The 72,089-nt window shown below is 31.3% G+C and overlaps 3 protein-coding genes across 4 annotated transcripts; 2 read left to right on the forward strand and 1 right to left on the reverse strand.

Moving 5' to 3' along the window:
• Positions 1–8,885: 8,885 nt before the first annotated feature.
• On the reverse strand, positions 8,886–10,612 carry LOC130808470 (solanidine UDP-glucose glucosyltransferase 1-like). Its single transcript, XM_057673945.1, has 2 exons — positions 10,128–10,612; positions 8,886–9,027 (listed from the first exon to the last, which is right to left on the reverse strand). The coding sequence occupies exons 1-2, from the start codon at positions 10,610–10,612 to the stop codon at positions 8,886–8,888; spliced, it is 627 nt and encodes a 208-aa protein (XP_057529928.1).
• Positions 10,613–14,258: 3,646 nt separating this feature from the next.
• On the forward strand, positions 14,259–24,034 carry LOC130807229 (thioredoxin-like protein AAED1, chloroplastic). Of its 2 annotated transcripts, none has more exons than XM_057672370.1 (7): positions 14,259–14,763; positions 15,291–15,337; positions 15,425–15,539; positions 22,645–22,689; positions 22,775–22,834; positions 22,928–23,023; positions 23,600–24,034. In XM_057672370.1, exons 1-7 carry the CDS (start codon positions 14,437–14,439, stop codon positions 23,726–23,728), a joined length of 819 nt encoding a protein of 272 aa, XP_057528353.1. In that variant the 5' UTR covers positions 14,259–14,436; the 3' UTR covers positions 23,729–24,034. The 2 variants fall into 2 exon arrangements, with proteins under 2 accessions (XP_057528353.1, XP_057528354.1); XM_057672371.1 differs by having other exon boundaries at positions 14,360–14,763; positions 22,934–23,023.
• Positions 24,035–57,818: 33,784 nt separating this feature from the next.
• On the forward strand, positions 57,819–64,213 carry LOC130807227 (AP2-like ethylene-responsive transcription factor ANT). Its single transcript, XM_057672368.1, has 7 exons — positions 57,819–58,640; positions 59,257–59,890; positions 60,533–60,956; positions 61,061–61,134; positions 62,399–62,449; positions 62,570–62,646; positions 63,344–64,213. The coding sequence occupies exons 1-7, from the start codon at positions 58,283–58,285 to the stop codon at positions 63,937–63,939; spliced, it is 2,214 nt and encodes a 737-aa protein (XP_057528351.1). The 5' UTR covers positions 57,819–58,282; the 3' UTR covers positions 63,940–64,213.
• Positions 64,214–72,089: the final 7,876 nt, after the last annotated feature.

The following is a 72,089-nucleotide window of genomic DNA, read 5'->3' on the forward strand; positions in this document are numbered from 1 at the left end:
TGCTTAGAATATAACTTACCTTTTATAACCTGCTATAACAGGTAATTTAGCCAAAAAAATAGATTAAAAAAACAAAATCAAGTTTTCTCATCTTTCCCCACTAGTGCCCTAACCTCAGCCCCCTCTCCCACCGTGCACAGTACCTCAACCCCTTCCCCTACTGTGGCTCCAGCCCCAACCCCTCCCCGCTGTGCCCACCACCCATAACACAAGCCCACGCCTCCCCTACCCCCTTGTTTCAAATTAATTCATCTTCTTCTTCAATGAGCATGATTCATTTTCCTAATTTAACCTCTCTTTCTCTTAAGAAACCAAACTCTTTTGGGAATATGTCCACTCAAAAGATCCCTCTAATAACAAGAGTGAATTTCCTTTTGTGGGTAGTTTTATTCCTCAAATTCGTGGAGAAAAAGTGTATTGAGGATAAAGTTTGTAATTTTAAAGATGGTATTTCAAGCATGGATCTCAATAATACAATGCAAGTTGTACGTGAAGATGAAAGCTTTGTTGGTGTTTTTCAAAGGTTGTAAATTTAAAGATAGGATTTTTCAAGCATGGATCATCATGATCTAGTTCATTTCCCAACAAGTAATTTCAAAGGTTAAAATTGAGGTTTTTAGGATCAGAATAGGGCGGTCACAATGGTGGTGAAGACAAAAGAAAAAAGTATGATGGTTCAATTGTGGTGTATTATATTCAAATCCCTCCCCAACCTTACCTCTCTTCTACCTTGGTGTTGTGGCGTTCTTGAAGATGGGGGTGGCAAGGGTTTTTGATGCTGGTGGCTTGCTGGTTTTGGACAACCTGGTGAGGGTGGTGAAGAGGTTGCTATATATGTTTTTGCGAGGTGGGGTAGTGGTGATGGCCATTAAGAGGGGTGAGTGGGTGTTTTTTTTTTGTTTTAGTCTAAAAATTAAAAGGAAATAAATAAAAGTGGTTAACAGGGTAACAAGTTAATTAACAAAAATTGTTAGTGGGATAAGAATCTATAGTTAATTAAAAGTTAAAATTATTACGATAATAATTGAATTATTCTATGCATTTTTTTCTAAATTTAATGCAATATATATTCATTTGCTTTACCATTATTTTTATAAATGTTGTCAAGATAAATTTTTTAAATTATTCACTTGATAGAATAAAATAATAAATGATCAAACTTTTCAAAATTATAGAATAGATTCAACAAAGATTGTGGACGTATCCTTAAAGATGATAAAAATTAACATAGTAGAGGATAAATAATACTCTCTCCGAATCATTTTAGTTGTCCCATTTTCTTATTTGGCAAAGTCATTTTAGTTGTCACAAATCTATTTTTGTCAATCTTTTTTTACCTAAATATGAGGAGCGTATTAAGTTACACTTATAGAAGCGGCGCATCTTAAAATACAACGAATAAAAATAATGTAGTTGAAGACAAAATATCTGTCAAACTTTTAATATCTTTTGTGTAGTTCTGTGGACACTTTTTTTTTGTTTACTTATATAATACCCATTATTTTACTTTCACTTAAATCATTTCTTTAATAGAACGACATACTATTTGTTGTGCGACAGCGGAAACAAGTTCGTTGAACAATAATGAAACAATAAGAAAATTCAATGCAAAATAAGAAATTGACACAAGGGATTTAACGTGGTTCATTATCAATGTGATAGCTACATCCACCGGCACGATCAAATAATTTCACTATGATCGCAAAGAATTACAAGATGAATCTCAATCACACTCACAAATTAATGGCTCTCTTGTGATCTCTCTTAATTTTTGTGAATCATCATGTATTAACCCTAAAATGGGAGTTTATAAACTAATGCCCAATAAAAGGAAGTTATTACATAATAAACACAAAAAAACCGTCCCAAAAGACACCTCTCGTGAAAAGAAACCGCCACTTTGCGAGCCGTGTACAACTACGCGAGCCGCGAAATGAAGACAGAACGCACTCCGCGCCCTGCGGATCTCCTCTTTGACCCATAGTCATCTTCTTCAATGGTGCTTGCTAGTTTGAGTCACCATTAATAACAATCTCCACCTTGACGAAAACGCGTATTCATCAAACGATCTCATCAACACAAAGTGAACGTATCTCAAGCCAAAACCCGATGTAAAGCTCATGCATAAGCCGTACATCCCGATAAGTCTTCAACCAAGACTCATCCCGACAAGTCTCCAACCAAGACCTATCACATACTTGTCACCAAGTATAACAACTCATAATGCTCCACCTGCATCAAAAGCCCCGGGTAAGCTCCACCTTAAGGCCAACATGCCTACAACAGGAGCTCCCCAACACTGCCCCTAAGGGCCTACTACATCACATAGTAATCAATATTTACCAAGTCTAAGCAATGTTTAAACTTACTAAATGGAACAAACTTAGTAAAGAAATCAGCTGGGTTGTCAGCGGTCTCGATCTTCTTTACCTTTACCCTCTTGTCAGTACGCAAGAAATGATACCTGACATTAATGTGCTTGGTCCGATCATGTGTACTTTGTCTTTAGCTAAGCAAATGGCACTTAAACTATCATAATACACTGTAGCAAAATCCTGTGCGATACCCAGTTCACCTACAAGGCCTTTGAGCCATATGGACTCCTTAGCTGCAGAAGTTAAAGCCATGTACTCAGCTTCAATAGTAGACAACATAACCGAAGACTGCAATGTAGACTTCCAACTAACCACAGAACCACCCAAAGTAAACAGATACCCGTTCACCAACCTCCTGGTATCCACATCAGCTGCATAATCACAATCACTATATCCAGTTACCAAACACTCCTTACCATTCCCATACACAAGACCAATATCAGTTGTCCCTCTTAAATAACGAAAAATCCTTTTCACCCCCTGCCAGTGCTCTCTCCCAGGTCGAGCCATGAACCTACTCACAACACTAACAACGTGCGCAATATCCGGCCTAGTACAGACCATAGCATACATCAAACAACCAACAGCGTTGGCATAAGGGACTCCAGACATATACGCCAACTCCTCCTCAGTTTGAGGTGACATAGACAAAGACAATTTATAGCTCACAGATGTTGGTGTACTTATAGGCTTCGACTTCTGCATCCCAAAACGAGATAAAATCTTTTCTATGTAACTTTTCTGAGTCAAGAAAAGCTTACCTCTAGCTCGATCCCTATAGATCTTCATACCCAAAATCTTCTTAGCTGGACCCAAATCTTTCATGTCAAATTCCGAGCTAAGCAACTCTTTAAGTCTAGCAACATTCGATTTATTCTTTGTGGCAACAAGCATGTCATCAACATATAACAGCAAATAAATCATGGAACCGTCATCCAACTTACTATGATACACACAGAAATCATACGAGTTCCTATCAAAACCATGCGAAACCATAAAAGAATCAAACCTCTTGTACCACTGCCGAGGGGATTGCTTAAGTCCATACGACTTTAGCAATCTGCATGCATAGTGCTCTTTCCCTGGGATCTCGAATCCCTCGGGCTGCTTCATCAAAATCTCCTCCTCCGAATCGCCATGAAGGAAAACCGTCTTAACATCCAGCTGCTCCAGCTCAAGGTCAAAATGTGCTACAATCGACAATAGCACACGAATAGAAGTATGTCGAACCACTGGTGAGAATATCTCCACGAAATCAACCCCTTCTACCTGACTGAACCCCTTTGCAACTAGCCTAACCTTAAAACGAACTTTCTCAGATTTAGATGATTCTTCTTTCTTCTTAAAAAATCCACTTGCACCCTACAAGCTTTCTCCTCTCTGGTACCTTCACAAGTTCCCACACTTTGTTCTTATAAAGAGACTGCATCTCTTCACCCATTGCAGCAAGCCATTGCGCCGACTCACTACAACTAATTGCTTGTTTATATGTGGCGGGTTCTTATGACTCTACATCATCAACTACACTCAATGCATAATCTGTCAAATTCTCAACAAAGCAATTTCTTCCTTCCATTTCTTCAATCAATCTAACAGGCTTCTTGATGACTCGGCTAGGTTTCTCAAGAATAGTATCAGATTGACTAGATGACCCTTGATTAGACTGCTCCACCTCCTCCCCAGAGTTAGAAGGAGATGGAACAACCTCAGGTTTAGGAGTCTTCGGCACTGGAACCTCAGCATCATCATCAATAAATTGCACTCGAAGTAAATCAGCAATGGATGACTGATGTACCTCAAGTACTTCATCTGTCTGCAGCAAGTTCTCCCCTTCCTTTCCCAGATCAGAAGAATCCGAGCTCTTCTTGGAATACATGGTGCTCTCATCAAAAGTGACATCCCTACTAAGAATGACCCGACCCTCCGAAGGTGAATAAATCCTAAAGCCCTTCACACCATCATCGTACCCAACAAAACACCCCGTCTTGGCTCGTGGATCCAGCTTACCCTCGCTCACATGATAATAAGTAAAACAGCCAAAAATCTTCAAATTAGAGAAACTAGGCAACTTACCACTCCAGATCTCAAACGGAATTTTGAAGTCAATTCCCGAATAAGGACCCCTATTGATGATATAAGCTGTCATCTTCACTCCAATACCTCCTCCCAAGCCTTGCATTAGAGAGCATGCATCGAACTCTCTCTAGCAGTGTCTGATTAACCCGCTTTACAACTTCGTTCTGCTGTGGTGTCATCCTGACGGTATGATGCCGACCAATACCCTCATCTGCACAGAATTGATTAAACTCCTCGTTGCAAAACTCTAGCCCATTGTCTGTTAGAAGCTTCTTGATCTTCCTACCCTGTCGATCCTCCACCAAAGCTTGCCATTGCTTAAAAGCTTTGAAGGCCTCGTCCTTTGACTTAAGCAACCTAAGCCATGTGTATCGGGATTTGTCATCTACAAATGACACAAAATAGCGGAAGCCTCCCATACCTTCAACCCTAGATGGACCCCAGCAATGTGAATGGATATAATCGAGCACTTCATCAGTAATGTGAGCACCCTTGCTAAATTTAACCTGTGTTTCTTCCCAAACACACAATGCTCAAAAAATTCAAGGTTGGCAACCTTGTTTCCAGATAGTAGACCCCTCTTAGACAATAGCTGCATCCCCCTTCTCCCCTATATGACAAGCCTCATGTGTCAAATCTTGGTCATCTCCTGGTGAGACGCCGATGCGTAAACCGCAAAACTAAACAGTGTAACACCCTCAAAGATATAGAGGGTGTTCCTCTTAATACCCTTAAGTACCAACTCCGAACCTTAGTAATGGACAACTCCCCATCCGAAAACACTCTGTTGTACCCCAAATCATTCAAGGTACCTAATGAAATCAGATTCTTCCCCAAAGCAGGGACATGCCGCACTCTAGCCAATGTCATCTTTCACCCATCACTAGTCCTCAATCTCATTGTCCCAATACCCGTAATCTTACAAGGTGCGTTGTTACCTACAATAACTTTACCCCCATTACAAGACTCATACGTGTCAAACCAATCTCGATGCGGACTCATATGGAACGAACACCCCAAATCTAGAACCCAATCATTAGAAAGATCCCCAGACTTAGCAGAACTCACTAACACCAAGTCTTCCTCCGAATTATAGTTCTCCTTCGGTTTTTCCTCAACTACAGCAGCTTGGGACTTGCCTTTCCTCACCGAACAATTAGCCTTAAAGTGACCCGATTCCTTGCAATAATAACAGGTCTTCCCCGCAGTCTTACCAAATCCCTCATTGTCGTTTCCAGCACCCGACCCAGTATTGTTGCCCTTGTTAACCCCCTTTTTCTTTTTAGACTTCCCAGACTTAACAAACAACCCACTGCCACTCTCCCCGTTATCACCTATAACTTTCTGACGAAATTCCCTAGTATGAAGTGCTGCCTTCACTTCTTCTAAGGTCAGTGAGTCTTTACCAACAACAAAAGACTCAACAAAATTCTCATAGCTAGACGGTAGAGACACAAGTAAAATCAACGCAGCATCCTCATCATCTATTTTAACATCTAAGTTACGCAAATCTAGTAAAATAGAGTTAAGTTTTTCAAGATGTTCCCGTAAGGGAGTACCTGACTGCATTCGGAGGCTGAACAACCGCTGCTTCAGTAAGAATTTGTTGGTCAGCGACTTAGTCATATTCAATGACTCCAGTTTCATCTATAGTTCCGCTGCTGTAGCCTGATCAGCGACCTCCATGATGATATGATGTAACACCCCGTAATTTATCGGGTTTAAAAAGAAAATAAAATAAAATAAAATAAATAATTATTATTAAATTATATTATTTACATAGATAATTATAAGAAATAAAGTAAGTTAAATTTTAACGGTAACGCGTTTTATCGCGTACGTTGTTATTGCATAGCATTTCTTTTCTGTTTTAAAAAAAATAGACAATTACTTAATTAATTAATTAATTAAAAATAAATAAATAAAAATTAGGGGAAGGGAAAGGGGTGGCCGGTTGTCTTGGAGTAGGGGAAGAGTCTTGTAACTCTTCTCATAAGTGTGTATTATGGCACATTAAGTTCATTCTTTAATTGTCTATTAATCCTATAAGCATCATTTGAATTCTTCACCATTCTAAACTTTCAAGTGAACAAAAAATTCATAAAATTCTCCCCTTTTGCTCTCTTATTTCGGCACACTTCAAAGAAAAAAAAATTGTTGTTCCATCCAATCTTTTGATCAAAGGAGTAAGTTTAGTTGAATTGTTAATTATAGATTTTATATACAAGATTTCTAAGATGAATTATATTTTATGTATGATGATATCCTATGACTTTTAGGAGCATTGAGTATTTGTTTTTATATATGTAATTTTCTCTAATAATCCTTTGATAAACCTTAGTTTGTTAAAAGGATTAAGTTATGTTTTTTTTTTTTTTTTAAAAAAAAAAAAAAACCTTTCTTGATTTATATCCTTTAACAAAGTTTAAATTTGTTATAAGAATTAAGTTTATATTGATATTTAAATAAATTTCTTTTATGATTTACATTTCTCTAACAAAATTTCAACTTGTTAGAAGAAATTTAAATGTATGGATCAAGTAATGTAGTCATCCAAGAATTTATAAATCCTTTAGCAAAATTTGATTTGATTGAAGGATTGTGTTTATATATATGTCTTGATTTAAAACGGTGATTTGGTTTTATGATTCTCTACAAAATTTTAATTTGTTAAGAGAATTAAATATTTAATTTAATTATCATAAATTATGAAATTTTAAGTTTTTTGAAGGATCTTGTGGATGGGCATGTTTCTTTTTATTTGATGGTTTTTATGCTTTGTTGATGGTATTTTCTGTATTAATATATGTGTGGAAATATCAAGTAGTTGTGTGATAGAAAAATTGGACTTGTTTGTTTTATCTTAGCAGTTGTGAATTTGGTCTTGTAAGATTTATTTTGGTCATGAGATTAAAAGGGTTAATAATTTGAATAATGTATAAATATAAAATAATAATAATAATAAATTAATAGGATTTTTTTTCGGGCAGCAGCAGTTTCTGCCTCGGTATTGGCGCCAATCCGGAAACGTTAGTCGTGTTCCGTTGTTGTTTTATGTACCCGATGCGTTAAAAACTCGTTAAACGCTTAAAATAATTAAAAATAGTAATTGGATGTTAGAAATTATGAAATTTGGTACCCAAGGTAATTGACGCAATCTGGACGCAGTGGCGAAGTCGGATTTTCCATTTGAATTTTCTAAACTATCCAAATTGACCATTTAATCTTTTGATTAAAATTTAAAGTTTGGAACTATTGGGAACTGGATGAAAACATTTAGAATTATCAAGTCTTAGTAATATCTTAGTAGTATGGAGTGGATTAAATGTGTAAACACGTTCTAATAAGTGATCGTTTTGTGTGTGTTATTTAGGACCTCGATTCATAAGAGGGTGAAATTTCTGTCGTGCTTAAACATCGTTTGGTTGCAATGCTTAAAGGTACACGCTTAGACCATACTGTTTATGTGGTTGTGCAAGTAGTGTTATTTCATTTCTAATCAAGGCATTGTAAATCACATAAGGATTAGACATCTCAAATAATTTGAAAGAAGTTACTTGGAAGTTGAGGATTTATGTGTTTTTTACCCAAAGGGGTTAACGTTTTGGTTTGTATTATGTTACCCAAAGGGGTTAACGTTTTGGTTTGGATTATTACAATTATTGTTCCCATGACAGTTTTGAATCATTACGGTCACCATGGGGGTATGCATACTTTACCTCTGACGACCCGCACAGGAGGGGCAACGTCTTAAGTCGGTGGTTGCCTTGGGACTAGCTCTCCTAATGTATACCCCCAAAAAGGATTTTGATTTATACTTGAACGACCCGAACAGGACGGGCTACATTACAAGTTGGAATTATCTAATAATGAATGTATTAGAGCCTATGCATGCTAGGATAAACACATTGCTTGTATTCAACCGGTTTGACATTTGTATGAAGTCTCTGACGTGTATTGGATTGTTATTTAGAACCTGCTACATGTTGTCGCACGACGACTAGTAGGTTGATTGCAGGTGGGGACTGGAGTGAGGGCTCGATTTAGAACCTGTAATCATCAAGACTATGTTTCCTTTTTGTAATAAGATTATGAGTAGATATAACTCCGAATTATGTAACAAGAGATTGTGTTGGTTTCTTTTCTCTTTCGTAAATTTTCTTTAGTTAATCTAGAGGCCATTAGGCTATCGAGTTGTACTTAAGAACTTCCACTAACTTATTTCTTTCACGTTGGTACTATTTTCTGTTTTAATTATATTTCTTTATCAACGGAACATTGACGATCCTAGAGGAGACTTTCTCTAGAGTCCGAAGAGTGGACCAAAATTCGTATTTTCATATGAATTTCGGAGTCACTTAAATCGGGTTGTTACATATGATCATCCAAACTTAGCAAAATGGTAGAATGAGCCTTTTCCTCCATTACTGCTAATTACCCGTCAGTTAACCCGTCTTCCGACCCCGCAGTAAAAATCTTTGAAGCCAACGGACGCCAGATTTGCTGCTGTTTCAACAGACCCTTCATCTTTATTTGCCATAGCCCGAAGCTATTTTCCCCGGTAAATTTCTCGATGCTTATTGTAGAATATAATGAAACAATAAGAAAATTTAATGCAAAATAAGAAATTGACACGAGAGATTTAACGTGGTTCACTATCAATGTGAAAACTACATCCACCGGCACGATCAAATAATTTCACTATGATCGCAAAGAATTACAAGATGAATCTCAATCACACCCACAAATTAATGGCTCTTTTGTGATCTCTCTCAATTTTTGTGAATCATCATGTATTAACCCTAAAATGGGAGTTTATATACTAATGCCCAATAAAAGAAAGTTATTACATAATAAACACAAAGTAACTGTCCCAAAAGACACCTCCTGTGAAAAAAAACGGACATTTCGCGAGCTGTGTACAACTACGCGAGCCGCGAAATAGAGACAGAACGCACTCCGCGGCCCACGGAGTTCTCCACGCCCCACAGACCTCCTCCTTGATCCATACTCATCTTTTTCAATGGTGCTTGCTAGTTTAAGTCACCATTAACAACACTATTTTTCATTTATATTATACCGAAAGGATCAAAATAGCAGACAACATCGGTTACATGCAACCTGCTAAACAGAACAGGGACACCTATTCAATATCAGTATGGTGCAACCGTGGTGCAAATCACGGGTAATATTTAATATACTTATTTAACCATTTAGATCATCCATAGCTATTTGCAAAAATAAAATTAACATGTGTTAACAAAAAATTAAAAGTAGTATCATGACTAATTAATTAATCATAATCAAGTACACATTCAATTTAGCTGCTAATCATAATCAATCAATCATGATTAATTAATCATCATGATAATTCTAATTGGTAGAAAATATCTCTTCATTCTTTTTTGTTTTTTATTACTTTTTGCATAATTTTAAAATTTTAATTTAAAATATCTTTAAATAACATAATAAAAATTATATAATAAAAAGATACATTAAGATAAATTCAACGAAATCTGATATAAATATATTTATCTTTTAAATATATGTTAAAAATATTAATTAAATATCTCTATCCATAAAATAAAATATTTCAAATGGAAAGAACCCTAGAGTATGGTAAGAGTAATCAATTAATAAAAGTGTAAGACGATAATAAAGCAAGCATATAAATACCTATCAATAGCTTCAACAGCACAGAGAGCAAAATAAGCACGAGCATGGTAAATCAAACGAGGAATACCAAGTTCAGCAGCAAGATCAGTAGCCCAAAAACAATGCATATCAGCAAAAATAAAGTCGGGCTTAGCAGCTCGAACCTTAGCTTCAATAGGAGCTTGAAGCAAAAACGCAGCTTTATAAATTTTACCCGCCATTTCCAAGCTAGTCGCATCACTTAAATTCTCGATGTCTTCGGGTAACCCAACTTCCTTGCTAGGGAAATCGACGTAATCGATTTCAATATGGAGGCCTAAATTGTTGAGCAATTCGAGTGAATCGCGAAATGAGAGTGAATTTCGAGGGGTGGAAACAAATGTTACGTGCACCCCTCGAGATGCAAACAGCTTTGCGAACTGAAATAGTGGTATGTAATGGCTGGGTGCTAAGTAAGGGAGAAAATACCCTTTTAGCTTGCATTTTTCTATTGCTTTTGACTCCATTCTTTTTTCTATTGAACTTTTTGGCCTTTTAAATTCTCTCGATAAAATATGGAAATATGTTTTTCGTTAGTCACATATATGGATATTGATGTCTATATGTATGGAAAGTTGTTCCTCGTTTTCAACGAAAATTACCATTTATTGTTTCCACAGAGGTAGAATCCCAAAGCGTGTTTATTTCCAAAGCATACGGTACTTGATTACTATATTTATTTTTTTCACGCAATTCAATTCGTAAATTTAATGTTTAAATATTTTTAATTATTTATAATTATAAAATTTTAAATTTAATATTAATAATCTTTTTATTGAGATAAATCAAATAAAATCTTACTCGACTATTTTTTAACTTATAGATTACAAATTAATAACAAATTAAGAGTGATGAATAAATAATACATTATTTTCGATGTTGCAATTAATTTGGAATGGAGGAAGCTCGATATATAATAGTTAATGGTACTATTCATTTTAAGCTTATTTTATATATTATGGTTAATGTATAAGAAAAAATATAATTAAGCAAGAAAAAATATTAACTTTTATAATTTTTAGTTAATTATATTTTAAGACATAAATGATTATAATAATATTACGCATTGAATTGTATAAAAAGAAAAATGTAGCAAATACTATATAATAAAACAATATTATTTTTTTTGACAATTAAAAGGAATATATTGACACCAAAAAAACCTTTTTTACAACCTAGGTTATGAGGAGAAAAATACCTCCTAAACACAAAAGGGAGGCACCAACCAGACAAATTAAGCCAAACCAACAGAAAAACAAACTATACAAGAGTCTATCTTCCTAACTACCAAAAGCCAAAAAACGAGGACAAAGCCCAGCTAAAAACTCATCAAATTCACCTCAAACTCAAAAGTGAAAGCTCAAAAGCAAAGGGAATGAGATAACGATAATCAACCCACCAAGATGTTAGAATGACTATCACAGTTACTGGCAGCTTCACTTCATATCTTTTTATTTTTATACTTCTTTTTCCTATTCACTTGGACTTATATCCTCTCTTCTACTGTGGTAGTCTCGCCCTGAGCTCTCCCACCAGACTCTTTATTAACCCCTAATAATAATAATAATAATAATTATTATTATTATTATTATTATCATTATTATTATTATTTTGGCAAAGTAAATTTTATAAAATGCCAGAAAAAAAGTCGTAGCTTTGCACAAGATGCTTAGGTGCCACGACACAACCGAAGCTCCTACGAGCCAAAACAAGCCCTCATAAGCTAGGAGGGAAGTGGCACCTCAAAAAAGAAAGCTAACATCAACTGAAGCTTTCATCCCAAAGCCTAGCCGACTAATTGGAATTTGTGGAAAAAGTTTAGCTTGTATATGTGATTTGAAGTGTGTAAGAGATCGGAGTGTAGAAGAAGGTTAACTTACGTAAATCAAAGGTTTTCGGTTCTTAAATTTTTGTTCTAGTTTGTACTAGCGGATATGATTTAGTTTGTACTAGTTTGTAAATTGGATTAAGGTTGATTATGAAAATAATATAGTTTATTTAAAAAAAATTTGCTTAAAACTATATTAACGTGAATTATAAAAATATGGCTAGGAGAAAAAATTGGCTAATTTTAGGTGTAAAATAATTAAGTCAGTTATAATATTAAAATAATTAGTAAAGTTATTTTAAAGAAAGGGATACAAAACAGTAAATATAATAATTAAAATTTACTTTTTGCAATATAAAATAACAAAATAATATTTTCGTGTTTATTAAAATAATTTTAAAGAAATTAATATTTAAAGTTTAATATTTAAAAGAAATTATAAAATAAAAAAAAGATTTAAAAATCAAAGACGATTTAATTTGAATAACCAAAAAATTTATAATTTAAATCAAATATTTGAAATAAATAATTTAAAAATTATAATTAAGAATTTTGAGTCTCTTACGACTAATAAAACACATTCATCGCTCCTTCCATTGGCTCAACTACCGTCTCAAGAGTCCAAACATAAAGGGGAGAGAGGAAAAAATGAAGATATTCCCAGTTACAGCAAGCGTATGTATGAGAATTTCGCATGCTATATTAAATGGTGAATATATGATGGATATTAAGATATTATTATTTAGGTGCAGTGGCGGAACTTCAATAGAAGCGGGGAGGGGTTTCCCCCCCGGAGATGTTACACATTAGCTCACCTGGATAAAAGATGGTATTCCATTTACATGGTCCCGGGATCGAACTTATCCAACGCATCCAATTCTAATGCACTTTAATTTTTTCAAATTATTGAATAATATTTTACTTTTAATATGGCCAAACAACTCCCTTTTACCTCTTATTACTCCATTGAACTCCCAACACACCCTCCCTAGATGAAGTATTTATATTGCCAAAAAAATTACAAAACATACAATAATACTCCTATGTCTCATTCTTAATGAATTTTCATAGTATTATTAATTCAATTTTTAATATATCTTACAATGTATAGTAAACTTATATAAAATATATTAATAATTTATTCATTGAGATGAATTATATAAAATCCACTTGATAATGTTTTAAATTATAAATTAAGTAAAAAATCCAATTAAAACTTAAATGTAGGTAGTATATGTTTTAAATAATACAAACTCGAGAACACATTTATTAATTTAAATCATATATATTTATTTTTATATATATCAGCCCGTCTTGTATGAGACCATCTTATCATGAGACGGACCCATATAATTAGTCTATTACTTAAATTAATTACTTTAAGATCGTAAGTGATCGATTTAAGGTTATACGTTATCACTCTAAAACTATAAAAAGTAATTATTTTAAAATTATAAGTGAATACTTTAAGACAAAAATATATATGAGGCCAGCGGCCAAGCCCATAGAAATGGCCTCATTTAAGAATTATTATATATATATATATATATATATATATATATATATATATATATATATATATATATATATATATATATATATATATATATATATATATATATATATATATATATATATATAAACTTTTTTTATGGGCGTCATGCATCTATGTATCTAAGAAAAGATTATTAATAACGGACTCTACATTTATTATGATAATAACAAAAAAATTAATTTTAATTAGTACTTTTTGTGTTTCTTTTTAATTGTTCACTATAAAAACACTGCAAAAACTTTATCTGAAAGTTTTTTGTCAGAAGTACACAATCAAAATGGAATGAAGCACTATATAAAGAAATAATTAAGATTTGTTTAACGGGAGTCAAGTTGAATATTATAAATCGATAAAATATATAGATATAACTAAAGGTTAGGAAAAATAAATAGCACCACTTTGATTATTTCAAATTTTTTTTTGGTAATAAGAGGACCTTTTAAAATAAAGGTTTTGAGCGGACATTAATTTTGCTTAGTTTATTCTTATCCCCCTCAAATATTTGGTCAAGTTCTGCCACTGGTTAGGTGTAAATAAGATGGAGAGGGGTATTGGTTTGCATCTTCATATTGTCATCTTTAATCTATTCACATTAAATATTTTTTTTAGCACTATTTACTAATTAATATTAATATTATTTTAAATTTATTTATGTAAAACATATTCAAATGAATACTTGTTTTAGTTTTATGAATGAAATTCTATAAACATTGCTTTTGAGATTTTTAATCATACATTATTTTAAAATATTAATCCATAGTAGTATGCAACTTGTGGTGCCTTTGAATTGATTATGTGGCTTGTGTATAGCCGTTAAAGCGGTAATGAAACATTTTCAGCATTCCCTAGCTCCATTGGTTCAACTACCATCTCAAGAGCTTAAACACAAAGGGGGAGAGAAAGGGTAAATGGGGTTATTCTCAGTTACAGCAGGATCAGGATTATCAGCACCAGCAAGCCATAATCTTCACCTTCTTTCTACTCATCATCAAATTCAACCCTCATCATTTCCAACTGTAAACACTTCACTTTCTCCCCTTCTTTCTTCTGCTTCTGTCTCTTCACTTTTTACAAAAAGTTTAAGCACACCGAGTTCACTCACTTCTAGACTCGTTCCTAGGGTTTCTGCTTCTGTTGATGTTCCAGAAAACATCGGAGACATTCTGGGGGATGTCACCATTTTCAAGGCTTCTGGCGAACCTGTTTTGTTCAAAGATTTATGGGATCAAAACGAGGTTTTACGTTTTCTTTATGCTCTATATTTCACATCTTTAAGCCTTTCATTTTTAAGTTAAAATATTGTAACCTTTTCCTTATTATACATTTTGATTATGATTATCCTTTTAGGATAATGATGCCTTGATATTTGATATTCTTCCTGAATTCAATTACTGTTATAATTTTGAAGTATCAGTTGCATTTCTAGATAGGTTTTCCAAAATTTGGGAGTTCTTGTAAGTTTTTTCAATTATTGTTGCTGTGTACTCCCTTTGTCTTGATTTAGTATTCTAATTTCCAATTGTAGAAGAAGCACAATAAACTTGATTATTATCAAACATTATATTACTACAAATTGGATTGGCTATTATTTCAACAGATGAAGTGATTTTATTGAGTCACATTGTGCTAAATATATGGTTGGTTTTCCCCAAAGAAATTGACACATGGCGCCATTTTGATTTGAAGCTACTAAGTCTAGTATTTGTGGACTATCAAAGGATCATTATGGTTGTTCTGAACTGACTGGTTTGCTATTGTCCAGGGAATTGCGGTAGTGGCATTGCTAAGGCACTTTGGGTGTTTTTGCTGGTAAATTGTGCGTTAATCTAATATTTTGTTGGATTTTAACATTGTTGTACAGCATGTTGACTTTGGTTGTCCTTTGTTTTTGTTAAGCTGGGAGTTTGCTGCAGATTTGAAAAAAGTTAAAGATAAATTTGACGCTGCGGGTGTTAAACTCATTGCTGTTGGTGTTGGAAGTGCTAACAAGGCCCGCATGCTTGGAGAACGGGTATCTTTATTTGCTTGATCCTTTTGTTTTTTTATTCACTTATTACTTTGTTTGAACTCTTGCTTAGAGGTTGTGATTATGCTTTAGGATATTTGAAACACTAGGTTAGTGCACTAGTATATTGAATTTGTAATTCCCTACCTTTATATGCATGAGTCGATGATTGCTCTTATTTGCAATTGAAAAGTTTTATGTTAGAGCCGAAAGATGAAAGCTTTGGTGTCTCATATTGAAAAATCCTATCATAAAGCCAAAAGATTTTATGTCACCCGTAAAAAGCAGCATATGCCCTCGTGTAGGTAAGCTCATTCATGTTTGTTGATTGAGCCCCTGCTCCCACCTCCCACCCCACCCCTACCCCCATCTCCCCGCATCAAAAGTTATGAAGTAAAGTAATGTACTGATGACTGTATTGTTTTCTTGACAAATTTTTATGAAAAATTAGTAGAACTTATTACAAAACCTGTTTACCCAAGGTGAGTTATTAGAAGCGAAATTTAACTATTCCAAGGGTCCTAGTTTGTGTCTTAGTTTTGCAGTCTTGGTCAGAGGAATTAGGAAAATGCAAAGGCATTCTTTTAAACACCCAGACAGGATGACTTGTTCCTACTTAAATTGGGTTTGGGAGCTTAAATATCTGGAGAATCTGATCAATTTAAAGTTGCAAACAATGAGAATTGTGGGAGAACAATATTATTGCATTGAACCTTTAACTAGTAGATCACTCATTTTCTACATGTTATGATGCACGCTTTGAGGAATATAGGATTTTTAGTTAGAATAAGTTTGAGGTCTCTGGGTGGAAGGAAATAAACTATTGAATGAGCTTTATGGATATAGGTTCTTTACAAAAACATGATCTAAAATTTGGAAATCACCAAAATAGGCCGGAGGAGGATGTCCACAAAATTGAATGTAGACCACATCAAGAATCAAGAGCCAAATGTGTGTTATGTATTTGTATTGTGTGTGCTTCACTTGCATGTGGTTGAAAATATTCAACTCGATTTAATCCTTAGGACATCAAGTAATATTATCTCATGGAAATTGAGGTACAAGGTGTCAATTCAATCCAAGCGATATTGGCGTCAAAGCGATAATTGAAATAAGAATTCAAACGTGTTTGAGTAATTCCCTAATACTTTATATTGGGCACGATTGTTCGAAATTTCGAAAAATAGATTATTACTCCATATTATATCCAATAATGTAGACATACCAAGTTCAAAGCATAAATTCCACCAATTTTATGGTTTTCAAACAAGTTAAAAGGTCTAAGTCAAGTCCATAAATGCCACCTTAAAACAAATTTAATGGGTTGAAGCTTGTTAGCCATCAATCATAAATTAACGGTCATATGTCAGCCCTCTTTTAAATTAAGGATGACATTTGCTTCTTATCACTAGTTAGCAAAATGAATCAAACGACTTAAGTGTATAATCTTATATCTATCATACAACTCCTCACTTCCTCAAGTACACAGGTCAGACCTTTCACACTTGGACACGAGTATGAAATTCGGAAACATCAATTTTGGTACAAAATACCGAAACTTTTTCCTAAAATAGTCAAGTCAGACAATTACATGTATCCAAGTCGTACATGAGAATAATAGTTTAGGTAACATTGGTAAACAAACAATCAATTCATTTTTTCAATTTGTTACTCTATTTGTGTCTTATTTATATTTGTATGTTCGCTTGAGACCCAAGTGAACATACAAGAGAAACTAAATTCAAAGGCTTGAGATTAGAAGCAAAGGTAATTTATAGAGGTGGGTAATGTTTGTAGGGTTGTTTTGATGGTTTTGTACTTTATTTGATGTTTTGAAGGAGGAATGGCATGTACTAATGTATTTGGACAAAATGTGTTAAGGTAAATGAAGAGAATAAGAATGGGAGGCACAGAGGAGGTAAGTATTTGTAGTTGATATAGGAACACCACAACTAGAACAAGTTGAGAATGATTATGAAGGATAAAAGAAGAAAGTTGGAGACTTTAATTGTTATTCATACCGAAAACACCACAATAGAAATTAAAGGCCCTAAAGATCACAAGCATGTGTGCCAAACATACTAAGCATTAGGACTTCCTTCTCTTAAGTTCGAAATTCGAATCCAAGAACATTAAAGGAGACTTGTTTGAATAAAAGTTCGATTAATCATAATTCTTCATCAACCTTTTCTATACAATTACTCACCTATTTGTAATAAAGCTTAATGAAGAAATTAAGCAACAAGATCAGAAATAAATATCCTATTACTCGTTAATTTGTAAAAACTACTCTAGGAGAAGTTATGTAACTTCCATGAAGAGTTGCGTAACTTTCATTTGCTTGGGAGGGAAAGTTTGAAATTTGAATTCTCTTCGAATCATACGTCCAAGTCCCTTTGAAGTGCTGTTAATGTTGGTTTCTTGATGATGAAAAATCAGAAAGGGGGTTTATGAATTTGGGAGGGTAAAACGTGTGCAAGTAAGTTAAGTAACATCCACGTGCTTTTGAACGTAGGAGGGAAATGTAAGAGGAACCATTATTTATGTAACCATCTTTTGGAGAGAAGACTCAAAAACATTTGAAGTTGTACACCACCGTTGAAGGTAACTTTGGTGTTTGAATAACTCCCTTGTAACTGCGTTATATCTTTATAACCTATGCAACTCTATGGTTGATGTAGCTTTTTTGAACTTAAACCTGTTTGCCTTAGCTCCTTCAACTTCACCTGTAAATTTCAGCGAACAATTATTACAACTTTAATACTAATCTTATAAACCTAACAGTTAAAATTATATAAGTTCAAATTTTTACAACCTTTTATTAAAATATTAGAGAACTTTTAGAAAATAAAGTAAATAGCATAGTAGATGAATGGGATAAAAGCTTGATCCAATCTAGCTTTCCTTGAACACTTGCTGGGATTACTTAGATAATAAGATGGGATGATCTTTGATGAATGAGGGTGGGACGTCATTGCTATAACAGCAGCTTAAGTTTCTCAGAACACAGTCAATCACAGTCTTCCTTCTGCCTCTATTCTTATGTCATCTGGTCTTTCTCCTTCCTGATACTAATTTCCTTTTCTCTGTTTTTTCTGTGTTGCTTGAACTAGTCCAGTTATTCACTGGATGTGACTTAAAAGTATAACTGTATCATAATTGCAGCTTGATATAAGCCTTAATCTTTCACGTTATGGTTCTGCACTTTGTGTCTGGTTGGGCATCTCTGCTGAAACATTCAATTTCTGAAAATGGGATAGTAGTAGTGAACGTTATATATGATGTCTTCAGTTTGCATTAAAATCAGGCAATTTTTTTTCTTAAAACTCTTTTGTACTCTCTCCTTGCTAATGTCGTTTGTCTGTGGCTCTTTTATATTATTACCATTGAATAATTAATGTTCTTCCTAAATCCTAATACTAAGTTGGAAAATGCTCTTGGTGTCTATGATTGACTGTGTTTTGGTGGTCTGAATAACTGGATTGCCAAATTTTCTATTGCTCATGCTGGTTTAAGTGTTTTACATGGCCTAAAGAATTATTTTACTCATACTGCGTTTGTGTTTTGTCTTATGATTTTTTCCCGTACAATAAGCAACCTTAAAAAAAGAAGAATAAGAATGGTATGTTATTAGTCTTTGGTTGCTAAAATGGTTTATCGTCTGTAGTGTGTACTCTCGGTAATCCTGTTGCCAGAAGGGTTTATGGTCTGTAGTCGGTTGTAACAATTTGTTCAGTCTCCATTGACATCTCTTCTTTTAACTTGCTCAAAAAGTCATGAAATGAAAGCCTCAAAGAGGTTCAACAATGAAAAACAATATGAGAATTATCAAACAAAAGCAATGGAATGGACACAATGTGTTTTATGAGGTATCTTGGATACCTCCGCTCAAATGTAGTTTTGTTATAATTGATTCAACAATACAAGTATAATAAAACCTCCCTTATCTTGAGAACAAACTCTCAAGATCACAATACTAGAACAAAGTAAGAACACTCTCAAGTTTCTAACAATTGAACTAACCCTCTCACAAGTTTGTGTGTTTGTGGTGAGTTTGTTCTATGAATGATGTACCCTTTTATAGATGAAAGTGTACATCATTCTAGAACCACACATTAATCACCATTAAACCCACAATTAACATGGCATTAAACAAGAAGTTACATAACCTTTCAATGCCCTTCAAGAAGCAAAAATTGACCAAAAATGGAATCCAAGGTAGGTGCTCGAACAAGACACCCTATGTGCTCGAACAAGGCACCCTCATCAGAACCTACTGGAAGCTGCTGAACAATGTGCTCGAATGAGCACTTCCTTGACACCTTCTGTTTGTTGTTTTTGTGTTGCCTTTTTCGAGCAACCCACTTCCCATGCCTGGACTCGTTCAAGGCATGGTTCCACATCCTTAGTGAAGCCTCAAACGCCCCACATCGATCACTTCATTGATCGTTCCAAACACTAATTCACTTACATACGACACTTCCTCAAAATCTTTCTCCAAAGTACAAGCTAAGGCATGTTCGATTAAAGATCAAATTCATTATCATTATTAAGAGTTTTGGCATTTGCATTAACTCCCCCGCAAGTCCAACACTCTTATCATCTTCAAATGTTACCCTCTTTGACCCAAACACAACACCATCATCACTTTTGTGGCCTAGGCTACCACAACCAACTTGTAACTCATACAAGTTCCTCTTACTCCTTATACCTTTCATGAGCACAAGAGTCTCTCTAATGACCTTCAAAGCCCCTCCACTTGCTTTGAAGGTGCATGCCTTACTCTCTAATCTACCCAATGATATAAGATTCCTCTCAAACTTAGGCACAAACCTTACATCACTAACACCTCCATTTGTCTCAATTTCAACCTCACCAATACCTTCTACTTACACCTTTTTCATCATTTGGTAAAGTAACAAGGCCATTACCACCATAACTTAGCTTAATAAATTTTTCCTTTTCACAACAAATGTGGAATGAGCAACCGGAGTCTATTACCCATCCCTTACTATGAACCACTCCCCCATCAACTAATAGAGCCCCATCATAGTCATCATCTCCAACAAAGCCTAGAGCGGGACTCCCGCTACTCTCATTGTCATGTCTTTCACTATTCCTTAAGCTTTTCATCCTCTTAAGGTCCTCTTTAAATTCTTTGCACATCATTTGTATATGCCGCTTCTTCTTACAATAGTAACATTCTTTGTCACTAAGGTCACCCCTCCCATGAGACTTACCTCTTCCTTGATACCCCTTGCCCTTGGTGCTCCCCCTATTAGAACCCTCACTAAACAAGCCATCCCCAACACTCTTCTTTTCATCCCCCTCTCTTCTCACCATGAACCTATCATTCTCTCTCAACGCCGCCAATGCTTGATCAAGAGTAATAGAGTCCCTACTTATGAGCAATGTTTGGATTATGTTTCTATAGTCCTTGGGAAGTGAAGCCAAAAGGAGTAAGGCTTGCTCCTCATCCTTCAATTTCTCATCCGCATTCAACAATTGACATACCAACTTATCGAATGTGTTAATGTGGTCTTGCATTGTTATATCCTCATCCTTCATGAGTTGATACAACTCCCATCTCAAGCATAATTTGTTAGTTATGGTTTGGAAGCATACACCGTTTGGAATTTTCCCAACAACTCACCGGGATCAGTCTCTTTCAAGTAGTGATACTTGATTTCGGGTGCAATGGCAAATCGGATTGTGCTTACCGCCTTCTTTCTCATTTGTGTCCATTTCGCGTCTTCTACATTATTTGGTCTCTCCTTCAATAGCGCATCATCGATACCTTGTTGCACCAAATAATACTCTACTGTACTCTTCCATATGGCAAAGTTGAGTTTTCCATCAAACAATTAAATGCAGAATTTCCCCCCTTAAATCATTTTGTTTTTCTTGCTCATAACCTCACTTTCTCACACCAAATAGCCCAAGAAGTTCTCCCGCTCTGATATCAATTGAAATGAAAGCCTCAAAGGTGTCAACAATGAAAAAACAATGTGAGAATTATCAAACAAAAGCAATGGAATAATGTATTATATGAGGTATCTTGGATGTCTCCCCCTCAAATGTAGTTTTATTATAATTGATTCGACAATACAAGTATAATAAACCTCCCTTATCTTGAAAACAAACTCTCAAAATCACAATACTAGAACAAAGTAAGAACACTCTCAAGTTTCTAACAATTGAACTAGCCCTCTCACAAGTTTGGATGTTTGTGGTGAGTTTGTTCTATGAATGTTGTACCCTTTTATAAGTGAAGGTGTAAATCATTCTAGAACCACACATTAAACCCACAATTAACATCAACAATAATGCATAGCAATAAACAACAATAAACATGGCATTAAACAAGAAGTTACACAACCTTTTAGTGCCCTTCAAGAAGCAAAAACTGACCAAAAATGGAATCCAAGGCACCCTATGTGCTCGAACAAGGCACCCTCATCAGACTTACTGGAAGCTGCTGAACAATGTGCTCGAACGAGCACTCCCTTGACACCTTCTGTTTGTTGTTTTTGCGTTGTCTTGTTCGAGCAAGCCACTTTCCATACTTGACTCTTTCAAGGCATGGTTCCACACCCTTAGTGAAGCCTCAAACGCCCCACATCAATCACTTCATTGATCGTTCCAAACTCTAATTCACATACATTTGACACTTCCTCAAAGTCCTCTAAAGTACAAGCGAAGTCGTATTCGAAGTGATCAAATTCATCATCATTATTAAGAGTTTTGGCACTTGCATTAACAAGTCATGTGGACTTAGATAGGGAATGAGATTGATGTCAAAGGAGGAAATATTGGAATTTAGTAACTTTTAATCACTTGAGACTGATTTCTTTGTCTCTAAACAATACTCCTAACATTTAGTAAATGTGAGTTCTGTACGCTAAGAATACGGTGACAAGAACAGTGCGGAAGTATACTAGAAAGTTAATTCCCTCATCTTACTTACGAGAGATTTTATTGCTAATAAATAGCATTCAGATTTTGTTCAGTAAAGAGAGGTTTTCTTGCCTCTCAGTGTTGCATGCTTTTTGTGAATTGATCAAGTTTTTTATTTAGAGTTTTAGACTCATGCTCTTCATGTTTCATTCAGTTACCATTTCCTATGGAGTGCCTTTATGCTGATCCTGAGCGCAAGGTAATTTATGTTTTCTCTATTAACTTATATATGTGGAGTTACTAGTATATGATTCGTATATTTATTGAAATGTTTGTTATTACAGGCATATGATGTATTAGGATTATACTATGGTTTGGGCCGGACATTCTTTAATCCTGCAAGTGTAACCTTCCAACTATCCACCCAAATATATTGGTTTTTTCCTTGCTATCACATGTATTCATGCAATAATTGTGCATTAGTTTAAATCTGGCAGACAAAGGTTTTTTCAAGGTTTGAGTCCTTGAAGAAGGCTATGGAGAACTATACAATTGAAGCTACCCCTGATGACAGGAGTGGTGTATTGCAACAGGTTGGATTCTTAATATTTACTTCCTCCGTTATAAAATTTTTGCTACATTAAGATTATTGACTCTATTCATTATTTAAGCTTATTTTATATATTGTGGCTAATGTGTAAGAAATATAGTCAAGTGGGATCTGGTTTGAATCGTCTAATTACATACTTTTATAATATTAACTTTCTATAATTTTTAGATGTGCATAGTTCAATATATAAATGAACAAATAATATATTGAATTACGTAAAAAGTCAAATTTTGCAAGTATAATTGATATAGCCATGATCTTATTATCAAAAAAAAAAAAAAAGATTTAGCCGTGTTCTTAAAACTGGTTCCTTTTGGCCTCATACATTGGGGTGACAAACAAAGTGCACAATAAGTTGCAAGACAGCGTTTTTGATCTTAAGTGAACGAGGTGACCTTGCAAGTTGAGCTACCTGAACCCAAAAAATGGCTTTGATCAAATCAGGCTGCGCCACATTTCTGGCATGAAATATTCTCATTTGGTCATGACTTATGCCATACCCACACGTGATCAACTGCAATCTTGATCGATATGTTAACCCTATTTTGTTTCTCTCCAGGGAGGAATGTTTGTCTTCAAAGGGAAGGAGTTGCTGTATGCTCGGAAAGACGAAGGGACAGGTGACCATGCCCCATTAGATGATGTCTTTAACGTATGCTGCAACGTTCCAGCTGCGCAAAAAGCTTAGTAACTTAGATGGCAGGCTAATGCACTCAGCCAACACATTACTGCATTAGCTTAGCTTGTTTGATCAAATCCCGGGTTGCTGTTGCCCAATCGCCAAATCTCTTGCTATACAATCCGGTAAGCAAAATTGCTTCATTTACTATGTAAATAACAGGATATGAACATTATTTAAATGTTACTTGTCTATATACTTAAATTATAAATACATAGTTGCTCATTTCTTGAATGCTTTGTGTATTTACCTAGTTTCATTGTCAGCTGTAAAAACTTGAAGGTTAATGAAATAATTGGCTATACAGTTTTTGCATTCTGTCTCTATGGTGAACCAGTCTTTAATATATGGGCTAGGTAGTCCTTGTGAAGTATCTCGATTATGTCGAGTCGATTTAGATTAACTGTAAATGGGTTTGAAACCTTCAACCTAATTGATATATTTCAATAAAAAAGAAGAGTTTAATTCTGTATATGAACTTCTTGCCTCTTAATTAGGTAACACTATCCGACCTTTTGACAAAAAATATGCTTTTAAGTGGTTGAATAATCCGGATTTACTTGCTATAATTTAACAAAAACAATTTTTATACTTAATATACTAAATTTAAGTACAAAGTTTTTAAACGGAATATAAAACGTGCATTATAAAATTTATCGGAGAGAATCGAGTCTTGTCTTAGTGGAGCATGTATAATTTTTCTAATTTATCGGAGAGAATCGAGTCTTATCTTAGTGGAGCATGTATAATTTTTCTAAGGGACCTGAATTTGATTCCTACTTCCCTTCTTTCATGGCCCTCTCTTTCTCTTAATCTACTTTATATAAAAAAATTGTTTATAAAGCATTACATATAATGTTAATAGTCACAAATTGTAGAGAAGATCACGCTTCTTAATAAAATAGATCAAATTAAAACTTCTAAATTCAACATTTATATATATATACTTATATACTTTTTCCATTTAAGCAAAATTATCTCATTTGCTTTTTGGGTACTTTTTATTTATGAATATTAATTTATATATATTCTTATATATAAGTTAAAACATATTTGAATGAGGTTTTGTTTAATTCGTCTTAATGTAAGTTTTATTAATATTAATATTTTATAAATTTTTTATACACATAATTAAATATACTCCATTAAGAAATAAAATTAATGCATCATATTAAAAACTGGATCAAAAAAAAAGTCATATTATATCACAAAGTTTGGATCAAATGGGTAACTAACAAATTAATCATGGGTCTTAATAATTGTTACGCTATTCTTCTCTATAAATATGAAATATTAAAGGCGCATCTTTGTTGTTGTACAGCTAAGTAGCTAACTAGTTATTGGAATTGCTCTTGTCAAAAAGCAAGCAACCAACTAACAACTTTGACGGAATTGGTAATATTAATTTTGTAAAATTAAGATATAATTTTATTCTTTTTTATTTTGTTACAATACATAAAAAGCTTTATTGTTAATTTCATAATATAATAAAGTAGAAATTGTTGTGAATAATCTAACTTATTTTTTATTATTTGTCAATAATCTCATCTTTTGAAAATTTTTTAATAATCCAACCTTTGTTTTCAGTTTGTTGCCAATGGACTCTTTAAAAATTGACCTTTTATATTTTTCATTACCTTTCATTATCTTCCTTCTTTATAATAATCCAATTTATTTTCCATTACCTACCAATAATTTCACCTTTAAAATTTTTTTAATAATCCAACATTTGCTTTCAGTTTGTTTCCAATGGGTCCTTCTAGAAACTAAATGAAAATTGCTATTATTTCCCAAACTTATGATATTAATCATAGCATAAATAGTAATTGTCTTAACATACATATCCCATCAACTTGGGGTGTTTAAAAAATCTAACCCGCTTAACTCGACCCGCCTACCCGCTGAGCCACATTCTAAATAACGGGTCAACTTTTTTTTAAAAGAATATAATCCGGGTCAGGTACCGGACCCGCCTTAACCAGGTTTGGTCATGGCCCACAAAATATGAAAATTTGAAATGATTAACACAAATTATCAATTAAATGAACCAAATAAGATAAGTTTCAACTTATTTCCAAAATTAAGCGTGAAATTGGACAGGTAAAAAAAACACAATAGCTATTCGCTGTTACTAACTGCGAATAACTTTGACTTTTTTTTGACCTGTCCACAGATACGCACAGCAGCTTCCACCGTGAACAGGTCAAACTGCGAACAGATAAAAAAAAAATCAAAGCTGTTCGTAGTTTGTAACTGTGAACGGCTATTGTGTTTTTTTGACCTGTTCGCAGTTACTAATTGCGAACAACACCTCAAACCACAAATTTGGGAATTTCACGCTTATTTTTGGAAATAATTTGAAACTTATCTTATTTGGTTCATTTTGTTGATAATTTATCTTAATCATTTCAAATTTTCCACAAAATACATTCAGTTGGTACCCGCCGACCCATTATGTATTATCTTTATCCAATTGAAATTTACACGTTAATATTTTATAATCAATATAATTATGAAAAATTAATAATAGTCATATGTTTTTCACTTCCCTTCAAAGTATACTACCCCTTTAAATTAGTGGCAAAGAGAAATTGAATATTTTAAAAATTGTGGATTTTTTTAATAATAATTGAAGTGAAAATGTGTTAAAAAAATTAAAAAAGACTTAACATGTATGGATGAGATATGTTGGATTATTATAAAGTAGTAGCAAAGAGAAATTGAGTATTTAGCTTTTTAATGGGTCTATTGGCAACAAAATAAAAATAAAGGTTGGATTATTAAAAAAAATTCAAAAAGTGGGATTATTGTTAGGTAATGGAAAATAGGTTGAATTATTATGAAGAAGGAGAAGATGAGAGATAATCTGATATATCATGTCATTTTTTAAAGGGTCCATTGGCAAAAAACTGAAAACAAAAGTTGAATTATTAAAAAATTCAAAATATGAGATTATTGACAGATAATACAAAATAGGTTGGATTATTTAGAACAATTTTTCCTATAATAAAATCAAACTAACTAATAAGTAATTCTGTAAAATCAGATTTTATAGAAGTATCTATAATATTTTCCTGGTTTGTAATATATTATCTACGTTCTAAATTACTTTGAACATTCCACATATTGCTTTATTTATTCATCACTCTTAATTTATGAATAGTTTTTAATCTATATGTAAAATCATAGTCAAGTGGAATCTTGTTTGATTCATTTTAATGTAAATATTATTAAAATCAAATTTTTATAATTTTTTATGATATATAATATAATTAAAGATATTAATGATTAAATATTTAAGAAGGCACAAAGTATGCCCTATTGGTAAACTAGAACATTGAGAATACATGAGACTCCTAGTAGGCTAGTACCCACTAATCACTATGTTCTCATTGCCTAATAGGGCATATATTGCAAACCAGGAAAATTCTATTGATACTTCTTAGATTTGTATAAATATAACAAATAATGAAATTTTTATTTTTTTTTTAGAATTATTCTCCAGTTCTTTAAATTAACTATATTGTCAAAATAGAAACAAGAGAGCTTTTTATACTTTATGGATGTTTCTGATGTTTGTTTAATTTGGATGTTTCTGATGTTTACTTTGATGTCTCAATAATTCTATCTCTCTTCTCTTTTGATTTTTCAGAATTTGGTTGTGTGTTTAGTGATAAACAGATAATTCTATACTTTATGCCACTACAAAGAATAATTTATACAACTACAAATTAGTCAATATTTTTGTGGGGGGACCCTTTCAGTTTTGGCTAGGAATCCTAATTGAATACCATGAAATGTTCAAATTATACTTCTCTCTACTCTTCATTTATTTTTTAAAGTTCCCTTTGACACATTTAATTTATTTTTTCTTTTCTATATATATTTTTCTCAACTCTTTAGTAAGAGGTAAAGATAAAGATACTCTTAGTATTCCGCATAAGACATGGTCTAAATGAGAATTTTTTTTCCTGATAAATACAGACAAACTATACCTATTCCCCTCAAGAAGAAAATAAATTAGATTTTTTTTCTTCTTAACCCTTAAAAAACACGCTTTAATAATTACTTATTATAATAACAGTTCTTTTAAAAGAGAAGATTTATTTCCAACAAATTTATTCAAGAAAAATAACTTGCATCCAAACAATATCTACAATTAAGATTAAATTAGACAAAAGAAACAAAGAGATTGAAAAAGGAAGAAGGTGAGGTTAATTTGCAAATTGCAGGAGAAGGTCCTACATAGTAAAGGGGAGGTCAGATAAAAACAGTACAATTTGGGAAGGAAGTATGGAGAAGCTTTAAACAGTTGTAGGAATAATGGGTATGCAGTTTCTTAATTAGTGAAAAATCAAATCTAAGGAGGATATAGACATAGTAGTAAGACTACTTCTACTTTCTTCCCATTTATTGTTAAAACTCTGACCATTTGCTTACTACTACAACTACAACTTTAACCAATGACACAAACACCACTTTTTTCGCTTCATTTACACCATGTCCTAATTTATTTTTTTTTTTAAAGAGATTTAACGAAAAATTTTATAAGGCTAGTTTCTTGAAATTGGTATTTTAATCAATTAAAATTGGTATTTAAAGTTATTAAAATTGATATTTTAATTTGTTGTAGTTGGTTAAAGCAACAACTATAAAATACCAACTTTAACAAGTTAACATATCAACTTCAAGATTAAAGCACCAACTATAATAGGCTAAAATACCAATTTAAATAAGTCAAAATAACAACTTAAGCAGCATAAAACACCAGCTTAAACAGGTTAAAATACCAACTTCAATCAGGTTAAAATATCAATTTCAATATTTTAAAACACTAACTCCAAATAGATTATAAAGAACTAATGAAGTGTGCATTTGTTAAATTTTTTTTTCTAATAACATTGGTCGGCCCAAATGCACATGTCTCGTAAAGACGTCGTCTCTCACAACAATTTGTTAATTTTAAATGCTCTTAGCTTTTAAAAAATACTCTTAGTATTTTAATAAAATATTGCAGAAAAAGATTAGTTTAAGTGGGATATTATAAATAAGATTACGTTTAACAATAATAAAGGAGAAAATTGAATGCGACTGACTAAAATAGCATATTAGACAAAATTAAGATACCAACTAAAATTGTATTGTGAGACAAAATATAACATAGTCGATATAGGGATAGAAATGACTTATAAATTGGTAGAGGAAATGCAAACAAGTACTTATAAGTTATAATAGAGACATTAAAGAATTAAAAAAAAAAAGAAAAAAGATTTAGTTGGTCGAAAAATCCTTTGAAGAATTCACCCAAATATCATGATTTTCATAAAATAAAAACATTGGAATAAGTGTTATTGATATTGCTTTTTGTTTACAAGATTACAATGCTTTAAAATTTGGAACGACTATTCGAGCTCGTAATTATTTTATTAGTAATTATTTGGTTCTGAAATATTAGCATTTGATTGTGGTATGTTAAGTGAAAAAATATCGTTATTAATAGACATTTCATCTTGAATTCCTCGCATTTAATTGTGATCATCTGAAATAATACTACTATTAATAGCAAAATATAATGGATATAATGGAACGAAGGTATGTTTTCTCTTGCTAATTTTTGTTAGCTGTCAATACTAGCATTCGTATGCCTCTGGATAATGAAGCTTTGACATTAGTTTTAGAGCCTTAAAGCGCATTACTTATAAAGACTCGCTTAGATTGAGTGTAAATATTTAAAGAAGTAAAAAAGTCAAACTAATGGAATTAAGGTAAGTAAAGTGATGTGCAAATTTTATTTAACTGCAAACGCACGGTGTACGTGTAGATGCGGGTCGAACACAAGAAAGCTAGGACAAGAAACTTGCTAATTTCTACTAATTATATTGCTCAAAGAGAAAAATGTTTGGTTGATTGTTTTCTAACAAACTACAAATACAAGAAGAAATATGGATTAAACTATATGATGAAGAGATCTAGGATGTCAGGAGTTCCTTAAAGTCTTGTATGATGAATTCTCATTAGTGTCTATGAAATGTCGGATTAATTACGTAGTTAAATATGATCTTGTTAATCTCAAACTCTCGCTCTGTTGATTAATTATTAGATTTACACCCTACTAATTCAATTCTCACACGCTAGTTTTATTGAACGAATTAATATGAATTTAACTAAAATTTACAGTAAAGCAAAGTCGATCCCAATCTCATACACTAGTTCTATTGACTAGTCCGACAAAGCATGTTTAATTTAGGGTTAATGACACAATTCAACCACTTTAATCCTAATTTCATAGACACTTTCAATAATCAAATCATACTTGACTTATAGGTTCAAATCCTAACCCTAGAAAATAAATCTACTCACTATTCATGGTAGAAACAATAAACTCAAACCCTAAAATGAAATGAAGCATGATAAAAAAAAATGATAATAATGAAATTTGCAAGGAAAACAATAATTAAACTATGAGAGACACAATTAAAGATCTAAGAGACAAAATATGAGAAACAATACTACTTTTACCAGTGGCTATTTCTAAAAATACAATTAAAGTATGACAAGGAAACATTAAACTAATACAAATTTGATAGAGAAAGATTAAACTAATAATGAGAAAGTAAATCAAAGATAAGAAATTAAAAAGACAAGAAATTAAAAGCTTACAAGAATTAAAATGGTGTTCAAATGGAGAGGAAAATGAAGGAGGAAGAATGAGAAGAGGGTTTTAGTCTCCCTCCTTGTGCTCCTCAAAGGAGGCTTAACCTAAATGCTCCTCATTCACCACTAAATAAACCCTAAGAACTTAATTAAAAATAAATATAAAATAAAATATTACAAAATTAAAGTGATGAAAAGAGACTGCCCGGAATCTAGAAGAAAAGGCCTACTCGGCGTTCACATCCAGGACAAGGAAGCCAAGTCGGCGTTCTTGGCTAACAATTTTGGCAAATTTCAAACGATCGTCATTTCTTGCTCGGTTATTAAAATTGGGCATATAATATACCTTTGGAAAGCTAAGTCTAGTTTCCAATTCCCAAACCTTGCATTAATGCAATTTTCCTATCAAAAGTTATGGCCAAAAGAGTAGGCATGTATTAAATTTCACCTCAAAACTTTTGCATTATAAACACTCTTTTACTCTTTTGCTCATTTTCTTTGTAGAACATCTTCACCCGAGCTAAAAATCTCCTTAGTGAACTCCGTCATCATTAAAACCATAAGAATTATGCTTAAAACAATTAAAACCACTCAAAATCAACATGAATAACCAAAATGAGTAAAGTAGCATAAATCTTCAAAATAAGCACGAAATTACTAACAACGACCATCATTAAAGAGTATAAAATGATAAGAAGAAGTACAAATAATTGCACTTATCATAAAGTTACAAATGAAATAATTGTAAAAGAGATGGAATGAGAGTAAATTAAAAAAGATGAACTAAAAAAATGATGATCTCTCTCATTTGGAGTAAAGTATTTTTTTCATCTTCCCCTACGGTAAATTTATACTTTAATATGGGAACTAATTGCTATTTTATCCATTCTTCATTACTTTTTAGCCAATTTTTCCACATCTTTAACAATCAAATTTCTTTAATAAATTCTATCTAACTAACCTTATTTTCTTACTTTGACTTTTATTTACTCCTTTAAATATTTACGTTTAATCCAAGCAAGCCCTAAATGTAATTTTTTTGTCCTTTTATACCATGTACTTCTGCCATTTATTTGCATTCATTAATTTTGTTGAGTTATGATACCATGTCGGTTATCTCACCAATCTCATTGTACAATTAATTTAATTTTTATATATGCTTCAAAGTGTAAATTCTTGCTTCTTGGTATTTTTTAAATTTGAATTAATGTATATTGAATACTTTTTTGTAAAAAAGACCCCAAACAACTATTTTCCCCACAGGTCACAACCAAAAATATATCATGGCTAACCCTCATGTACGTTATGGAAGAATCCATCCGTATTCAATCCATCAAACACTTCTATAGAAACACCTAAGTCTCCTACATTTCATATCTCAAAAAGTTACTCTTACTAAAGCGAAAAGACTTTAACGTTCCTTAGAGCATCCTTCCTTCATAGGGAAACATATTTGATAATCACAATTTGATATTTTTGTTGAAGTTCTTAATAGTCATATTTTTATGTTTGTTTGGTGAGATTTTCACCAAAATGTCGCTGACAACATTTAATTGAACAAATAAGTTAGACAAATATCTATATGTCATGCATTGGTTTGTTGACATTTTTTTTCTTTTGATTATTTTACAAAATTCACAAATTATTTTCAAAAAAAAAAATTCACCAAAAATTTAGAAATATTTTTATCTACAATTAGAGATCCATTACATAATATTTATTTAGATAAAAAAAATTAGATTTTTTTTAACTAGGATAAGTGCGAAAAGATGATGAGATTTAATTGTATTGTTTGCTAATTACTATTAAGAGAATGTTTTTCATTTGTTTATTTAGTTGATGTGGAGGATAGTGAAATTTAAAAAGAAAGTCGTGAAATTTTTATTTGTGTTCATGGATAATCATGCTCTTGTTTAAGGGATGTGAGATTTAAGACTTTCACATGGAAGTTGCACATTTTATGTTGTGCTCTCCTTTGGGATACAAGACTCTGGACATATCTTCACATATTTTCGAATCTTACCTTAAAGTTGATCTAAAAAGTTAAGAGATCTAGGGCTAAAAAAATCTCAATACATGGATTTAGCTTTTATTTCATGAAACAAACATCTCCTAACATAATCTTTGAATAGAAAAAAAAAGTAGCGTAATGTTTGAAAACAAGTATTTCATTTCAAATTATAAATTTTAATTATGAAATTATAAATGAAAATTTTGAGTATGACAAGGTTTTGGTTGTCATTCTCAAATTCTCAACTTTAATTACTTTAAAAACAATGGTGAAATTTAATCCAAATTCAAACTTAAAATTCTTTGATTTATCAAACAATAAATTTGAGCTAATTTTAAATTTTTAAATAAAATTATTGTTCTCAAACATGACATAGAGGAATTGTACTTTTCTCATTTGAATATCAATTATATGTGAAGGGAGGGAAATGAAGGAAACCAAATCGGAAAATGGAACTCTACAAGTTTTACAAAACAAAATTTTACAACATAAAAAAGATTTAAAAGGAAAATATTTTAATCTTCCCTCTGTGATCTCCATCCCTTCGCTCCCCTAAGGCCTCCCTTTTGGTTCCAATAATATTACCTAAAAGAAAAGGTCTAATATAAACTTAGAGGATATCAATTTTAGTGTGCATCACTCTCTATTTTATTTATTCACACTCGTATCCTAGACTTACTAACCTACACATCCTAATACTCACGGTTCTGTTTCACGGAGAGAAGGATAAAACTATAGAAAGAGCAATTAATTTCGAAGTAATGTTAATTTTAGTTGGATTTATTGTCAATGTTGCCAATATGATATACTATTTCAAAATCATATGACTATGGAAAAAGGTCCAATAACTGACAAAATATACATACTATTTTTAATTCATCAAGATTAAAAAGAATGAATGATAAAAGGATGAATATGACATCTCATGAGCCGCGTTTTAGCTAGCTTAAAGACTCAGATAATGACGTTTCAGTAAATCAAAATCACACTGAGTGACAATAAGCTGAGTACACAACATATTTTCTTCTTCTCTTTTATTGTCTGCATGGTTGTAATTTAGGAGTATGTAGGATTTATATATACTTCGTTTGTTCTGAAATACTCACTATATAATGGTTTTTAACAATATTTATCGTTCAAACTTATTTTATATATTGCTGCTAATGTGTAAGAAAAAATATAATCATGTGAGATCTTGTTTGAATCTTCTAATTGCATACTTTCGTAATATAAGTTTTTATAATTTTTAGAAGTGTTTAGTTTAATATATAAATGATCAAAATAACACATTGAATTGCGTAAAAAAAATGTAGCAAGTATAGTGAAATGAAGGAAGTAATACTTTCTCTGTTCCATTATACTTGCAACATTTGACATTTTACTCAATTTAATGTGTTATTTTGATCCTTTATAATTTGAATTATACACATTTAAAAATTATAAAATGTTAATATTACGAAACTAGGCGATTAGACAATTCAAATAAGATCTCACTTGACTATAATTTTTCTTACACATTTGCAGCAATATATAATCTAAAATTGAATGATAAATAGTGTCAATTATCATTATGTAGGGATTATTGTAGAAAGAGGGAAGTATTTATTATGTGTTAGTATTTCTTAGAAGTATTTAATATCCAAAAGTGAATGACTTTTATGCTACAAATACTCTATAATGCACGCAGGAGCAGGACATAGGAGATAGGACATAAGACATAGGACATAGGACATAGAACAGGATGCAGGCAGAGAGTAATACGCTGCATCTGCATTCTGCGTGCATCCGGACCTCATCTTGTCTGAACTCTTACGTCCTTCTCAACTCTTTATTTTGTTGTTTTCCTTCCCTTTCTTTCTTTTGAGTTTTGACCATTTTTTACACCATCCCATTTCCCATTTGTTGTTTTAGATTTTGTGTTGGATCTTCTGCCCTGCCAATTGTCATCCCCGGCCCTTCTGTTGTCCATCACTTCCTTCTCATTCTTACTAATACCACTTTTAGAAATTTACTTTAGGATGGAACGGGCTAGCTAGTATCATTATTTAATCATTCTCTTACTACTTATTGTTTAAATATTATGTATTCTAACTCAATTGTGTATAAAATCAAGGTTACACTGCAAATTGCTAAATTTTTAAGTATTAACAATGGTCACCAATATTATAAGAAATTAAACTTATTTAGGATTTATTAAAATGTTATATTACTTTATAAGCTTGATGAGCAACTTCTACTATATCAATTGGTTTTCGCAGTAAATCTCTTTTAGATTTGTAAGTGGGTTATCTATAACAAAATCAAATAATGTCAAATAAAATTTAAAAATGTCTATATGGGGAGTTGATTGTTCTAAACACTTTGAAAAACTAAAAATATTGCGCATACTAAAGTTCGAACTTAAATCAGTGTTATCACATAACAAAACTCCTAATAACTTAACAAGCACACATATGACTGTATATAGTCTAATATAAACTTTGAATGATGTCAGTTGATAACATTGCTTCAACCTATATTCGGGCTACTCTTTACAAACTTACATTATATAGAATGCGAAAACTCTGAATTAGTGTGAGTAGTTAAACATTCCTTCAATTAATGATGCATTTATAAAAAATTCTCAACAAGGAAAACCTTGGCTTTTTTTTACTAATGCAATCCTTATTGCAGGGCCAGAAAATTCAGACATCTGCCACAAATTAAGATGGAGTGACTAATTTTTTCACTGTGTTAGTTTTACTTTCTCTAGCCCGATAACCTCCATTTATAAGGCAAGAAACTAAAATTTTACTATCTGTATATGTTTCTAACTTGAGAAAAAAAAATACGTGTAATTATCTCAATAAATGTATACATCATAGAAGATGTTAATTGTTTGTAGTAAAATATACTCTTTTGATATATTCTAATGGATTTAATATTTATAGAGATAAAAAATTTGTGTCTAATTTTTTTATTGTTTGTATTAAAATATATGCTCATTTACTCGAAAAAGACTTGTACTTGGCACATACGAATATGTTGAACTGACTAAACAATCTATGAGTATACTTTTGGGTATAATGAATTTTTTCATTTTAATCGATTTTAATGAATATGTCTCATTTCTATTTTTAAATTAAATCTTACTGTTTTTACTATTTATATTCTCTTCCTTAATTTTGAATATATACCTAACTTCTTAATGATCGTGTTAAAAGAAAATAAAGCTAATTTATTGAGAGGGAGGAGATGTTGATTGTTTTGGATCCAAAGTCCAAGTCTCAATGGGGTTCAATCATAATATTAAAGATTAGTCCAAAGAGATGGTCAAGCTCAATTTCGATCAAATATTAGTCTGTACAAAAATTATCAGTTCATAAAACATATTTATACTGTCAACATAATAATCAAAAGCAAACTCTTATTAGTACTCTCAGAAATTATTCATTGCAAGATGAAATCTTTCCTTAAACAATACTTCTAGGGAAAAATTTTTAATTTGTTTTGAGATGCACACTACAATATAATATACTTTTAATGAATTATATTTAGTGATATTTATTTTAAATATCAACATTTTTAAATTTCTAATGGTATATATAATGGATTTAGTGACATTTATTAAACGCTTTAGCAGTATAATAAAAAATTATACTAAAGATTTTCGTGACATAGGATCTAGTGACAGTTGTCATAAATGTCACAATAGATTATAAAAAAAATTACATATGTCACTAAATCACTTTATAGTAAAACTTAAAATAAAAACCAACAATAATTACATAAAAATATAAATAAGTGATATTTTTAATAACATTTAATCATATGTCGCGAAAAATTAACAAGAATGATATTTTACTGGAAAAATTATGTAGAATAATCTAACTTTGTCGTGATTTTCTTACAATAATCCCACCTATTGATTAACCATGAATAATCCCAACTTTAGAGGATATTTGCATAGAGTAAACTCGGTAATTATTGGATGACTTGATATAGCAAGTTTTATTTATTTTTTAAAAAAGATAAATTAAAATAAATGTTGAAAAATGTAAAAAGAATGTTAAATTTTTTCTGATTTTTTTTATTATTCAGAATTTTTTTATGTAAATAAGTTTTTTTCTAATTATACATTAATTTTCAGATTATTTTCTTCATGAATTACCTACTATAGCAGGTCATCAAGTTATCCAAGCTTACTATAGAAAAATATATATAAAGTCGGAATTATTTATGGTTAATCAATAAATAAAATTATTGTAGAAAAATCATAAAAATTTAATTATTCTAAGAAATTTTTCTTATTTTACTTAGGAAAGGTAGCCAAAATCTCAATATAAAGTTCAGTTTTTCTTATGAATTAGAGTCAAGTGTTTAGAGTTAAGAGACTCTTTATTTATAGAGATAGAGAATCACTCAACACCCTAAAATTAACTTTCCATTATTTATTATGTCATTAGGTAAGACTACTTAATGTTTACCACATCCTAATTGAAGAATCTCAATATAAAGGCAAAGGCGTTGTTCGATGACCCGTCGAACATGAGGGTCGACAACTCATCGACTCCTCGACATCTGATTTTTCACAAAATCAAATTAGTTTCTCTAATTTAAGCTTCATGTAATAGCCTTAACGACTCGTCGAGACCCAACGATCATAGGACGTTCATCCCTTTCTTTTCTCTTTTATATTCATGACTTAATTCTTAAACTTCATTGGCATACTCATATCCCCATGTGGGTATGTAGCAGTCCGGAATCCGAATACATACATATAATTATAAGATCCGGTTGGTAACATGGACTATGGTAAAGGTTAAACTTAAACTACCAGTCTCCAAAATAAATCATTCCACCCTTTTGGGTCTATTGATAGAGATGTATACATAATTCTTAGAATCTCGTTTCTGATGTACGATTTTACGATCAAAAGATAAATGATCGATCCGAATCATACATACGACCTTAATGTATGTAGAATTATGCGTTCCTACTTAGTTCAAGAATCTAAGTGGTAGGATCATAATACGATTTTACGAACTTACGATCCAACATCCGATTGTACAAGGGTAGTTTCAATCGTTAATTTTTTTCATATAATCTAAATTTTACCTATGAAAGAAAATCATACTAGCAGTGAAAAGGAAAGTCAAGTTATAAATCTTTATTACATCTTGAGAACCAGAGCGAAGCTTCATGGGGGCAGGGGGAGGCCCGGTCCCCCTTGCCGAAAATACGATCCTTTGTATTTTTGACTTTGGCCCCCCTTACTAATATGATTTTTTGTTTTAAGAGTGCAAAAATGTAACAAAAATTACTATAACTCAATGCATGGTTGGAGTGACATATTTATAATCTACTCTAATTTAAACTATTAATTTTTATGGACTACTAAATTTATGTTATAATGTCACTACTCATAACCTTTCATAATTTTATATTCATCCTTTTTAGTGTTTTTTTTATATTTTGGCTTTCTTGATTTTAATAGTGTTTTTTTTGAGACTTACGAGGCAAATATATGGAGTCAAAAACACTTAGTTTTTTTCAAAAGGGATAATTATAGGGAAACATTGTTACCTGAAACGACATACGGTTAGGAAAATACGGAAATTCATTTTCTTTAAGTACTTGTTTTTAAGTGGAATTTTTTTGGTTTTCTAGGTTGCATCTCGTTTTTCCTCTCTTCTTTATTCTTTAATTTGTAAATAAAGGTTAAAATACCTTTTTTAAAAAGTCTTCTACATCGGGACGTCACCTTGAGTGATTTGGGTAACGTTTCGTGGTGATTAGGGACGAACATTCTTGAATCACAAAACGTGGCTACGTTACACATTCCATGTAACTATGTAGGGAAGCATCAACTCTATTTGTTAAATATAACTTTTACTATAATTCAACTTCTTCGATATATATATATATATATATAATTTAAAATTTTTTATAGTTTAACTACTTTTATATAGTAAATATTTTGCTAGTTTATCGATAATTTGACCCCCCAATTAAAAATCATGGCTTTGCCCCTGTAATGAGAACCTCAATTAGTCCATAAACCAAACATAATCAAACCCAATCTAATCAAACTAAGAGATAAGGTAAAGTCATGGGAGGTTCCGAGCATGTTCATCATGTTCGACTAAACAAGGCCTCGAAAAATAGGAGGCTTCAATATTAAATTACGTAGTATAAATTAACTATTAAAAGATACAAAGTTGTTTGAAAAATATCATAACTTTTTTAAATTTTACAGGGCCTTCAAATAATTGGTCAATTTTTGCTCCATCCCCGGGTAGAGTCACTTTCATAAAGGAAACATTTAGTGTCACACTCTCGTATTCCCTACATGTAAGCGCTCCACTAGTCGTTATTAAGTCAACATCATTACAGGCATAAGCAACAAAGTACAAGTCAAAGACAAAAGTAAAAGTAATATATTAGTTAAATATCACAAACAATTCATCCAATCATACCAAAGCTCTAAGTTAATTCTTATTTATTCCATTCCTTCTTAACTCAAGTATCTCATGGCAAATTATGATGTAAAGAAGATGCACAAGGAATATCAAGTTCCAAGGCAACCTCTAACCTAAGACATTATCAGGCTAGTACGAGTTGTCATAGGCAAACTATGCATATCCCTATAGTGAGAATAAAGTCCCTATATCCATGGGAATTATCCCAACCTCCTTCTTGTCCCTTTTGTGTCCCTTTTGGATTATCCCAATGTCGAAATATGTAACTTTATTTCTTAAATAAACAATAAAATAAAAGTTACAAGTTTGTAGAAGGAAACAAATTACATATGACAATCAAGAACATTGCTTATGTACACCACCGAGAACTCTGAGAAACCGATCTTCAATCCCGAATAAAGTAACATGAAGATTTTGTTTGATCTTCATATTAATTCTAGGCGAGATGCTCTTTCCTAAAACATCATTTCCTCACTACTACGGTGCTTGGGAATAAATCGGAAATATGTTCTGAGATACAAAGAATTACACTAAATTCCTAGCACACGGAATCTAGAACGATGTAAGGAAAACTTAAATGGAAGAAGATACGGAAAATTACAATCGAGGATTGTAAGTTCTCTATGTAAAGTGCTCGAGAAGAAAAGAAATCAGAAATTGCATGTAGAAAATAACCACACAAGCCTTCTATATTAATAGAATAACTTACACCTTTTTCACGAAGCAACATGTTACTCCATGAAACACAAGATTAGTTCATGAACTTATGTCGTCTTTCAATAAATCTATCCCAATATATCCGGTTAATATAACCATATTTAACCGTTGGTAGTTACATTATAACTAGCAAATGGATTAACTAACTTTGCAAAGAAGAATCCGCAAAACAGCGCCGCGACTTATTGTTTCCACAAAACAGTAGCTTTTCCTTCCTTTCTCGCGAGCCGCGAGTTGTTTCACGATCCGTGAACATTACTTTTTTGCTAAAAACATAAACTTTGCAACTTTGGGACATTCTCAAATTAATTTATTTAATTTATTTAATTTAATTTCCGATGACCATTATACGCTCTAAATGACAACAATCCTCCCCCATTTAGAGTGTATAATCCTTTTCTTCTTTCGCGATCCATAATCTCCATCCCATTTCATGCATTAATGCCAATGTCCTTCCGGATTGAATTGACACCTAGTACCACGTATCTTTACAATTGATCATATCCCTTAATGTCCTTCCGGATTGAATTAAGCAGATATATCCAACCAATTGAAAGAGTAGTACACATGAAATAATTCATTAAACTCACATATGTGACATATTAAAGGCCATGAGTCCATATTTATTCATAAGTTCAATGAAATCATAAGTATGCCCCTTGATATTGTTGAGGTGGCCAAACCCCGAACTTATATTGGTAGCTTCTCCTGGATACCATGCTTTCGTGAATAAAGCACTCAATCTAGAGATCTTCTAAACTCTAGAAATTGGAGACCTCGAGGGACTACTCTACTACCTAGTTATTCAACATCACGAACAAAGAAATTAAAGGGTCTCAAAATTGCTTCCCAACATCTGATGAGCAATCAATCCACATTAAATTCAAGACTTGATGTTTCTTCTAGCGTTGAATTGGGTTTCGTTCATGGTGTTGAAGATGGGCATAATATTGCGGGCCACGACCTATTATTTTCACAAAACAGTAGCTTTTCCTTCCTTTCTCGCGAGCCGCGAGTTGTTTCACGATCCATGAACACTACTTTTTTGCTAAAAACATAAACTTTGCAACCTCGGGACATTCTCAAATTAATTTATTTAAATTAATTAATTTAATTTGATTTCCGATGATCATTATACGCTCTAAATGACAACACCCAATTCATTCTAAAGAGCTCCTTTGGGTAACATAAATATTACATCTTCAATTCATCTTTAGCTTTTACATATTATTTGTGATTGACTAGTCCAGATGTAAATATACAATTATACATGATAAAAGCCATTATGGATGAAAAGTTCACTAATAAAAAAATTTCAAATACTTACTTAAACGGTCTAAGCGTGTAAATACCATGACAAATAATACAAGAAGTAATTCAAAGCAGCACCCTAGAGACCTCTCACGAACTAGTGCCCTAACAACAATTAAGAATGTAAACCATGCATAAGTACATGTACTACCACATCAATTCATCCTTACATCCAACACACATAATACTCACACCTCATAGTACAACTAAAGCATCTCAAAGCATTATATTCAAAAAAAAAAATCAACAACAAAAACTATTTAGAAGTTAAAAACTTCTAATCTGACAGTTCTGGTACCTTAAATAGAAAATCTGATTTCGCCAATGCGTGCAGAAGGTACCATATATTTAAGATAATACTCAATTAATTTTAATTTCTTATACCATATTAATTAGAATAGAGTGAACTATATTAATCTACCTTACTAGCTTGGGTTTAAACCGTTGAATATACTCTTATAAAATTAAAGCCTTATCAATCAATGATGCATAGTATTTTGTTTACCTAATCAACAAAACATGGCCGTACAATTAATTGCATTGCATATTTGCATGGCAATAAACCATCGAAATTCACACTAAATATTTTCAACTCTTATTTGTACCCACCATTTCCCTCTTAGGATAGTCAAAAATAAAAATAAATAAATCAAAATGAGTAGAAAGTAATAACTTTGTCCTGTGTGCTGTGTTGGTGCTATAGCTTATGATTATCACAATCAAAAGTGGTCTTCTTCCATCACTTTTTCAAAAAGAGAGGTTTTCCTCATTATTAATTATTATTTCCCTCTAAAATATTTATTATTGTCTACTTTTTCAAACTAAATGATTGCTATGAGAAAATATGTCTCCATGCACTTGCCATTGTGCTTATTTGCATGCAAAATATACAAGTATATTTCTACTAGTTCAAAACTTGTTTTTCAGACCTAGGTTATTCACTCTTCCATAAGAATTAAAAAAATATAGAATTTTGTAGATGATAAATATATTATTTACGAAGAAATCAAAATCAAAATTGACTCTCAAATCTAAATATTTTTATTTGAGAAGAATAAATAATTTCCTAAGATCGATACGACGCTAAAAACTACGATGAATGATAATGTAAAATTTGCAAGGAGACACAAAGATTTAAGGAGGTTCACCCAATGATGACTACGTCCTCCATTGTGTGTAGTTTCTGTTTATATTATATCAAAATGAGTATAAAACACTCTTATAAATGAAGTATTACAATTGAGTAAGAGATAAAATCAAAAGGCTATGTGTTTGGCTTAGGGGTTGTGTTTGATGATACTTTTGAGTGAGTATGAGAGCTCTATTTATAGTACTAAGTACATTCAATGACAATTGCTCACTTAATACATGCTTAATGTTGAATAATGAACGATATGAAACAGCTCCAAAAACTTGAAAGGTCGAAAAACCGCATCCAAGGCAGCTCGACCAGAATAAAGAGCTCGCTCGGTCGAGCGAGCTACAGAAATCTTCTGGATGCATTCTGTTTGTCCGCTCGACCAACCCTAGAGCTCGTTCGGGCGAGCGAGCTGGTCGAGCGACCTTCAGACTTCTTCTGTCAGTTTCTGCTCGAGCAAAGTATCTTCCAAGACCCTTTGCACTTCTTCATTAATCACCATTAACACCAATAATTCCCATGAATACATCACCTCAATAAATCACACTTTAAACACTACAATCATCAAGTTACCAACTTAAACACCCACATTAACATACTCTTGGATTCCATTCCAAAAGTCACACATAAATGCATACATCAATTGTGCACTCAAGTCACACCATTCATGACATTATTCATAACAATTTTTATTTGAGAAGAATAAGTAATTATATAAATGAGAATAATGTAAAGGATGGACTAATATGCGTAATTAAATACATCATGACATAATTGGCTTGATAAAGTGTTTTTGAAATTAAATCTAATCAGTTTCAAAATTTATAAGCTTTAATAACATAATCATATAACTGAATTGTAAATTGCATGCAGATTCTACTGATTTCATGAAAATGCTCACAAGTTACAATTGTTAAATAAACACCTAAAAATAACAAAAAGTGAAAACAATACAAATTGTCAATAAAAAATTCTAAGAGAAATCATAAAATACAGAAAATAAACAAAAATGAAAATAAATGAAATATTAAATTTTATTGAAAAACAAACTATTGAATCTGAATTTTATTACTTCGGACTTTAATTAAACTTTATATTTTGTAAAGGAAAACTTGCATATAAAATGAAGAATTTTGGTAAAAATAGTTTATGAGGTCGGTCTTTAAGTATTGTGTCCGATGTGATGAACTTTAAATTTAGTTTTCTTTCAACAAACTTCTACCATATTAGAAAAAAAAAAGTATCACGTGTATAACCATGTCAGAAAAAAAGCCACAGATACAGTCACATCAACAATTCATCTGATCTTTAGATCACCAATAGATAAAAGTTTGTTAGATGAAAACTAAATTCAAAGTTTATCCCACCAAACACAATTCTTGAATAAGTTCAGCTTGATGAACTATTATTTATCTAATTTGGGCATGTTATAATACAACTTTTTCATTTAATATGTTATTTTTAAAGAAGAGAATAATTACATTATCCATATTCATATTAAGCCTAACTAAATTTGAATGCTTATAAAGAATACGTGAAATTAAACACGTTAAAAATATATCAGTTGTTGGTATAAATTATAAAGCAAAGACAAAAATAGTTGAAATTGACATAAAAAACTACCTTATGCTTGATTTGATTTCTTGTCTACGACATGAATTGAACCAACATATCACTCAAAACCTTGTTCTACTTGACTGTCTTTTGACTCTTACGTCATTTCACTTCATATTTATATATTTATACTTCTAGATAGTTCAAAATGTAATGAAAAAATCAATAAAATATGTTTTTTGATCTCTATTCCATATATAGTATCATATTTCAAATAATTCGTAATATCATTTACATTTCTAGTTTCTCTCATTATTTCTTGCATTGCAAATTCACTAAACTTCGATCTCCTCCAAGATTCATCTGATAGATATTGTGGACATTATCAAACCAATGAACAACCCCTATTAGTTTTGAAAAAAGTATAACCTTATTATTAGATAATAAAAATGATATATATATATATATATATATATATATATATATATATATATATATATATATATATATATATATATATATATATATATATATATATATATATATATATATATATATATATATATATATATATATATATATATATATATATATATATATATATGTATGTATGTATGTATATTTTTTATTACCGTCAAAACACTTTTAAATGGTAATGTTAGAATGAAATTTGTCAAAAAAAAAAAAAAAAACGATATTGTTGAATAAAAACAAACATGAACAATAAACTTTTGAAAGATACATAAATTATACTAGTTTTTCATTATCAATCTCACCATTGATACCAACTATCAAACGGACTATAAAAATATTTAGGCTTGACTGCTAATAATAAGAATCTTAAGCAGTTTTATAATGTAATATTAAGACTTCCAATATTATGACTCACATGTAGTGTACATTGAACGGTGGATCCAAACATTAATTATATTAAGTGGGTTAATAAAGTTATCAAACATTATATAGATAATATACCTAAATTTTCAAGAGTCGAATAAATTAAGTAGAGTGAAGACTGCAGAGTGTTTTCATGTAGACCGAATATATATTTAGCCATGGCTAAAGTACTTCAAGGATAGCCATGGCTAAAGTACTTCACCCAATCTAAGCTCTGCCACTTCCATGTATCTCCTTATAAGGATCATGTTAAATTAGGCTGGACTTATTGTGAATGCCAGCATATTAACGGGGGACAAGAGTGCACACACTTCATAAGCCAAGGAGATATATACCATCCCAAAACCATATGGCAATGGGAAGAAGGTCTCTAATAGCTTATAAAGCGTGCACACCATTTTCAATTTATCGATGTGGGATAACTCATCCCAACACCCCCCTCACATGCGAACCCCCGTCAAGTTCGCATATGGGAGTAATCAATTAGGGTAGGAACGCCGTTCTTTTCGAACCTACCATTTTTTTTTAAATTGTTGATCGAACCATCGACTCTGATACCATGTTAAGGAACCAACTCAACCAAAAGCTTAAGCTTATGGTTGAGGCCCTAAGATATGTTATATACTCTAACACGCCCCCTCACACGAGACCCCATTGGGCTAGAAGTGTGGATGCGCATAGGCGTTGAATATTCCACTTTAAATGAGGGGTGGTTGAGATTCGAACCCGTGACCTTTCACGTTGGCTTCTGATACCATGTTAAATTAGGCTGGACTTATTGTGAATGCCAGCATATTAACGGGGGACACGAGTGCACACACTTCATAAGCCAAGGAGATATATACCATCCCAAAACCATATGGCAATGGGAAGAAGGTCTCTAATAGCTTATAAAGCGTGCACACCATTTTCAATTTATCGATGTGGGAGAACTCATCCCAACAGATCATCTAATTGATCACTCTCTGAATTCAATCAAATATAGAAAGAATAATCCATTAAACGATATATATGTTTGTATTGTTTTCATTTTGTATTTTTATCATAAAAATAAATATATTTTATTTTATTCTATTTGAATAAAGCTATTTGCAACATGAATTAGGTAGTGATCACAACAACACATGAGAAGGTATTATAAAAAGTCATCTGATCTTTGACCCTTTAAAAAAGAAAAGAAGAAAGTCCATCGTCTACTATCAAATTTTCGCATGCCTTGTTTAATAGTGGATTGTCTCCCATTATTTATTTTCTTGTTCTAACTTTGTACTTTCTATATTGCAAATTTTACCCTAAAACCTAAAGAATCCATCAAGATAAAAAGAGCCAACTTTTAGCGGTGTTTATCAAACATTAAATATGATTTGTTTAATATAAATGTGTATGTCTATTTTTTAAGTGACAATAATAAACCAGAATTTTATTTTTATTGAATAAAGTATTGATTTTTTCAATGTATATAATAAAAGAAGAAAATACAACAAAATATATAATCGCTAATTCTTGTATGAGACGATCTTATCTATCGAAGATGCTGCAAATGGGTTGAACGATCCAACTAATACAAATTTTAGCTTATGAGCTTCTTATCTTAAGTTTGTCTCTCTCTAAGACGATCTTTTACAAGAATAGCTCAATAATAATAATACTATTTTTTTATAGGAATAATAACATTACTTAGTTACCTAGATTAGATATATTAATAATTATCAACAAAAAAAAAATCAAACAATACCCACTTGTTGGAAACCCAAAATCAATAATTATCAAACAAATAGTCATTACAAGGCTAACAAAACGTCATTAATTATGAAAAAGTATTGACATATTATATGAAGATTTATATATGTTATTAAAACTTTTATAATTTTTAACATTTAATTTGAAAATTGGATATATTAATTTTTTAGACCTTTAAAACAATAGGACCTGAATTGTTGTTGATACGCTCATGCGGTAGAGCTGGCTCTACTGTTTGTCATCATGGTCGTCGATTAGCATGTACAAAGTGATTTATAGCATAGGGGCTGTTATTATACTTATTTGTTTATATTGGCAAAAATTTGAAGCTTAATTTAATGAAGAGATAACAATTTTAATGGTGATAGAGTATGGGACTAATGAATAAAATAGGAGGAAGTATATTTTTTAGAAATGAGCAATCTTATTTATCCTTTATCTTTTAAATATTAAAAACGTCTATAGTTATGACATTATTTATTTCCCTAAAAATGAACAACAAAATCAATGTATACATTTGCAAATCTCCTCCTCTTGGTTCATTAATATGATCTATTATAGTTTACACGAGATTGGTTATAGCTTATTAGATTTCCCATAAGGATGTAGACAAATAATTTATTTAAGTAGTAATGAATAAAACTAGTAAGGAGATGTGTTGTTAGGTTACCCAATAACATTAAAAAAAGAATATGCTTTTAATAAAGAGTACAGTTTGGTTTGGAATTGGTGATATACACAATAAGAAAATGATTATTTTGTTCCTATATATTGCACGGTCCTAATAAGAATCACTACGGGCATATGTCTATGACAACCCGCCTGAAAACGTATATATTACTTCCAATATTCTTGAGATTAAATTTCCCACTGTATTCCCCAAACAGATTATTGAAGCAATTCGTACAAGACGGGCAACAATTTAATTGAGACTTTGTTTAACTCATATATATATATATATATATATATATATATATATATATATATATATATTCAAAATTTAAAGTAGTGACATTTAAATTAAATGTCACTAAAATTTATCACACTAAAAGTATATTATGTTGTAGTGGTATTTATAATTTTATTGTAGATCTAATTTTGTCCAAACCATATGTATTAAAATAACATTATTATCCTTTATTTTTTGTCAATAGTAGTTTGATAAAAATATACAAAATTGATATAGAATAATACATTTTTATGTGGGACGAAAGGGTATGGGCAAGGTGGGTGTATATTTGGCGGGGCAGGTGGATATAAGGATGGGTAGAGGGGTGGGTATAGAGTGGTTGCAGTGCGAAATCCATATCCACATACGATTCATTTTCCCCTACAGTCATACATACTCACACCCATATCGACCCACTACCCAAAAAGTCATATACATAGCCGTCCTAATTGGGGCGGATGTAGTCACTGGCAGAGGGAAGAGGGTGTCGTCATCATCATCACCATACCCATTACCCAGTATATCCCGCTCATATGATCAGGTCTGGGGATGAAAGAAAAACGACAACTCATACCTATAAAGAAGACTGCGGTCAAAGAGTCTTTCGGTTCAAGAAGTATTTAAGTGTATGAGGCTAAGTTGGTTGAGTATTTATTTTTTAACCATTAGGTCTGTATTTCAAGTCCTGACAACTACATCTATTTTTTCTTTCTCCCTTCCTTTAGTCACACTATTTTTACTCTATAAAAATCAAAGAAACATTTAACCCATTTTGCCATTCACCTATTTCTAGATCCGCCCCTAAACACAGTGCGAATCCTATATAATTTTACCCGTTTTCATTCCTAATAGAGCACTAAGTTACTTTCTCTCTTCGTCTATCTAATGTGCATAATGTTATTTTGAATTGTTTTATTCCATTAATTTTTTATTTAAAATGAACTAATTGTTGTTTAGAATGTTGAATTTCATCTGTAAATAATTCTCTTTTAATTCAACCCGTATAAATTAAATATTTTTCTAATTTTCTTCGTATATCCATAATTCTTAAAGTTCGCCTTCCTTTTCATTTTGTTGCTACCCCTTTTTATTGGAATTACTAAAATGCCCTTAAATCTATATTTAATTATTAAATCAACTATTGTTATTACTAAACTAATTTTTTAATAGTAATTAAATTAAAATAAAAAATATTAATTTTAAAAAAAGAAAACAATTTTTTAAAATTGGAAAATAAATCTAATCACACAGTTTGTGTTGAAATTTGATATATGATCACTCTTTTGGCTAAAACTTCTAAGGAAAATCACATTAGTGTAATATTTGCGGCATCAGAACCTAGACTTCAAGATCTTTCATATATTATATACCAAATTTTGATAACCGAGCGAGAAATAATGATAATTTAAAATTTGCTTGTGCTGAAATTTGATATATGTTCAATCTTTTAGGCATAACTTCTTATAGAAAAATCTTATTAATGCAAAGTTTGCGGCATTAGAATTTATACTTCAAGAGCTTTCCAAAGACATATTATATGCCCAATTCTGACAATCGATCAAGAAATGACGATCGTTTAAAATTTAGAGTGATGTCTAACATCTAGTCGCGCGCGACCGTACCGCAGTATGGTCGCGTATGCGTTGGAGTCGTGCGTTTTGCTGGACCATAACATGATTCAGTGGCGCGTTTTACACGACCATACCGCGGTCTGGTCGCCGCGACTAGATATTAAAAATCCCTGCAAACTTTAAATGTTTGTCATTCCTTGCTCGGTTATCGGAATTGTGTATATAATATGTTGTTGAAAAGCTCTCGAAGTCTAGTTTCTAATGTCGTAAACTTTACATTAATATAATTTTTGTATAAAATGTTATGCCCAAAAAATTGAATATGTATTAAATTTCAGCACAAACAAACTTTAAACGATCGTCATTTTTCGCTCGATTATCGGAATTGGGCACATAATATACCATTGGAAATAACTTGAAGTATAGGTTCTAATGCCGCAAACATTGCAATTATGTGATTTTCCTATTAAAAATTATAGCAAAAAAGTGAACATATATCAAATTTCAACACACATTTTTTTTAAATTAACGATCGTCGTTGATGCTTACCGAATCATTTTGGTGGTTATTTTCATTTGCCAAAGTAATTCGATTTTTAATTTTAATTTGTTTTAGTTCAATAAGTATTCGAAGAGAGTTTTTAGAAAGATGTTAGAAATTAAAGGTTTGAAAAGTAATCAGGGACAATCTTAAAAATTAAATATATAAAGGATATTAAAGTAACTTAAGTGACACTCCAAAACGCTGACACCAATAGGTAACCTCTTTGGGTACCATTCATTCAGAATCCAGCCCACTGAAATGTGAAATCAGAAATTTAATGGCTAGATAATGCAAATACTTCCTTCTAATATGCATTAATTCATTCAAGCTATAATATCTTTATTATATATAATAAAAAATAGAAAAAATTACTTAGAGTAATTCAACCTTTCTATTATTTTTCTATAATAATTCTACCTATTGATTAATCCAATTTTAGGAGATATTTTCCTAAAGTAAAATTAGATAACTCGATGACCTACTATAGTAGTAAATTCTACGAAAAAATAAACTAAAGATTAATGTAAAATCAGAAAAAAAATTTAAATTACATAAAAAAATTTTAATGATTAAAAAAACCAGATCTTTTTTTTAACATTTTTTAAACAATTTTTCGACATTTAATTTTAATTTATCTTTTTTTTTAGAAAACAAAACTTGTTATAGCAAAACATTAGGTTACCAAGATTACCTTAGGAAAATACCCTCTAAAGTTGGAATTATTCATGGTTAATCAATAGGTGGGATTATTGTAGGAAAATCATCAAAAAAATTAGATTATTATAAGTAATTTTTCCTAAAAAATATAAAATTTGATATTAATATTCTTTACATCAAGACAAATCAACTAAAATCTCATATACCTAATTACCTATGTAATCTTATCGATTAAATACTAATCACAAATGAAAAATAATAAATGAATATTACAATAATTCTAATGTTGCAAGTAATTTTGAAATTAAGTACTTCTAGTATTTATAAGTTTTGTGGACTCATCTAAAAAAGCAAATAGAGTATTTCTTATAGAGAAAACATTATACATATTGTACTATTTGTTTAGCACTCTTAAATCGTTACTCGTTTCAATCTATTACTAATGTTCCATTTGTTTTTTTGTGCATTATTCGTCTCTTATTCTTAATTTGTATTTTATTATGAATCTATAAATTAAAATATAGTCAACTGAGATTTTGTTTTATACGTCTCAGTGAAAGGATTATTTATATCAACTTTTCATACTTTTTAATTATACACAATTAAAGATATTAAGGATCGAATAAATGCATCGGATATAGTGCATAAATTAAATGGGACATTAGTAGTGAATTAGAGGGAGTATTAAATTTTACTTTATAAGTTAAAACATAGTCAGATGCGATCTTGTTTGATTCGTTCCAATACGAAGATTATTAAGAGATTTTCATACATAGTGGTAATTTCTTTTATACTTCTACATAATTAGAAATATTAATGATTTAATTAGTACATTAGACTACGTGAAAAATCAAACGTTGTAAGTATTTTAAAATAAAAGAAGTATATCATTTTAATTCTCATCTATTCTTCCACTTTTCTAAAAATTTTACTCTTTTCGTCTCCAAAGAAGTTTCAATTTCCCATTTTAGGTGTTTTATTTGTTATTCTCTTATAAAATCCTTCAATTTAACCATAAATTTTGGACGAAAATAATCTTGTTGATCTTTATTTTAACATTTTTATATTTCTTATGGTCTCCACATGTCTACCATTAACTTGATAAAAATATTTTTTATTAGTTGTGGTCCCCATATTTTTTTCAATATTTTTACATTGTTTATGATCTCCACTTTTTCTCCATCAAATTTATCATTTAATAAAATAATATATTCAATTATTCATTATCTAAAAAGATTTTATTTTTTAATTTCCATGAACATTCATTCGTTAAAAAATGGAAGTTGTATTTTTTTACTATTTTTTTAAAATTCTAAAATTTTTTATCCAAGATTATATCTTTGGAATGGAGTGATTAGTTAAAATGACGGTTCAAATATAGACTTGGGATTATGAGCAGGTTCCCGTGATAATCCAGGCTCCATTGTGCAGGTAGTATAGCCGTACAGTTGATTGTAGAATAATAAGGCTAAGAGTAAAGCTACATGACCTGCACATCTGCACTAAAGCTGGCAAGCGACGTTACCGTCACCATAAATTGCTTGGAACTTGTAATTCTTTTACCTATCTCGGTATCTCCTATCACTCTACATCATCCTTTACCTTACCCATCCTATCTAATCTCAATTTGGACTTTGAAGTAACAATTTTTCACAACCCTAGAATTCAAATTACGATCTAATTATTGAATACTCCATTAATCAAATTTCCATCTATAATTAAAACCTAATTGAGGGAAAAATTTATTATTTAATTTGTGTCAATATAAATTTTATTAATACTTCTTAACTTTTATAATTTTAAACTCAAACAATTAATGAATTTCAGAATTATAAATAGTTTAAAGTCAAGTGCTCAAAATTATGAGAGATTTGATTATATAAATAAAAAATACTCCCTCCACTTTTATATGTTTTCTCAAATAAAATTTTGAATTTTGGTGTTAAACTTCGACAATCATTTCTTACCGATCTATATGAAAAGATTTTATTCATGTAGAATCTTGATTGATTCGTCTCAATTATACCTTTTAAATATCAACTTTTTAGAATTTTTAAAAACGTACAATTAAAATTATATGACTCTTAAGTTTGCATTGAGATCCAAAAAAAAGTGTTTGTGATAAGCAATTGAAAATCGAAGGAGTATCAGTTATTCTTTAAATATGCTATATTGTTGTAGAAATTAAAAAGAAAAAATTATTTATAATAGTCTTACCTATTGCCTATTTGCAAATAATCTCTACCATTTGTTATTTCTAAATGATTCAATCTTTGTATATTTTTTGGCAATACCTCTTATTATATTTTAACCGGCTACTATACATATCGACTACCATAGAGGAGTAGTAAAGACGAAGAAGAAGTGAAGGTAATGACTAATAGGTACCTATAGTAGCCGATTAAATTGTGGCAAAGGGTATTGTAGCAAAAAATATATAAAAATTGAATTATTAAGAAATAATTGATTGTAGAGATTTCTCACAACAGATTAGCCATATGTGGAGTTATTCAGAACAATTTTAATCCACTGAATATAAACACACATGTTTTTTTAAAAAAAAAGAACATATCTCATGTTAGATTATGTATACGTGCACCACTCACATGCACAACCTGTTAGAGTATATAACATATTCTAGGGTTGCAATCATCAGCTTAAACTTTTGGTTGAGTTGGTTCCTTAACATGGTATCAGGAGCCAAAGTGACAAGAGGTTACGGGTTCGAATCTCAATCATCTCTCATTTAAAACGTGGAGTATTCAACGTTGAGAATGAGGAATCTCTATGTTGCATCCACACTTTTATCCCCAAAGGCTCTCGTGTGAGGAGCATGCTAGAGTATATAACATATCATCGAACCTCAACCATCAGCTTAAACTTTTGCTTGCGTTGATGCCTTAACACAACACATTGTACAGACGGCCCAATAAAAAAAAAAGTTTCCCGAAAATAATTATTTTTTTATTTAAAAACTTTGGAGTTATTGTTTTGAAGTTTTTGTTTATACTTTTTAACTCTTGAAATTGACAACTTTAAATTTTTGGAGTAGTAATTTCAACCATTGTTAAAGGATAATTAAGGCTTGAAGTAAAGACTTTAAACCTTGAAGTAGAGACTTTAAGCCTAAAAATTGATATTTTAACAATTGAATTAGACAGTTAAAAAATAAATTGAAGTCTTTGAAATGAGAAGATTAAGATTTGGAATATGAGTTTTAAGAGTTGAAATTGACATTTTAATTCTTAAATTGGGTGTGTCGTTAAGGGTTAAAGTAAGTAGTTAAAAAATAAAGTTAAGTCTTTTAAAAAAAAATGAAGACTACGACTTAGAGTAGGATTTTAAACGTTGAAATTGATATTTTAAGTCTTGAAATAATTGTTTTAAGCCTTAAAGTTAGTAGATTAAATTTTTTTACAAGGTCGTCTGTATAGTCGCATGGATGCACGACCGCATACAAAAAAAGCCTACTTATTGAGAATAATTGATGAAAATAAATTTAACTATTGTTTAATTCTAATTGAGTGTTTGACTTACAAAAAAAAGTTTGAAGAAATTTATACCCCAAGATTTATTTTACCCAATAATATTGGATAGATAAATTTATTTAAAAATAGATAATGGATGTGTTTTTTGATGGATCGAACAAGTTTTATTTATTTTTTATAATTTTGTCTTTATGTAATACTCTCTATGTCTCTCTCATTCATTTTACACCTAGTGCAAAATGAGTGAAATTTAGTAGAAAAGGAAATTAGGTTGGAGAATGAAACAAAAACAAGTGTGGGATAAAAATGAATTGTTAAGATGGAGAGAGAGTATAAATTTGTAGATTAGAATAAAAAGAATGAGAGCAGGCTCGTTTTTGAACTTTCGGTGGCTCAAGGGTGAGATTAGAAATAGGGGCCCTTATCGGCATCGCTAAATTTTCCATTACTATCCTCGTAATGTTTTTCATCAGATCCTCGAAAAGCTAAATTAAATTGTGATTCTTTTATTTATTGAATTCATTTTCTTTTTTCTTTTTTTACAACAACATGTATGTTTTCGTGGCAACACTATTATAATATATTAATCACAAATTCTTAAATGACACAGTCTCATGGTAAGACATGCCTCATACTTGGATTAAATAGTCTAATAATGAAAACTTTTAGCATATGAGCTTCTTTTTTTTAAGGTCGTCTCACCGTGAGACGATCTCATACAAGACGGACTGGTAATGATATAATTAAAATTAAGATGGAGCAATAAAACCCGATTCTTAAATACTGAGTACCAAACTCTCTCAAATTGCAATACCTTTAATTCAATGATACGTGAACATTACATGCCAATAATATTTCACTATCACTCTTAACTCTTTATATATTTTTTTTACTTTTTTAATATTTAAATATAAATTTAAACCTACTGAATTTTTGAAATATGGGGCCTTGGCCCTTTGCCCCACCCGCCTCGGGTCAAATACGGCTCTAAATGAGAGTTCCATTGCCTAAAAAACAGTGTGAAATTAGTAGAACAAATTAAAATAAAAAGTGGTGTAGAATACAAGTGAAATAAAAAAATATCACAAATTTAAAAGGAAAATGAGAGTATATTTTAAAACTAGCCCCTTAATGAGGTGGATCGATTATTGATTGTTTAAAACATTGAATTCCTAAAGAGCTCAAGTTGAAATTCATAATGAGATTTTTTCGGTGAAGCACAAAGTTATTATATATATGACTACTTGGATAAATTCACCTATCCAAACGTGAGTGGCAATAATTTTTAGAGTGCTAACTAAACTCCAGATACGACTACTTATATCATCCGTATTTATATTATTAACATGATTAGCTAGGATAGTTTTACTTAATTTATATCTATTCCTTATGTAAAGGATTGTCCCTCTAGTATCATTGTAAGTTTTTAGAAATTCAAAAATTTTATATTTAAAAAGTATATATTAAAATGAATTTATCAAGATAACATATAAATATATTTTTTCATATATATTGATAAGAAATTATAATTAACATTAAATTTTATTTGAAAGGTATATTAAAATGAAAGAAATAATATATACATTTATAATATGCGGAAAGTAAGAAAAAACAAAAAATAAAAATAGTGTAGATAAGTAGCTAGTTGTGACAATATTATCCAAAATAAACATTAATGAAGTACTTCTACATAAAAAAAGAGACGAATTAAAATAAAATAATTGAAACAAACTCAAATAAAATAATTGAAACAAACTCATGACACGAAGGACGTATAATTAGATTTAGGTCAATTCCTACTTGGCTAGTTACTAGCTCCTAAGTCCCTTTGACCTACACTAACAGCATTTAAGTTAGCTTCCTCATGCATAACATAAATGTATTGCTATTAATTTATTTTGATTTGTCTTAATTCTAAAATTGTTAATTTTTTCAAAATAATTTCCTATTATACTACTTCTACAACTTTTTTCACTTTCATTCCTTAATAATTATGAGTTTGCACTCTATATAAAAATTATTTATTTTTTTAAATTTGTACTTTATAATCCAAGTATTCAACTAATACAGTATATGAGAGTTTTTTAAATTACATAGTACAAATTAAAAAGACAAAATGAATTAAGTGATTTATTTAAATTACATGATGAATGATGATCCACCCCAAAAAGTTGAATTACAAAACACAATTTCCATTTATAGGCAATGTTGGTTTGCAAAACGTAATGCAACATAGATAAGTTACCAATAGTGAAGAAAAGAAAAGGAAAACCATGGTTGTATGAATTGATGACGTAGCAAGAGGGAAAGAAACAGAAAGGAGATCTAAGGCTTAAAATAAGTCATTTTCAGCAGGAATAAATGAGAATATAAAGTGGGAAAATTGATTAGGTTATGGTAAAAGCCTAGTGCTTGATAGAGTAGACGACTACTACATACTATTACTATTTATAGCACTTAATATTCTCTTCAATCCATTCGGTTATTTGTAGTAAAAGTTGCAGCCAAAACTAACAGGTTTCTAAACAATGAAAGTGGAAAAAGCAAAACAACACTCATAAACATAACAATACTATAATAAATTTAAGTACTTTGGAGTAATTCAATTTTGTAATGGAAATATTTCAACTTTCAACTTAACTAAACTTAAGTCTAAACATTATTACAAATTACAAACTTAAACACTATTAACCCTTCATTTTCCTCACTTACTCATTACTTTCATATTTTCGAACAAAGCTCACCGCTTTTCCATTTATTGCACAAGAAGACGAAACAACACTACTTCTTCTCTTCCAATATCCTCCTTAATTTAAATTTTACCATGAACCTATTTCAGAGGGACTTAAGATAAGTTTAAAGGCAAATATATTTATGCGCAATACAATGCATTTCTTAGATCGTTTAAATTTAAAGTCGTACGTAACAATAAATGATAAAAATTTGATATTATGAAAATATGCGAGGAAACGAATAAAATAAGATCCCGCTTGACTATGTTTTTTCTCGTATAATAACCGGAATATGTAAATGATCATAGAATGATGAATGGTGTAAAAGTTAATTTGATGCAACTAATATGAAACAGAGGAAGTACAACCCATAATGTTGTTCTTTTTTATTCAACTTATTAAATTTGTTTAATTTCTATTATTGGCAATGACTCGTACTAATTCTTTAGATTCCATCAATCAGTTCAACATATAATTTATTTTTCATTACATTCACAATTTTTTCTCACTTTTTCATAAATGTTCTTTTACTAATTTTATTCACTTTTCTTAATTTTCACCCTATCTATACTTGAGATTATTTCTTTTAAACGAAATAAGCATTTTACAACTTAAATTTTTTTATACAGGGTACATTTCTACCAGAATTAATTTTATACAAGGTTGTTAAAATTGTGATTTTAACTTAAATCAAAAACAATAACTCTCAGAATCAGATCGTGGAATCGAATAATAATTTTACAAGTTTACAAAAATAAGAAATGTAATTGGTTACGTATATTGTTTAAGAATTTTTATAAGTAAAAGAACACTTAATATTCCTTTAATATTTAAAAAAAAAAATTTTATTCAAAAAAAAAACATATATATCTCTTCTTTCTTGCATTTTTTTCTCTTATTTTTAAGAATTGACAAAAATAAAAAGCTATACACTACTCTCATAATTAATATATTAATGACATAAACACACCAAGCAAATACAATAACAATGATCCTCGTTAACTTAAGCAAATTAAGCACATTGATTTAGATCATATAATAGGTTTATCCAAACCTCATTACATTATAATAGTTTAAAACCCTAATAATTTATAACACCAAATAAAAAAACTAATTAAGTTTCACAATCAATAAAGCATAAATTATCAATTATGATCATCGACCAATTTTATCATTGATAAGTAATTAACACCAAATGAAACAAAGCCTCAACTAATAATCTAGATTTAAAGGCAACTCTAAGGTAGCAAGAATTTTTATTAAAATGCTAAGAGTCTTAATTTTCACCCATGTTGTTCATAAAACAACCATAATATGATCAAAAGTATCAATTTAATCATTAAAAGGCAAAAAAACAACATTTTTGAAGAGTATTTTAAAAACGTATAAAATCGATAGAATTGTACGATTTTAATTACATAACTATACAATTCTAACGATTCTACTTGTGATTTTAAATGATTTTGATTATAATAAAGATTTAAATCATACTGTGTATTTATAGTGGTAAAATCATTAGATTCTACAATCTGAATCACAATTTTAAAAACCTTAATTTATATAATTGTCCATATAACAATTATGAGTCGTAAATTTTACATAAAATAATATATAATTGGAGTGAATTTGTTTAAAATATAAGTAAATGAAGGGCGCGGAGTAAGGGTTGGGATAAAGCCAAAGTTGAAAGAAAGAAAAGAGAAAAAGATAAAAGAGAGATAGTTCTTTCTCAATTCTCAATTCTCAATTCTCAATTCTCAATTCTCATACACAGATCCCAAGCTAAATTAGGTTGTTTGCAGAAGGAGCAATAAGGGTTATTTGCCCCTCTTCTCAAACACAACATACCCCTACTTCTACTAGTACTACCTACCATTTGTTTGCTACAACTCCTCATTCTTTTTGCTCATTTCTTAAAGTCCTTTTCTTTCCCTCTCCTCTTCTCTCCCTTTCTCTTGGGATTATCCATTTCTTAATCATTTTCTTTTGGTTTTTGCTTTTTGGGTTTTACTTCTTCTTCTACTCCAAACAAACCCCAAGAAAATCATTTCTTTATTTCTAGTCAATCATTAAGTTCAAGTTCATTTCATACCTTGTTTTTTTAAAAAAAGTTCTAAGTTGTATAGTAAAAATATTTAGCATGAAGTCAATTAATAATGATGGTGGGAGTAGCAATGTTAACAACAATGGTTGGTTATTAGGTTTCTCTCTTTCACCCCAACAACAACAACAACAAAGTAATGTTAGTTCAGGATCACACCATCAAACTTCCACTACTACTTCTACACTTAATGCTACTACCTTAAACAGTTTGTTTCCTAATTCTCATAATCATGACTTTCATCATAATATTTATGCTAATTACTATGGTGGATCATCTCTTGATAATCAAGTTCATAATGATAGTAATAACAATCATCTTACTAATGCTTTCTTATACTCTCATCCTGTCTCTCTCATGCCACTCAAATCTGATGGTTCTCTTTCTATTCACCAAGGTAGTATATTACACTCTACTTTCTCTCTCTTATTTACTTTTTATTTTATTGTTTTGTGTAGAAGTCTTACGCGAATTGTTGTATGAGACGATCTCAGTAACATACCTCATATCTACTTTGAATAGCCTAATTATAAAAATTTTTAGCTTATGACCTTTTTGTTTTTAGACAAGCTTGCCGCGAAACGATCTCATACATCAGCTGAACGGCTTATATGCATTTAATATTTTCTCCATTTTAAAACATTTTTTATATTTGCGTAATATTGAAAATTTATATCTTAAATTATGGTTAATTAAAAGTTTTAAAAGATTAATACTATGAAAGTATGAGATTAGACGATTCTAGTAAGTCTCATTTGACTGTATATTTTCTAGCCCATTAGCCGAATTATATGAATAATTATGTAGCAAATATTTCAAAACTGAGAAAGTATACATTCGGGTACCTTTATAATTTAAAGGGATAATTATGTGATTAAGGTAAAAATGCATGAATGTTAAGAATTAGTGTAATAAGAGTAGTATGGATTATGTCTATTCAATAATTGCTCTTGTTTTGGTGCATGAGTGACAAAAAAGTTTTGTGACATACTTTTGACTTTGAATGTGAAAAGGAATGGTGCAAGCAATTGGGAATTGTTCTACTACAACAAGCTCCACCACAACAAATGCAACTCCAAAGTTAGAGGATTTCTTTGGAGGAAATGGAACACATCATTTTGATCATCATCATCAACAACAACATCAAGAAGTTGGGTATGTGCAACAATACCCATTTTATCCTTCATTGTATGAAACAACTGCTGGTGCACTGCAAGCTAAGGAAGACCAAGTAGTAGGGGATCAACTCCCACAATCAATTGGTGAGACTGAAATTTCAGCGGGGTTGAGAGATTGGGTACATAGGAGCTACATTGGTTGTTTAGATCAAGGTGGTGTTGATCAAATCAATGGTGGAGATCATCAATCAAGTGTTACTGTGAGTACTACTAGTGGTGGGCCCATTGGATATTCTGATTTGCAATCTTTAAGCTTGTCTATGAGCCCTGGGTCCCAGTCCAGCTGTGTGACTGTATCACACCAGATTACTCCCTCCCCTACTACCATAGGAAATGAGTCTTTGGTTTTGCAAGATAGTAGCAGGAAAAGAGGAGGTGCAAAAATTGACCAAAACAACAAACAAATTGTTCACAGAAAATCCTTAGACACTTTTGGACAAAGAACCTCTCAATATAGAGGTGTTACAAGGTATGTATACTTGTATATCTCTAACATTATTCCATATAAAAAGTGGCCTCAATTTATTTTTTTATTTATATGAGGTGTACAGTGGGTCTTCTAACAGGTTCATGTGTGTTCGTAACTATCTTGGCAGTTTGAATTTTTATATGGCTTATTTCGGGTCTAGTCAAGTGAAGTCATACTTTGTTTTAATTAGCCGGTAATGTTGGACGGTTCATTAATAAATTGTTTCATTATATTTGCCACACTTTAGTTTATAACACACTAATCATTTATATCTTGAGTTCAGCATAGTCGAAAATCATTAAAATATAATATTATAAAAATATATTATTAGACGATTTAAACAATATTTTACTTGACTATTATTTTTCACACATATTAACTGCTGTATATAAAATAATCTCAAATAATAAACAATATAAAAAATATTTATGTAACATGTAAATCAGAACAATATTTGGTGGTTCATCCTTCTAATAACATATGTTTTCCTAAGGAGTGAATCTCATCAAGTGTGTAAGCAAGTCAACGCTCATTATCTGTGGGTTTGTAGGCCCGAGCTCACGGGTGCACTATAAGTGGGTCCACGGGTATTTATGTGACAGATTATCACGGACTAATAGAAATAACATTTTTTATGAACAGGCATAGATGGACAGGAAGATATGAAGCTCACTTGTGGGATAACAGTTGCAAGAAAGAAGGCCAGAGCAGAAAAGGGAGACAAGGTTTGTCTAAATTTTCACGTACTCCATATTTTATTTTATTTTGTTGTATTAAATCATATTTTTTCTTCAAACAGAAATATTTGTCTCTCCAACTAACTTTGATTTCTTTATTTATGGTGGCATGGATTACTATATTTGTCTTACCAATTCACAGTATATCTAGGCAAGTCTTTCAGATATTGTTTTTCTATTTTGTCTTCATCCCTGAAAAACAAATTATCTTAAAAGATGGGTATGTATACATTTGTACAGGAGGATATGATACAGAAGAGAAGGCAGCAAGGGCTTATGATATGGCTGCACTTAAGTATTGGGGACCCTCTACTCATATCAATTTTCCTGTAATCATTCTGAGTTCATTTGTCACTATGAATCTATTTTGACTTTTAAATAGAGCTATGTTTCCTGTTTCTGAACTATTTAAATCTGAAATTGTTATGAACAGTTGGAAAACTACCAGCAACAGCTAGAAGAAATGAAGAACATGACTAGGCAAGAATTTGTTGCTCATCTAAGAAGGTGCTATTACTATATTCAAAACTTTTCCCCATTTCATTATTTTTAAAATTATTTTTTGATAGTTAGAATTTAGAAAACGGATTTGGGCCTCTCAATTAAGGAGGAGAAGAAGTAGTCTACATGTAAGATCCAAAGGAGGTTTATTATTAAAATCAAATGGTAGTAGTTGAAATTACTCCTAAAGTTTATAAAGTGACCTTCTTTTCTCTTTCTCCATATAACACAATTAACATGTGAGTGATAACAGACACTTTAACACTCCTCCAACATGTGAGTGTCCTTAGAATTTAAGCCCATTAGAAATATTACAAACTTATTGGGAATGAAAATCCAATTTAAGGCCTTTCACTAGTAACAAGATTAAATGCTTAGTCATAAAGACCCAACAACAACTTGAGCTTTGATATCATCTTCACAAATTCTTGTGAGAAACGGTTTTTTTGAGAGATTATCTTTAATTTAGTTTATCCATTATATATTTTTTTAAAATATTGTAAGTAGGCATTATGATTAATGTATATAGACATTTAAAATATTGATAATAGGCATTAAGGATACAATTAGTAAGCATAAAGAATAATATAAGTAGACATTAATCTTTAATGGGTTGGGTTTGAGATACATCTCTCAAACAGACGATCTCTCAAGAGACTAGCTATTTCATGCTAGAATTTAGTAAATGAGTCTAGACAATCCAAACAAAGAGGAGAAGTAACTCACATATAAAACCAATGGAGGTTCACTATTAAAACTAATTGGTATTTGATAGTAATATAAGTTACTCCACACGTTTAAAAAGTAAAATATTATCTTCTTTTTCTCTGATATAATATAACTCACACGATAACATGACTTCCTGTTTCAATTTCACATTTTGGCCTACGAGTTACCATAACAAACTTTATTTTCAAGCACAATATGGGTATCGTGATTAGCATAATAAAAAAACTCAAATAATAAAACAACTTATTGGTACATCATTATTCCTTACACCAAAACTTTTACAAATTTAAGTAAAAAAAAAAAAATCATTTGAAAGTCATTTGTTGTTTTTATATTTTCTTTGGCATTTTTTTCATACATTAATAAATAAAAAAAATCAAATGGCTCACATTTAGATTAGAATAATAATTAGTTGAGAATAGATGATTATGGTGGTTAGCGTTAAAAGCGGAGGCCAGGGAGTTAAGATTTTCTTACATTATGTCACTTGATTTCATCGTACCATGTTGAAAAATTGTGATTGTCATGTTACTTGGTGCAGGAAAAGCAGTGGTTTTTCTAGAGGTGCATCAATCTACAGAGGAGTTACAAGGTCAAATTATTTACTTTCAACTATTTTTTTAATCCTATTTTACTTCAATTCTTATATTGTACTACTAACTATCAACCAATTCTAAGAAAATAAATGATAATTCTGATAATAAATTTACAGACATCATCAACATGGAAGATGGCAAGCTCGAATCGGGCGAGTTGCAGGGAACAAAGACCTCTATCTAGGCACCTTCAGTGAGTATTAGTTTCTCTTACCAACCAATCTATATAAAAACTAGCTTTTCACGTGCTTTTAATTATCATATATTTGGAATCTTTGATGTGCAAACACCAATAATTAATAAATAACAAAGAGCTTCTTTATGATCTTCAAAAAGCCATACTCTAAATCATTCAACTATATCATCTTTTTTGACACTAGTGGATAATCATTTCAATTTAATTTATTGGAATGTTTTATCTTACATTGATGAATTAAAAATAGTTTGTATACTTTATAGTTATCAGAGCCTTTCATAGGGTTTTGATTTGGTGTCTGCTTGACTTATGAAATATGTGCACTTCGTGTTTTTCCGTTTTTGTGCCGACATTCACAATATATCCGACTCAACTTAACACAATCCTATTGATAAGGCTGTTTTTTAAAGAATAACTTTAACAAACTTCCTTTTTCCTGTTGGGTACTCAATATTCTTCACTTTAATCTCCATTAAGAATAGATCATGATCATAGAATTTAGGTTTACCCTTTTTTTAAAGATACTTTTTTTAGTGCTATTGCTTAATAGATGTAGTAGATTTTGACCAGTAATAACACACAATTATGGTTTTACTTTGTTACATATAAACTTTGTCAGGATAACAATTCGATTTTCACCACTTACAGAAAAGATTAATTTTCTTTCCTAATTACTACGAATGTTTATACTTAGGCACACAAGAGGAAGCGGCAGAAGCCTATGACATAGCTGCAATAAAATTCAGAGGGGTAAATGCAGTGACTAATTTCGACATAGCACGATACGATGTGGACCGTATCATGGCTAGTAGCACCCTGCTAGCTAGCGAACTAGCACGTCGAACGAAGGAGTTACCTGCCCCGCCGCCACAAGAAAAAAACACGGAGGATGAACCCGAAAAACCAGACTGGAAAATAGTCCTCTACCACTCATCACAGCAGCAACCGCAACATCAGATGGATCAGGCCTCAATGGGAATAGGCTCGGTCCAACAGCACGAGGGCATGTTGGGCTTGTCGATGAGCCAGCAAGAGATGCGCGAGGCGCATCTCTCAAATGCATCATCGCTAATCACTAGTTTAAGTAGTTCAAGAGAAGATAGCCCTGAAAAGAACACTGATAGTAGCTTGCCTTTGGCCTTCACTGTGCCTCCTTCAGCAAGCAAGTTATTTGCTAGTCCTACATCAAACATTAATAGCCCTTGGATAAGTGATCCTGTTGAGATTAGGACACCTTCCATTTCACTCTCTCAAATGCCGGTTTTTGCTGCTTGGGCTGACTTGCATTGAGATCGAACTTATTTTGATCACTTCGTGTTACCTGATTTGTTAATCGTCTTAGACCGAATTAGGTAACTTTTTTTAATTTTTGGGTGTTACATTTGGGAATACTACTATTATTAGTAAGAAATTAACTAAGGGTAAGGTGGGTTAAATTCAATTTCATGTTCATTTAGTTGATTATTGTGAATGTAAGCTTAATTATTCTCATCTAGTAAGATCTTTTGATCAAAATTGAAAGTAACAGTTAAGAAAGAAAGTGTTTTAAGCCTTTATAAGATGATCATTAAAAATCCATGAAATGATTTTTGATAATGGGGACATTATTCATCATAACATAGCATATTGCAGATTTTATTTTACCCAAGTACATGACCAAAAATATGCAGGAATTTTTTTCTTTTTTTGACTAATAATTTTATTTGAAACCTTTTTGACTAAATCACAAAAAAGAAAAAATAAAGGGAGAAAATTTTATGTTGTTCCTTTTCTCCCCCTTCCATGGACATCATCATTACTCTTCAAGTCTTTATCTTTTATCCATTTTGCTTTCTTCAAAGGTAACAGACATGTCATTCCCTATGATTCAAAATTAAGATTCTCAAATCATCATTTTTTAAAAATTCCCAAAACATATGTAATGTTATGTGTTGTTTGATTATTTATATATCACTAATAACATTATATACTAATATGTGATATATTTAGTGACATTTAATTTAAGTGTTAGTAACTTAAATTTCTAATACTATATATATAGTGGATTTAGTGATATTTATTAAACTTTTAGCAGCATAATAAAAAATTATACCAAAGTTTTTCACAATATAGGATCTAGTAACATTTCTCATAAATGTCATTATAAACTATACTAATAATTACATATGTAACTAGGGTCAATAAGTTGTTTTTAAAAATCAATATTTGTTAGAGTGATATTTTTTTAATGTCACTGAACTCTATTTCGCAAAAAGTTAATTTTGTTGTAGTATATTGAATAATGTACATCTAAAAATTATAAAAAGTTAAAATTATAAAAGTATGTAATTAGACGAATCAAAAAAGATTCCACTTAATCATATTTTTTTTTACACATTAGCCGCAATATATAAAATAAACATTAAACGATAAATAGTGTCAATAACCATAACACAACAACTATTTCGAAATAGAGGAAGAAGTAATTCATTTCTGATGAGAAGTCCTGTAATCTGTAATCATCTGGTAGAGGGAGGAACCTGTCAATATAACTTTGATCTAAGTAATCTTGGGAACCAACATTGATGATGCTATTTAGAGAAAATTTTCTTATGATCTAAAAACATACATGAAGCATTTAAATTGGAAAACGACATAATTTTTTTACTTTGTATCTAATTCAAGCGTGCCTTGATGAAATCAATTTGCACTTTCTTACTTTCTTTCTTTTTGGACTCAAAAGAACATGACTCCATCCATATACTACTCTTTTTTCACTACATTCCAAAATACTTGTATAAGTTGCTTATTCTAAATTATTGATTTGGGATTTGGAAGTACTTGAAACTCCATTCGTATAGTAACTAGATTTGGGTGTTTCGCAAAATATATTGTTAGACGACTTAGCCTCTTTAGGTACAAATAGATGATTATGTGGTTAAATTATTTAATGTTACTGTATGGTAAAATTAGTTGATTGAAAGAATTTATGATTATGAAACAACTTATTTACAACAATTTACTCTTACCAGAATATCAATTTGTCAAATTAATTCATAAAATCTTATGGTCAAATAAATTACTCAAATGAGCAATCAACTATCAAGTATAAGTCCTTTCTCAAACGCCACTTTAGCTTATTACTCCTCAATTGGTTTAGTAATTACTATCTAATTAAATCAATAGATATATATTGATTACAATAATAACATTGTAGATAGCACCAACACCAAATGAATTCCTTGAGTGTATCTTCTTGATCACGAACAATATGTAAAGACAATGTGGCAACAATGAAAAGATTTTTAGCTACTTAAACAAATTTCTTTGTAACTAAAGCAGACGTGTTATTTGAAAATCGGGTTTTGTCTATTTTCACTTTTTTAAGGTAAGGTTTTCGGTTTCATTATTCACCAAGTTCTCTCTTTTTAAGATAACCATGTAAGAAGGCAATGGATTGAGGACCCAATCCGAATCTGTGGATCTGGATTCGTTTTTATGGGTCTGGGTCCTAAAATTTTTGACCCATTGGATCCCCGTCGGCCGTTAGAAATTGACGGATCTAGATTCGGGTTTTAAAAAATACCTAGATCCGGATCCGTGGATCCTTAGGACCCGTTTTTATGAAAAAATACCTTTAGATATGATAGGCCAGCATATACAAAACTACCCAAAGCCCAAGCCTAAACATCAAAAATCCTTAAATCTTTTCTTAAGATTTAAAGGTTCAAACTCTTTCCTCTCACTCCTCATTGCCCAACTCTCCATTCCCCAATTCCTTGCGGTCGTATATCACTCCTTATGGTTGCCGCTAATGGCTTAAATAAATTAAGAGTGTGTTTGGTATGCAAAATTTAAAGTCTTAGTAATGGAATCAGTTAACCAATCCATTACAATCTGTTTGGTTTGAGACTTGGATTACCCATTCCGTTTCTTGAGAGTAACCCAAACCCTTAGTTTGTTACCACTCAAATCCCAGCAGTAACAGAAGACATTGCTTCTTCATTTACCACTCAAACCCATATATATTCATACCAAACAACATATAACTACAACCCATACCTTTACTGTTGGGATGAGTTATCCCACATCGATAAATTGAAAATGGAGTGCACGCTTTATAAGCTATTAGAGACCTTCTTCCCATTGCCATATGGTTTTGGGATGGTATATATCTCCTTGGCTTATGAAGTGTGTGCACTTGTGTCCCCCGTTAATATGCTGACATTCACAATAAGTTCAGCCTAATTTAACATGGTATCCGAGCCGATGGTTCGATCAACAATTTAAATAAAAAATGGTAGGTTCGAAAAGAATGGCGTTCCTACCCTAATTGATTACTCCCACATGCGAACTTGATGGGGGTTCGCATGTGAGGGGGGTGTTGGGATGAGTTATCCCACATCGATAAATTGAAAATGGTGTGCACGCTTTATAAGCTATTAGAGACCTTCTTCCCATTGCCATATGGTTTTGGGATGGTATATATCTCCTTGGCTTATGAAGTGTGTGCACTTGTGTCCCCCAGTTAATATGTTGACATTCACAATAAGTCCAGCATAATTTAACACTTACTGTTACTCCTTTTTATCATTTTCCTTTCCATTACATTTTATATTCTCATAATAGACACCCCTAAGTGAGCTCATTTATTTTAATTAGGGGATTCAGTAATGTGTTTCTATTAATTGCTTCTGGCTATTATTATTATTATTTTAACTTTTTAGTTGGGTATGTGTATTTTAAGGATAACTTTAAGTTGTATAATATTATTTTGGATGATAAATTATGTAGTTATATATATTATTATCATTAATCAATAGATACAACTCTATCGCAATTTCAATACGATGCAAAATTCAATCAAACATGCAAAAATAAGCAGGACCCGCATCCAATATTGGATCCGCAATATCCATGGATCTGGATCTGGGTCCTGAAAATTTAGACCCACGGATCCAGATCTGAATCTGGATCTTACCTATGAAAACGGATCTGGATCTGGGTGCACCTGGACCGGTCTAGATCCGACCCATTGCCATCCCTATAGTGTAATAAAAAGAAAGTAGATGTTGTTATCTACATCTTTTTAAAGAAGTATTTCCTCGTAACGATAATTTGAAATCAGTTAAGATTAAAAGTATACATTGATATATACAAAGTGCTTCTTTGTTCCTATTTGATGTTCTCATAGGAATGTTTACAAAAATTATGAAAAGTTGAATATTTTAGATGGGTGATATTCTTTTATACAATAATGAAGTTAATGGAGAAAAATGGAGATCAGACTATATGTATCATAAAAATATAGAGAATAAAGTTAGTTGAAAAAAATATGGGGACAAAAACATTAAAAAAATTAAGGTAAAGTTAGTGGAAAATATGTGAGAACCATAAGCATTATAATTAAATGTTAAAATTTAGTGAAAAATATATGAACACCATAAACATCAAAAATATTAAATTAGGGTGAGGACTATTATAAAAAAGTGTTAAAAATAGAAAATCTTTCAAAAAACAACAAATAAAACTAATAAGAATAGAAAATGAAAACATCGTATATGTTACTTGGGGCTGTTCGCGTTTGAGTTGCGTAGGGATAAGACCAAACACAAATGCAACACCTTAGCCCAAACAAGATCCTAAAATATTAATAACAAGTCTTGTATGAGACCGTTTTACCATGAGACGAGCCCATAAAAGCAATTCATTAGCAAAAAAAAAATTAAAAACAATGAAATTTAAATCGTACATAGAACAGTTTTTTTTAAGACTTTGGGCTAACCTAATTGAGGTCGTTTCATGGTGAGACGGTTTCAATAAAGAATTAATGAAATATTAATCCATTGGATAATCAGCAAGCCTTGTATGAGACCGTCTCACCGTGAGACGAGCCCATACAAACAACTCATTAGTAAAAAAATACAAAAAAAAAACCATAAAAAAAACTGAATTTCAACATATATATGAAATGGTTATTTATTTTTAAACAGCTTGGGCTAAGCCAAAGATTAGTGTTGTTAATTAATATAGAATTTACGTAATTTGTTTTATACATAGGGAAAAGTAACATATTAGAAGTTAGAACGTATGGATTTATATGCAACTGTTAATCAGCTTGCATCTAAAAATGCTAATTTATATTACTTTTGTGAATATTTTGGCGAAGAGTGAAATTTGTTAATAACTTTTTCATTTAATTTTTGATGCATTTAGACATTATTTGTTGATGTGTAGTTTACAGTCTTCATACACTTAAGTCATAATATATCAATTTACATTTGTTACTTATTATTTAGGCTCTATTATAATAAGTTCTTTAGACAGACAAAATCTCATAAAAAGACCCGAATAGAAATGGTGAAAATAGTACTAAACATGAGAAAAATTAATAAATAGTAATAATTAGAGAATACGGTTGAAAAGTTCTTCGCCTCAAGAAAAATCTTTAGAAAAGAGGTTTCTATAACGAAAAGGACCAAGTGAAAAGCTGAATCCGCAAACCCGCATCTAACCAAACAAGCTTGACCTTGATCATAAAATAATATCCTTAAATTTAAATTTATCATTTATGATAAATTATATTTTATTTATCTTTTTAATTTTAAAATATATCATTCAAATATAATACATAAGAGTTAAAACATAAATCATGAAGAGAGACGACTGACGAGGTTTAACAAATCCCTTAACATAAATCCCAAGTACGCATGAGTTTCCTTTATGAGAGAGACTTGAGAAGGATTCGAATTTTGAAAATTTGAAATCATTAAGTGAAAAATTAAAAAAAAAAAAAAAAAACCAAACAATCTAAGTTTCAAAATTATTCCAAAAGTAAGAGTGAAAATTCCAAACTTTACCTGTTCGCATTTACTAACTGGGAACAGTCAAATAGGACAAAAACACGCATCAGTTTCTATTTTCCCCATTTCTCAAAACCGTACCTTCACATTCGACATTCTCCCAAAACCATTGATTCAATCCATCAATTCTTGTATTCTTGTTTCAATTTGGCACTTCAAAATTAGTGTGGGATACTCTAAATTGCGCAAAGGTAAACTTGTTTGTGTTTTTTTGGTGTATATGTAGTTTTTTAGGGTTATAATCAAATTTGCTTATTTTTTCAAATGTAGGTTACTAGTTGTTAAATCAAGACTCTTCTTAATTATCCATAATTATTCAAGGTAATTTTTAATTGTTTTTATAGCTTTATGTTGTTTTTTGAAGTAATGTTGAATTAGTTGAATTCAATGTTGATAATATTATTAGAAATGTTGATGTTGATGTTGGTATTAGAAATATTATTTATGAACTTATGAATTGATTTATTATTTGGATTTTATGTGTATTATATATGTATGAACTTAGTTACATTATGGATTTTAATAATTTTTAGACCAAAAAAGATTATAATCAAATGAATATAATGTACTTGTATAGGCATGAAGTTGATGATGATGTTGATTTTCTTTGTATTAATGTAGAAAATGACATCATTTCGCGTGACTATAGTATGTTTTTGGAATGGTTGTATTCGAGAAAGTAGTGGCAAAGTTCATTATGTTGGGGGAACACGTAAGTTGTTTGCTTGCTATTCGAATATGGATTTGAACCAGTTTAAACGTTTTATATGTTCTAAGATTGGATTGGACCCTACTAGAAGTACCGTAAATATAAGCTTTAAATATGACATGAGTAAAGAATTGCTTGCCTTTCTTGTTGAGGATGATGAGGCTATAGATGCTATGTGGGAGCATTCAAAGTCCACCCAAATTCCCTCTTCGGAGTTATACGTAGAAGAAGTACCATTAGGAAATGTAGCTGTTTCTAATCCTACTCCTACCCCTATGCGTATATTAAATCAGGAAACTCCTAATCCTTTCGTTCCTTCCGCATCTTGTACTTTTTCTCAACCCCCAACGAATCAATTTCCAAATGATTCAATGTTTAACTTAGGAGAAACAGCTGAGATGAGACCTTGGGATGATGGAAATGAGAGTAATAAGCTCATTGACGATCCTTCTGAGGACGATGTGGATGTCAATGAGAATGCGCTAGCAAATGACATGATCCTAGGCAACATTCCTATAATCATTCCTCCTACACCTTATACCCTATGTCTACCTTTAGACGAGAATGAGGAGGACAACTCATTGAGGACTTGGGCTTGTGATACCACATACACCGAAGACGGAGAGTTTGAGAAGGGTATGATGTTTGATAGTAAGGAAGCGTTGTTGGAAGCTATCACAGTGCATTATATTCGCAGAAATATGGAGTACAGAACGGAGACCTTGAACCAAACTGTCCTTACCTTGAAGTGTAAGCGGGGTTGTTCATGGAGACTTAGGGCTATGTTTGATTCTTATTTATCTTCATGGCGTATTGTTACGTATAAAGGTAAGCATGGTTCTTGTGTATTGGGTAGTGACACTGTTTCGGCTGGACACATTCACCTGACATCTTCTGTCATTAACAATGTCATTAGAAATTGTGTTGCTAAAGACCCATCCATTAAGGTATCTGTCGTACGATAGATGGTTAAAGATTGTTTTGGTGTGGATGTGAATTATAAGCGAGTGTGGTTTGCAAAGCAACAAGTCTTGTTGTCCATTTACGGGACCTAGGAAGGTTCTTACTCACCCCTTCCACGCTTTTTAGAAGCTTTGCAACATTCCAACCCGAGGTTAGTACTTGAGTGGTATTTTAAGGAGGACAATGACACGGGTGTATATGTGAGACCTAATATTAGGACCTTCCAACGTGTCTTTTGGGCCTTTAAACCTTGCATTGAAGGCTTAAATTATTGTAAACCTCTTATCGCCATTGACGAAAAACACGTGTATGGTAAATATCGTCATACCTTATTGACTGCCATTGCCCAAGATGGTGATAAAAGAATCTTTCCATTAGCCTTTGCCTTGGTAGAAAAGGCGAATATAAGTGCATGGTCATAGTTCATGGCTTGTATTCATAAGCATGTCACAAAGAGGATGGGTTTATGCGTTATTTCTGATAGACACGCTGGTATTTTAGCAACCGTGGAAGAGCCGGAGTTGCAACCACCTAATTCTTATCATAGGTTTTTGCTTACGCCATTTGCTTAGCAACTTCAATCGTGCTATGGGTAAAGTTCAGTTGAAGAAGTTGTTTGGTAAAACAGCTGAGCAAAGACAACAAGTTAAGGTAATGAATGGTTTAAAGGCAATTGCGACTGCAAAACGAGAGGCAATTTTCTGGATTGATGACGTGGGTGATATGTCTAAGTGGTCGTTGTGTCATGATGGAGGTCATAGGTATGGCGTTACTAACACGAACTTAGCTGAAGTTTTCAACTATGTGATGAAGGGTGTACTTTTCTTACCTTTGACAACACTTGTTGAATTCACCTTCTATCGGGTAAACGACTACTTTGTTCAAAGACGTGAACGTGCTAGTGCATGGTTACTTGGAGGACACAC

Source organism: Amaranthus tricolor, chromosome 3 (genome assembly GCF_026212465.1).
Source record: "Amaranthus tricolor cultivar Red isolate AtriRed21 chromosome 3, ASM2621246v1, whole genome shotgun sequence".
NCBI classification, from domain to species: Eukaryota; Viridiplantae; Streptophyta; class Magnoliopsida; order Caryophyllales; family Amaranthaceae; genus Amaranthus; species Amaranthus tricolor.

Coding starts and splice junctions, on each gene's coding strand:
- LOC130808470 (XM_057673945.1), bottom strand. CDS start 10,612: ATGGAGTCAAAAGCAATAGAAAAATGCAAGCTAAAAGGGTATTTTCTC. Junction 9,028..10,127: donor GCTGTTGAAGCTATTGATAG/GTATTTATATGC, acceptor TTCTACAATAAG/CATCGAGAAATTTACCGGGG.
- LOC130807229 (XM_057672370.1), top strand. CDS start 14,437: ATGGGGTTATTCTCAGTTACAGCAGGATCAGGATTATCAGCACCAGCA. Junction 15,338..15,424: donor CACTTTGGGTGTTTTTGCTG/GTAAATTGTGCG, acceptor GTTTTTGTTAAG/CTGGGAGTTTGCTGCAGATT. Junction 15,540..22,644: donor CCCGCATGCTTGGAGAACGG/GTATCTTTATTT, acceptor TGTTTCATTCAG/TTACCATTTCCTATGGAGTG.
- LOC130807227 (XM_057672368.1), top strand. CDS start 58,283: ATGAAGTCAATTAATAATGATGGTGGGAGTAGCAATGTTAACAACAAT. Junction 58,641..59,256: donor TTCTCTTTCTATTCACCAAG/GTAGTATATTAC, acceptor GAATGTGAAAAG/GAATGGTGCAAGCAATTGGG. Junction 62,647..63,343: donor CCTCTATCTAGGCACCTTCA/GTGAGTATTAGT, acceptor GTTTATACTTAG/GCACACAAGAGGAAGCGGCA.